This window comes from Pinus tabuliformis, chromosome Q, assembly GCF_031772625.1.
Source record: "Pinus tabuliformis cultivar Carrire ecotype Pingquan chromosome Q, CPIR1, whole genome shotgun sequence".
Lineage (NCBI taxonomy): Eukaryota > Viridiplantae > Streptophyta > Pinopsida > Pinales > Pinaceae > Pinus > Pinus tabuliformis.
Window position 1 is genome coordinate 234,056,992 of NC_142296.1, and position 72,089 is coordinate 234,129,080.

The 72,089-nt window shown below is 38.2% G+C and overlaps 1 protein-coding gene across 1 annotated transcript; it reads left to right on the top strand.

Moving 5' to 3' along the window:
* The first annotated feature begins 39,346 nt into the window (after positions 1–39,346).
* Positions 39,347–40,171, top strand: LOC149219053 (uncharacterized). Its single transcript, XM_089386689.1, has one exon. The coding sequence runs from the start codon at positions 39,347–39,349 to the stop codon at positions 40,169–40,171; it is 825 nt and encodes a 274-aa protein (XP_089242815.1).
* The last annotated feature ends 31,918 nt before the right edge of the window (positions 40,172–72,089 follow it).

A 72,089-nucleotide genomic window follows, 5' to 3' on the forward strand; every position in this document is an offset into this window, starting at 1 on the left:
CCTTGCAGCTGATGATGAAGAAAGACGTTGTGTATAAATGGAGTGATGAAGCCAAGGAAGTGTTTCGGCGAATCAAGGAAGCCATCGCTGAAGCTCCTGCACTGGTCAACCTAGATTTCGACAAAGGATTCTTCTTATACACCTTTGCTTCTGACCTTTCATATGCTGCAATTCTCACTCAAAAAATTGATGATGGCAATGAATTCCCCATTTCCTACATGAGTTCAAGTCTCCAAGGACAGGAACTGAATTACCCAGACGTGGAGAAACAGGGCTATGCAATTTTCAAGGTCGTTAAACATTTCCGCCCTTACTTACTAAAGGCTAAGACCAAAGTCATCATGACCCATCCTGCTGTAAGAGCCCTCTTTATGCAGAAAGAAATGGGTGAACGAAGAGGGAACTGGATAACCACCCTTCAAGAGTTCAACCTAGAGATAAAGCCGGCACAGATAGTTCAAGGGCAAGGACTTTGTAGGCTAGTGGCAGAAGCCTTAGCGGACCAAAAGGAGGCATCTGAAGAATCAGGAACGTTGAGCGTGCAATATGCACAAAGGGAACTCAGGGAGGAGCTCTTATGGAGTAACGAAGCACTGATGTATGAGCGAGAAGCATCGGAAACCTTTTTGGACCCAGAGTCGTGGTACCAAGACATATGCTTCTATTTAGTGCAGGGTTCGTGTCCTAAACACATGGATCCATCACAGAGGAGAGCTCTGAGATTAAAATCCAATCTGTATCATTTGGCCAACAATGTCTTATACAGAATAAAATCATGATGGAATCTGGCTGAGGTGTTTGGAGAAAGATGATGCGAACCATGTATTGAAAGAAATGCACAATGACCCAGTAGGTGGTCACTACGGCGGAGAGACCACTGCTCACAAAATATCGAGGGTCGGATATTATTGGCCCACAGTGTTCAGAGACTCTCATGCCTATGCTCACAAATGCAAGGCGTGCCAAACCACTGCAGGACGAGAAAGAAAGCTCGTTGTTCCTCTCAGGCCTGTTATGATTTATCAACCATTCTAGCAATGGGGCCTAGACGTCATAGGCGAGATCACTCCAAACTCCTCACAACAGCACAAGTATATACTCATAGTGACTGATTACTTCACCAGATGGATCGAATCCATCCTGCTTTGGAAGGTGAATGAATATGAGGTAATATCATTCATTGAGAAATTCATTATCAACAGGTATGGCATCCTCGACACTCTCATTTTTTATAATGCTTCTTACTTTTCATCTCTGAGACTGACTAAGTTTGCCATTGATAATTCAATCCACATAAAATATGCAGCAAACTATTACCCCCAGGGGAACGAAGTTGCAGATTCTTCCAATAAGAACTTTATCCGCATAATCTGCAAGTTAGTCGCTGATAACCAGAGGAACTAGCACAACGCCTTGACAAATGCCCTTTGGGCCGATAGGGTCACCCCTAAAGTGGCCTTATAAAACTCCCCATACTTCCTCGTCTATGGACGGGAAGCCATCTTGCCCCCAAAAATTGCCCTTCCATCCCTACAACTCTCCCAATCTTCAAGAGGAACCACTTCAGCCCTGCTTCAAGAAAGGATCGACCAACTGATGAAGCTGGAAGAATTAAGGGATAGAGCCAGAATTAAATTCAAAAATCACCAAATGATCGTATAAAAATGGTTTGATCATCATCTGGCAAGAGATAAAGATTTCCAAGTAGGGGAGCTAGTCCTGAAATGGGACAAGCTGAGTGAGCCAAAGGGTAAACACACAAAATTCCAACACCTATGGCTGGTCCCATTCCAAGTTGTTGAAAAAATTGGTCAAGGGACTTACAGGTTAAAAACGTTACAGGGAGAGACTAAAAAACTCCCTATTAATGGCCAACATTTGAAGAGATACTTCCAGTAGCCACCGCACTTGTGGTTGCCTCCTGAGTAGGTTAGAGTTCATTTCATTTTGCTGTTAGTTTAGCTGTATTTTTGTCCTTTCTTTTGTTTTCTGCCAAGTCTATTTTCCTGTTGTTTTGAATTACATTCCTTTTCAGCCAGCTGATTGTAGTCCTCCAGTCTCGTTCTACCTTTTAGATTTGCCCTCATTCACTACTCTCGGCCTTTCCCTTCCTCATTAACTTGTTGATGATTCTGTTGTTCCTGAATCCATCATTTCCCCGCAAATCAAACAAACTTTCTATCAGCCCATGAGCACTTGAGAATCAGCAGTGGAATGCAAACCGAAACCCCTCATTGGCATCTGTTGGGAACTATGTGAGATCTGTTGATAACTTGGATATCTAGAGCATGTAGGGGCATCTTTATAAAACAAAAAATGTGTAACTACAGTTGGACTAGCATGGAGGAACGCTGCATTTAAATAAATCCCACTCAGACCTAGCCTATACCTATTTTTAATTTTTATAATCATTCTCCATTGGTCCCATCCATCACACTAAATGGTCCAATACATGTTACTCACAAGTAAACCTCCTTTCATGGGCTAAGCTCACTGTCTCATACCCTGTGGCAAATCTAATTGTGCTCTAGTCCTTGTGCCTGAAACTGGAACAACTTATCTAAAAAGAAATGAAATGTCAAGTCCTTATGCCAATATGGAAGGACAAGTTGTTTGGGAAGCTGGTTAGAGTAAGGATTGTTGTTGGGCTCAGAGTACCGGCTGACACAACAATCCCAACCTTGCTTAAGCAGTTTAAAAATATGGCATGATCCATGACTGCGCCCCATTCAATCAATGAAAATATAGCACTAAAATTCTCATATAAAGTGCAAGAAAAACATGCCTACATCAAGCTTGATGAGCAATAAAGAGCTGAGGTACACACCTAAATAGGTATGGACAGACCAGTGACGACCCCAAAGGGATTTTTGAAAGTGGGAAATAGGTAAAGGAAGGTCAATAAACCCCATAATACTGCCATTGGAGAATGCCTATCAAAATCATATCAGCAAGTAGAAGCTATTTGTCTCTATCCCTTCTGAAGCAGTTAATGTTTAAGTGGAACCCATGCTTGTCCATCTATATAGTTTGCATTTCAAGTTTATTTTAACATCCTGATGTTCTATTGATCTGAAGGTTATTTGGAAACAGAGATAATTGGTTCGCCCAGCAGTTCGCCATTTGTTGTGGCCACAACTACCACCCTATTAAAACATGCTCTGATAGCAAATTTTAAATGGGCCCCCTATAAGTCTGATCTATCATCTCTTTGAATGATCCTTTTCATCCTAGTAATTTTAACTCTATGGAGGGCCTTGTTACACTAAAATTTGTCACCATGACTATTTGCAGTCAGTATGGCTCTATCAACTGTCATACTATCCTCCTTGGCAAGTCTCATACCTCTGCTCCTCATGTCAAACTCCAAGAAAGAGAGAAAGTCCTTAAAAATTCAAATAACTCTGGTTACGCAGTTTCTCTTAGCCTTACCTGCGTGTACGCACCCCAAGTTCACAATACCTGCGTACTTGTACGCTCTGTCTGTAAAGGGGTGGGTGCGTGCTCCTGTAAAGGTCAAAAGGCGCAAGTTTCACTTCAAAAAGTTACTTGTGGTCATTTCTAGAGCATTCTAGAAGTTTGTTTGACGTGTATTGAGCGCCTCCAGATGGTTCATGTATCCCTATGAAAGAGGAACTTATCCCATCAAGAGGGGAGATATCCCATTCAAATAGGGGCTTATCCCATTGATGGTGGACCTAATTAACTTCCTCTAAAGCACTATAAATACAGGCATTGGGCCAGAGGGAGGGGAGGTTGAAAGCTGAACATTCCTAAGGGTAGATGCTGCTGGAATTAGGACTCCTTTATAGAGCTTGAGAGGAGAGATTCCCATCCTTTCCTAGCCTTATTTGGAAGTGGGTGAGCTGATCAAAGTAAAGGAAAACTCTTGATGGACCCTAGGAGGGACCTGCACAACACCAAGGCTCAGATTGTAATGGTTTCTTTTGTTTCCACTTAATACAAATAAACTCATTTTTCTCAACAGATTTTTATTCATGATTTGTTTCATATACTCCTTGGTCTGTATGATGAATATGTGTTATTTTATAAGTTTATCAGGTGCTATGTAATCTTTTGGCTTGTTAGTGAATGCAGGTTTCGAAGAGAAGGAGGAGCTCATCCGGATCGGCGAGGTTGGACTACTACAAAGCGTTGGACTAAAGGTATGTTATAAACACCTGTTTACTTGTATTCTAAACGCATATTTAGAGAAAGGTAGTGTTTACTTGTCTTGTTTGTCACTAGAAAGCCTTAGCTTCTAGGGAGGTCGGTTTTGTCCGCAAAATTGACTCTTTCCGCATGACAAAATGGCGACTCCGCTGGGGGGCATGCACTCTAGCAGTTACGCTTAGGGGGCATCAAGCACAGTTTTCTCTCTGTTTCAAGCTTGTGTAAAAATGAAACTACTTTGAAGCATAGTTTTTCTCGGTTTCAAGCTTTTGTAAAATGAAACCTATCTCGAGTCAATTTTAGTTATGCTCAAGACTCGTTAAACTCATGAAAATCCCGAGATTATTTTGCTATCTTTCATTCTCGTAAAACAAATGAAAATGCCGAGTTCTTTCCGTCTTTTCCTGCTCGTAAATTAAATTGAAAGTCGGCCATAGGAGTACATTTTTATCATTTTTTCGAACTCATTAAAACTTACGAAAAAATGAAAACCATGAGTACATTTTCATCATTTTTTCGAACTCGTTAAAACTTACGAAAAAGTGAAACCTTGGAGTTCTCTTTTAAGCCCTTTTCTGACTCCTAAAACATGAAAAGATTGCCGAGTGTTTAATTTACACTCATTAAAACGGAATTAAAAGACGGTCCCCTTATAGCTCTTTTCTAATCGTAAAAACAGGAAAAGATTGCCGGATTTTTGTCGTTTCAAATTCGATACTGGAAATAAAACGACGTGTCCTTGATCGCTTTTTACTTTTCAGTTCAAAGACACTAATCATGAAAGTACTCCTTGGTCGCAAGATCAAGCGGTTCTCTCAAGTATTATTTTATACTTTTTCGGGCTTGGGAGACACAAATTTACGAAAAAGTTCAACCCTGGAGTCTTCTTAAGTTTTTTCAGACTCTCTAAAATTGAAAAACGTCGAGTTTCTCCTATACTGGACTCGTTAAAATTTCACAGTAAAGGACCTGTTCGATTATAAACAGGAACGGACCACTCCTTCTTAGGGTTCGAATCTAAACTAAGTTGGACTCATCCGAAGGATGAGCTTATAATCAAGCATATGTTATCCTCCTCAAGCTTGTAAAAAATAAAGAGGTACTTGCCAGAAATGGTGGGGGAAAAGAGAGAAAAATGAGCCTATTTGTTATCCTTTGTCTCAGAAGAAGCCTTATCACCACTCTTGAACACGACACTTTTCATTCACCTGGGTTGGGAAATCCTTTGCCTAACAGTTGATCAAACCACATTGAAAATCTTCAAACCGGTTCTGGGTATTAACTATTGGGTCAATTGTCACCAAGCCATCTGTCGTGTCAATATGTGTTCAAGAGGTCACTGCAAATAAACCATTCATCTGCAAAATACCCGTCATCCATCTCGACCATCCCTGAGTCAGTCCTTACAGCTACATTTCTTCAACTTGATCTATGATTTCGTGTTGTGGGCTTGCCTGCAACGGGTCGCTTTCTATCGACATCAGCACATTATCTAGAAAGATGACCTAGAAATCGTCAGTACCTTGAAATTTGCATGCATCAATGGCAAGTTTCTCACCTTTGACGATGGTTTACATCATTGACTTTCGATCGAAGGATTCCGTGAAATGTTCGACATCAACTCATTCATTCACATCTCATGGATTGTACTGGGTACTTTGAGAACCATTGACATCACTGGTGGTCTCTCTCACACTTGTTAATAGTTTACATCATCGACTGGTAATCAAGTGGTTTCTACCATGTTCGACATCAACTCATTTATTCGCATGGATAGAATCGTACCTTTTCGGGAAGTAGAAATGAAGACCCTGGATCTAGTTTCCACCATCCAGGCTGTGAGGAGTTTTGTATTCATTATACAGTAGACTAATCATAAACAGATGGTTGCGTCCATACTGTGTCTACAAGAGTCTATGATTATGATGTACTGCGAAATCATTCCTATATCAGAGCAGTAGTTAGTTTGTTAGTTAAAGTTTTCAATCTAAGTATGGGAATGCCTACCTCAGCGATGATATGATCTTATATATGTATTTTGTGTTGAATATTTGCAGGTTCTGACTGGGCTCTCCACAAGATAATCCTTGAAATGATAAAGTACTTCACCCTTCCTAGATGATATGAAACCCTAATCTACTACAGGCTTCGCACTTTAGGGGGCAATCTGTTACACTAAAATTTGCCACCATGACTATTTGCAGTCAGTATGGCTCTATCAACTGTCATACTATCCTCCTTGGCAAGTCGCATACCTCTGCTCCTCATGTCAAACTCCAAGAAAGAGAGAAAGTCCTTAAAAAGTCAAATAACTCTGGTTACGCAGTTTCTCTTAGCCTTACCTGCGTGTACACACCCCAAGTTCACAATACCTGCGTACTTGTACGCTCTGTTTGTAAAGGGGTGGGTGCGTACTCCTGTAAAGGTCAAAAGGCGCAAGTTTCACTTCAAAAAGTTACTTGTGGTCATTTCTAGAGCATTCTAGAAGTTTGTTTGACGTGTATTGAGCGCCTCCAGATGGTTCATGTATCCCTATGAAACAGGAACTTATCCCATCAAGAGGGGAGCTATCCCATTCAAAGAGGGGCTTATCCCATTGATGGTGGACCTGATTAACTTCCTCTAAAGCACTATAAATACAGGCATTGGGCCAGAGGGAGGGGAGGTTGAAAGCTAAACATTCCTAAGGGTAGATGTTGTTGGAATTAGGACTCCCTTATAGAGCTTGAGAGGAGAGATTCCCATCCTTTCCTAGCTTTATTTGGAAGTGGGTGAGCTGATCAAAGTAAAGGAAAACTCTTGCTGGACCCTAGGAGGGACATGCACAACACCAAGGCTCAGGTTGTAATGGTTTCTTTTGTTTCCACTTAATACAAATAAACTCATTTTTCTCAACAGATTGTTATTCATGATTTGTTTCATATACTCCTTGGTCTGTATGATGAATATGTGTTATTTTATAAGTTTATCAGGTGTTATGTAATCTTTTGGCTTGTTAGTGAATGCAGGTTTCGAAGAGAAGGAGGAGCTCATCCGGATCGGCGAGGCTGGACTACTACAAAGCGTTGGACTAAAGGTATGTTATAAACACCTGTTTACTTGTATTCTAAACGCATATTTAGAGAAAGGTAGTGTTTACTTGTCTTGTTTGTCACTAGAAAGCCTTAGCTTCTAGGGAGGTCGGTTTTGTCCGCAAAATTGACTCTTTCCGCATGACAGGCCCAATATTCCATTCACAAATGGGTAAAGCCCTTTAACAAATCCCTTGCTGAAGCCCTTCATTCCTATGTTTATGGAGATTTGTTTAACCCCTCAAAACCCTCATCGCAATATTATTCCCATCACAATGCCTTATAGTGGAAATCCTTCACAAAGCATGCATAAATCCTTTTCGAGGCCTATTGCAATCAACACAATATATTCATGGTTTTCGGACCTGACAGGATTTATTAACCCAAATGCATATATTTTCGGGTCTAGAGCTATATCGTGCATCGCTATCGGCTCGGTCCCAAAGCTTATATATATAGCGCGCCTCTGTCTGCCAGACCCGCCGATCCTATTATATATATATATATATATATATATATATATATATATATATATATATCGGGTCTGGAAGCCCCATCGCATATCGCATATTGGCGGAGCCCGGCAGTCATGCAATTAGCAGAGAGGTGAGAGCCAAACCCGACGATGATTATACACTTGATTATATAAAGTTTGAGGTCTGGACTAAGTGATCGGGGTGGAATTTTTAGTGTTTTCCCATGTTTTTCAAAATTTGCGATATAACAAAGGATCGGGTTTTCACTGTAAAAAGCGAGCCTGTGGAGTCCTGATAGTGCAATTGCGCATTGGGGCGGTGGAAGGCATGGGTCTTGTGACCTGAGAAGGGCCGATACCGATTGCGATGAAAGGAAGCCCTTGAAAATTGTGCCAAGCCTATGGGTTGAGCGGGAAATTGTATGTTGATTGTCTATTAGGGATAAATCATTTTCACACTTGTTCCATGGTTTTATAAAATGAATGAAGGCAACGTTTACGTTTGATTGAGAATTTTTGTTCTATTGTTCACAATCATCAAGCTAATGATAGCTATCCTTGTAGGTAAGAAGTAAAGGACGCAGGAGGGGATTCGAAGGGCCATTATATGCAGAAGTGTTGCATTTAAGGGTCTGGTCGCAAGAATTTTGGGTTAGAATCCCACGCGTTGCCTATACATTCTGTAAGCAAAGCTGTCTCGGTCTTCATTATGGGAAGGCAATAGATAGTCACCCTTTTTACCAACATCTGTTCTCTTCCTCAAGAAAGGAATCAACCTAGCCGTTATGCTTTCTACATGCCAGCGGTCACGCTGACAATCCTACCTCTGTGTACTCGATTTTCATATCTGAAACAGTGGGAAGATGAAGAGGCAGGGTAGACCTAGAGTCATGGGGCATTTGTATAAGTATTACCTCCAAAGAGGAGAAGGGGCTTTTGATTTTTGTGAAGAACAGTTTTTCTCTATTGTCAATAAGGAGGATTGTTTTAGGGAAGAAGGAGCCTTTAGTTTCAAACTTGTTTAATTGTTCTTTTATATGTTTTGGATCATAGTGTTGTTGTTGGCATGAATGTAAATATGATTTGTATTTATGCATATTGATGACTTAAAATCCACTATTAGTCTTGTTGAATTGAATGTGATTCATTTTCATGGTTATTTTTTTGAATGGTCTCTGATTTGAAACTAAGTTAAACATCAGTTGCAAGTTTAATTTCATAAAAGAATGTGGATTACTATATGAGTGATTGGATTGCAATTTAGCTTTAATACAATCTTGTCCAGCTGTGAATTCAATGATTGATTCATTTGGACTTGAATCTATAAATGATGTTTAATCTTCTTTGTCATGCTCCTATCGAACATATATATGATGTTTAAACCTCTGTATTATGCTTCTATAGGATAGACTAGGATAGGCAGGACTAGATTAGAGTAGTTAGAAGTAGTATAAATAGGATTTAATACATAGAGGTTAGTTTTTTTATTTTTGTTGATTTAATTGAAGTCTTCCTCCCAAAAGAAATCTTTCAAAATGTTCAAACATTTTACGCGGTCCCTTAAAACTCGTTGAAGCTAGCCATTCCAAATGAAAGCAGGTCTAATTGGGGCTTGTGATTGGGTTATTTCCCCTTGTTGGCATTGCGCACATTTTCCATGTCAACACTGCCAAAGCTACTTTCATGATAATAGGATATGCTTTCATCTTGCAGTGTTATTCTCCCTCTGGATTGTTGATAGTCTTCCTATGTCCCTTATGTAGTTTTTAACCCCGTACAGAAATTACCTGCATATGAATTATAAAACACAGAAAATAAACAATGCGAGAGCATAACACATATACACAGAGCTTTTCCCCTGGATCCCAAAACTAGGACTACCAGCTTGATTTTTCATTATGTTCCTTTCGATGTTACAATACATATTTATACATGCCGAAGCATCCAATACCATGGACCGAAAACCATCGTGTCCAAAACCATGGATCGAAAACCATCGCATCCAAAACCATGTGCGAAAATCATGCACAAAACCATAGGTAGGTCTGCCCAACCTAACATAGGACCCAAAACCAAAATTTTCGGGGGCGCTACCTCAAACCCCATAGAGTTGGGTTACCTGCACCCCTCAAACCCGTTGTGACCCTCCCACTACGCAATCGGTGCAACGAAGGGGGGGCTCCGCCCCCTCTCTAACCCCTCGGTTAACTACGTGGGCTAGTTGTGGAAAGAATATATAACACAACCCAACACCTTGTCTACATGGGATTGTTGCCTTGTGTCGCTGTTTCTTCCGGAATTGTTGTAGTATGTGGAGCAGCCTGTGAATTTCCTACTAAACTATCCAGCTTACAGAGTCTGGAGGTATTGTAGAAATACCTTCATGGATGCTCCTCTGGCCAATGGAATGCCCCGCCAATCCATGGGAAGTAAACTCTCACACAATGGTCTTTACAAATACCATGGGGATCATACGAATTAAAGACTTGTGTATCGAATGCAAACTTCACTATCTCCTTTCCCTCTACATCTATGACTTTCGAGTTCTTTATCTCGTATAATCCAATTTGCAAAGTAAGAGTGGGCCATGGTGCTTTCTTCTTCCTGTGCAACATTTTTGACAACCCTGTTACAAGATGATACTGCACTTCTTGCCTGACAAGCTTTTCGGTGGCATATCTTGGTAAAACATGTAGATTCTTCTCTCCGCCAAACACTCTAACAAAGGTGCACCTGGTGAGGCATACCAATTTGTGATGTCTTCTATCGCCTCCATTTCTCCTTGTGACATACAAGGTGGATCTTCTTCAAAGATAAGCTTATAAAGCAGGATGATGAAATGGTTAGTTAGTTGTGCCATTACTCCTCGATGACTGCAATATGAAAGTAGCTTGCAATAGATATGTATAGTAGGTTCTCGTGGTATCCATTTCCAGTTCATGCCAGGGAACTACTATTGTGCACATATCGCATCCAATATATATGTAGACAATAAAACCTTGCTCGCTCACCATCAGGAGGACTCTGAGCATGTGCTACATGGGCCCTCAATTGTTGAGCCAACGGATCTGACCAGTTGAACAACTTCCCCTCGTTCATCACCTGGTCCAATAATACTTCCCACCCTTCAGGAAAGGTTTTCGTGCTTTGCTAACCATGGACCCTGCAAGCTAAGATAACCAAGAGTTGTTAGGCCTTCCTGAGGGACTTTGTCTTGTATACATGGGTGGGTGTCTGTCAAAACTTCGATGGCTCTTTCACCCAGTGTTTGAAAATGTCTCATGTGTTCTCATAGCTGCGGGTCACATATAAAATTGAGTCCATGAGGCTCACTGGATCCGGCAAGTGATACACGTGTTGATAATATTCTTCCCGAAAGGTGGCAATTGTTTGTCTGTTGGCACTGCTCAATGTCATAGTCTATCGATGTGTGAGATAATCCAGTTGATGACATATACGCATGGGAAGGTTGGATACTTGCATGCAAATTTGTATAGCGATGTGTTCCAGATGCTGAGATACACCTATCGTTCCTCTAAGTCTGCCTCAACGTCCTTTGCAAAAACATATTTAACATGCTACCATGTCAGTGATGATCCCTTTTCTATAAATAACTTTGTCTTAACATGCACTAGAAAGTCTATTGGTGCTTGCTCAATTGCTTCCCCAGTACTTATTTCATTGGTTTCTTTTGAATCATCTCTCTTAGGTGCCATGGTAACAGTGATTGATGGAGAGGTTCTCAATAATTATTGTACCCGTGGGATAGAAAAGGCACTCATGGTAGGAAAACATCAGTCTTTATCAAATCTACTTTCAAGGCATGTTCAAGCAACAAATCGGGCATCTGATGGGGAGGATTGTGTAATTCTTATTGACAAGATGAATTGGTTTCCTGTGGGAATTGCACACTGCGCAGTCCCAACAGCCATAGTTGAAGTTTGTAGCTTGAAATTGTGCAATGTGTAGTTCACCCTGGGCAGTGGTCTGGGACAGGTTGCGCATTGCACAGTCTTAGTGGCCAATATGATAGGTTGGCTCTTGGAATTGCATAGTGCACAGTTGGATCCAGCTTGTACTATGCATTTTCCAATTCTAGAGGCCAAACTTGTGGCTTGAGCCTTAGGATTATGCAGTGCCCAGCTGGGCAAGGTGAAAACTGACCAAGGAAAGTGCAGATCTACCCAAGGGAAGATATGATTAAGTATGAATAAATCCATGTAGATCAAGTGCAGAAATTAATCAAAAAAAAGGAAAATCAAGTATGTGAGGGGAGTCATCGCAACGACGACCATTGGTGCAAAAATAGGAAAACCAATGTGACACTTGTGAAAGGTAATATAAAACTTAAAAAAAAAAATCTACAAGTTAAAACAAATTGAAACGCCATCAACTATGAAGGGAAATAAGTAAAACAACACTCACACAAGCGAAACAACAAAAAGTGACAGAAAAGTGGAAAAAGACAACAAAAGTGAAACTCGACTGGAAATGCGAGGACGATCGCACTGAAGGTTCCTTGATCTCCTTGGGAATGTTAGACATCCAATATAAAATGAAATGAGCTCTAGAGGCATCGATTAAATAAATTTGAGTGAATTAGGGTTTATGACGTGCATGCCTAAAATCAATGAAAAAGCGACACTTGGCAAAAGTTTCTAAAATAGCAAAAGTCTCTCCTTCGGGATACTAAAAATAGATCCCTATTTTTTAGGGATTATTTTTTATTTTTTGTCTTCTTCTTTTTTTCTTTTTCTAGGGAAACTTGTCATGCACACTGTCGGGAAAGAATGCGTATTTCAGGGGAACTAGGCAACTTTCTGACTCAGTGATGAATTGCGCATTTTTTTGGCTTAGTGTTGGGTTTCCTTCCTTGACTGCACAATTTATGAGCTCAAGGCTAACTTCTAGTCAGGACTATGCAATTCCTATCATCAAGGTTACTTTCCCTCAAGGATTGTGCAGTTTCTAGAGGCAAGCCCAGAACTACTATGAGACCAATTTGGGACATCAACTTGTGACTTAGAAAGATAATATAAGTGTGAAAGCAAGCAAGTATAAGCAAAAATTAAAATATAAGTCTCATTCAAAGCATGAACACTTGGATTAGTGCAAGTTGAGCTCCTGTGGATAAGAATGGAGGCTCCAAAATTGAAGCATATGCAAAATTTTAGAGGGTGGTTGTAGCGCTACAACATCACCATACCATCATCCTCCTAAACAATGGGTCCCACACAAGTTGGAATGTTGACCATCAGCAAGACACTTGCTTCTTCCAAGTAGAGGTGAACATTCTAATGAAGATTCCAATGGAGGATCTTGATTATCCTCATCCTGCAAATGCTCCTTTCTAATAATGATGATGTATGATGATCTTTTCCTATCATGCTAGATGACTTTCTTCCAACCATATATATTACTATTTCAGTTTTCTTTTCATGCTTTCAATGAGGATATCATGAGCTACTTTATTTCCATCATAATGACTGTTACAACCATGTAGACTTCTACTTCAGCTATCCTTTCAAGCTTCTATAATGATGTCATGAACTACTTCAATCATATGCTTCTAATATGATGACATATTCCAATATGTTGCATCTTATGTACTTATGATGCTTCTCATCTTGACTATAATCTTTAACCATAGTAGAGGTCTTTTCACCTCCTACTTCTCCTTTATATGTACCCATGAGAGACCTTAATAGTGAATATTTATCTCTTCTTCCTTCCTGGATTTCTTCTCATCATGTTCTTCTACTTCTTCTATGATATGGGATTCATTCTTTTCTTTCCTTTTATTGATGTCCTTCTTGAGCTTAGGACAATCTCTCTTGAAATTCCCATATTATTGACAGCCATAGCATTGGATCTTTGACATATCGATCTTCTTCTTTTTCTGGGGACCAAACTTCCCAAACTTTCCTTTTCTCCTAGCCATGGCAGCAAATGCTTGAACTTGTTCATTTGATCCCACATCACTTTTTTCCTTTAACCTAGTTTCTTCAATCTTACATAATGACCAAAGTTCATTGAATGGGGTGGCTTCCTTCTTTTCATAGATGCTTGATACAAATTTTCCCCATTCATCAGGTAGTGCATTGAGCACAACAATGGTATTTTCTTTATCAGACATTATTTCCCCTAACTCTTGTAGTTGGTCTCTTATTTGTGACACCCTCATAAGACATGAGGCTATCCCCACTTCCTTTGATACCTTCATCTTATATAACTTGGTTATCAAAGATATACCTTCTATTATAGTGCTTACGGAGAACAATTCTACCAACTTCTCATAGATGTTTTTTAAATTCTCCAACTTTGCTACATAAGGGATTAGGGAATCCTTGATTGATTCTATAAGGATTATTTGAGCCCTTATTTCAACCTTAACATGTCCAATTACTTCATTTTCTATGAGGATCAAATTTTACCTCTTCTTCCATGCAAGGAAATTTGATGACCCAACGAGTTTGTTGCTCTCCTTGCATAATGAAGTCATTTTAGTAGTAGATTCACACATAGATATAAAGATACTTACTTTTAAAGTGAAGATGCTTCTTTGATGATGATTTTTTCAAATTTATGACTTTCTTGATTTTGATGATAGTTGATGATGATAGCTTCCTTGAAGATAACAATACTTCTTCTTCTAGAGATGCCTTTCTTCAAATATTCTTGAAATGTGATCATTGATTCAAAGAGAGGGAGAACACCTTAATTCCTTTGATGATGGTGGAAATGCTTCTTATTTCTTTCTTGGATGACAATGTAGAATGTGGAGGCTTCAAGATACTTCAAATGTGTATTCCTTATTTCTTTGAGTGGAGGTAGGGTTCATCTTGAAAGTAGAGTCTTTGAGGTCTTCTTCTTGTTGTTGCTTCTAGATGGTGTGATCCTTGAGATGAGATGGGTAGTCCTTCTTGATTCTCCTTATATCCTTTCTCTAATATGATGTGAAGACTAGTTATTATTGATAGTTTGATGTCTTGATTTTCTTGATGATCCTTATTCAAGATGACTTTCCTTGTCTTGTCAACTTAGCTCTAATACCATCTTGAGAAATCTAGTGGCAACTATATTATGTGATTTCTCTTCCTTGATAACTTCTTGTGAAGTGTTTTTACTTAATTTTATTATCTTCTTCTTGCACTTGATTATTATTATGTTCTTATCATCAAACAACTACTAAACAACAAAGAAAAATGAGACAATATGACACAAAATATAGGTTATCGGCTAGGGCCAAAACCTCTCCTATTGAGCGGAAAACCCACAAGAACTCTTCTCTTCTTACATAACTTTGATCTATGAATTCTAATACCTATGAACCTTGACCAAGACCCCTCCAAGACCAACTCAAGTCAATTCTTTGATCAACTCTTCTTCCACAAATTCAATGTTGGTCAAACTTGTTACAACACGTTGCAACACTACAAATTTCAGTTTCTCTTCAAATTTTTGGCCTTTATCATAGGTCTGCAATTATCGACTTGCCTGTAATCTATGTGGTTCCACATATGTGGAGAAATTAGGGAAAACTTTTTAGTCTTCTCTTCTTCGCTTGGGTTGATCCTTTTTCCTTTAAAATTCGACTTAGAAATTTGATCCTTCACACCTTGTTTTGGCCTCTTGAAGTTACTATAATTCTTGATCTCACTACAACATAAATTAGCCCTAGATTCTTTCGTACGTGTGAAGGAAGGTAGCCTCAAAATAGTTCAAAATCAATTGGGGTTTATTCTTGTGAAGTTGTAGACCCAACAAACTTCTTTCTCCTCTTTTTTGCACTTCTTGCATGATGTATGGATGCTCCCCAAGTGTGATAGACTTCCTAGTATATATAGGCATATTTGAGAGCCATAATAGGCCAAATTTCTCCTCTTGGTAGGCTGAAATGTCATCTTTTGAAGGTTTACTTGTTGTAGCACTTATGACAAGGTCTTGGAGGGTCTTTGACTCAAATTTGACTTCTAAATTTTTCTACAATATGTAACATTCCCAAAAGGGTCTTCCATACATGGCAATGACTCATATGACTTGTTGACTCAAAAACAAGCCATAGAAGCACTCAATGGGTGCTTCAACTATAAATCAAATAACCTTGAGCATGGAACCCATGCCTCAAGAATGAAAATAATAATTTTATTTTTTTCTTTACAAAAAATCATGATTACATATGTCATTATGAAGACCAAACCTAGTTACATATTTCAACATAATGCATTACTTTCTAGGTGCCATGGAGGTGTGACAAACAGATGGGGATATTTTCCTTGGATAAGGGAAATATTGTATCGAGATATTGAGGAGATTTATGATGGAAGATTGCAGAGCCACATCTACACCCATGATAACCAATTGGAGAAAGGTAGATACATTGTGGACCTGCTGACGGTGCTAGTCCCACCAACATGTTAAGGGGATCTCCCCGGTAAGAAGTCCCAATTAGACCTCAGACCGTTTGGTGTAGGAGTCCCAACAGTGGGTCGTAAGGTAATGCCTTGACCGCAATGTCACACAGAGGCAAGTAGGATAACTCTGTCAGTAGCAAGGGTGTGACTGTTGCAGTGAGTCAAGGAAGATGTATGAGAGGTTCTAACACAAAAGGGGGATAAAAGGGTGAAGGTGAGTTCTGGGTTGAAAGGGATCAGTCCCATCTCAGCTAGGAACACACAACATAAAAGGACATACACAGCTTCCGGTGGAGCAGTCCACTCGGATGTGGTAGTTACAACATACAAGGTGAGATAACACGTACAACACTCACGGATCAGTCTGAATGAGTGCAATGGTTATTACAGCAAGGTTCATGTGAAAGGTTTGTCTAGTGTCCCACAAAGCAGTCGACACGGACGGTGACAACAGTAACAGCATATACAACACATTTGCAACAAGATTCATATAATTGCATGTGAATCAGTTCATACACAAATACGTAAGTTAAACAACATATATCATTAAGGAAACTGGAGTAGTCCAACTACAATAACAAAATATGCATGAAAATGTGTTGGCTCTTATTATATAAAGTGTAAGTTCCAATCATTCAATACATCCATGTAAATCTACTAGCCCCATCATGAAACATTACAGCCACATCCGCCTGCTCCTCCAAAGAGATGTACTAGCTCCGTGCAGTGGAGAAGCCAAGGCGTGTTACAATACTGTCCAAGCTTTCTTCAAGATAATCTTAATAGAAGCTTGGTTGACTAAAATCCTATACAATGAGTTACGAGGGACTATTTATAGCAAAGGGTGGGGTGACCCTTGACATCCCCTTTGTGACCATTCAACTACCCTCATGACTCTTCACCTACTCTACGACTGTTACATCCACTATTGAGGCTTGACTTACACTTGACATGACTCAACATTACAATGAACATGTACCCATGTGAACAATGGCTTTAACAAGCCAAACTAGACATGATTCTGACTTAGACAACCATAGAAGTCTAACTTCTCGACATCCTCATGCTGATCAATAGTAACATATTGATGCCAAGATTGGTATTCCTTGATGGTGTCCGTGTGTTCCGCCATGACATCTGTTTGAAACTTGAACCTTGCCTCGATAGCATCTAGGTACACTGCTCGGGCTCCTCTGTCCAACTCATCTGAGAGCATGCGCATCATTGTCTTTAATGTGGCCAGACCAACAACGTACTTGCGCATGATGTCTGCATTGATAGGCAAGTCTGGGTTGGTGGCAGTGCACATCAACTTGTCGAAGTACGAGTCAAGCTCCTGTCAGACCTGCTTCTTTGTCTTCGCCTGGGTGAGAGTCCCAAGTGATGGGATCACATGAGTGTGCACTATAACATCCATGCTCTTGAATACTCATGCATGGGAAGCCTGTATGCTAGTGATGAGTTGCGGTAGGTCTTCATAGTTCCGGATCTGACTCCGGATACATGCTTGTAGCTTGACCACATTGGTCCTCATCATCTTTAGCAAGTGAAGTGAGGCTCCCTTGTACTTCATCGTCCATGCTTGCATGTTATCAACAGCAACATGTATATTCTTCAATATGCATTCTCTTCTCACACATTGCTACTTCCATCCGTGGAGATGGACGACTGCATTATGCACGGTACCAAACTTGGAGTACAATGCTTGCATAACTGTATCAAGGGACAATACTTTATCTAGTATTGCCTTCTTCAGTTCATCTTAGGCAGACATTGTCACCAAGTCTCCTCCTTTCTTGGCCACCTGTAGTTCCTTCGCCATTCGTTCATTCTCATCTATGAATAAATGAACACTTGAGCTAGTGGCTTCAGCGTACACTCTAGTTGCAGTGGCCAAAGCAGCTCGATGCTTGTGTACATCAGTTACGATCACTTGTTCTTCAACTTGCATATGCGATGTTTGGTCCTCCGGAATTGGTATTCTCTGAGACTGCACAACTTTGTGATGAGATTTGTCAAAGGAGATGTTGTGCATCTTTGCTTCCGGCTAACCACCAATGATCTTAGTGCCTCCTTGGTCATTTGAGACTTGCGCATCATCAGGATGCAATGAAGTGGGTGAATTTACCTCTTTGTGGTGAGGCATGAGGTCAGTGTCATGTTCCAACTCCTGTTGCTCCTTGTCTGAATCCAACTGTTCAAGCGCCTATTCTATCTCATGAGAAAAGTCTTGCCCCTGCGATGGTTCACCCTGTTCGCCTGATGCCAGTTGTTCAAAGGAATCAACTAATTGTACGGGAAATTCTCCATTTGTCTACACGTGATGTGCCCCCACTGAATCTGTTGTTTTTGCGCTTCCTTCTCCTGTTTCCATAGCTCTTGTTCTTTCCGGAGTTGCTCCCTCAACTCATGCAACTCCTTCTCTGCTTATTCCATTCTCTTCTTATCCCTATGCCTTCACACGATTCACTTGTCACGTAGCTACCTCTTTTCCTAAATAGCCATAGCTGCTTGCTCTACAAGTGGATCTACTTGAAACTTGTAACTTTGCTCCTCCTCCATGTGGTCAACAATCTTCCTCTTCCCTTTGTCACACAAAGGTATGCTTAGCTCTGCTGCCTCTGCTACTGCTACTACTGGTGCTCTCTGTGATGCTACTTCATGCTTCTTTGCTAACCACTCTACGACAAAACCGGCATGTTCATTGGGTCTAGAAGAATTGTAGCAATACCTCCATGAGTCTTGATCGACCCAATGAAATTCCCCATGGATCCAGTTGAGCTGAACTCTCATGCAGTGATCCTTCATAATGCAATGTGGGTCATATGGGTTTAAGCCTCGGAGGTTGAATGGGTACTTATTCATATGTTCTTCTTTGACATCCACTTGGTTGATACTCTGGATCTCATATAACTGAATACGCAACGGAAGAGTGGGCCAAGGTGCCTTCTTCTGCTACAGTCTAGTTGTCAATCCTACTGTGATGTGATATGCTACTTCCTTCATGAAAAGTACGTCCAAGGAAAACTTTGGCAAAACATGTGGAGGCTTCTCCACACTAAACATTCGGATGAAAGTGCTGGATGGTGAGGCATACCAATCTGTAATTCCTAACAACACCTCCATTGTTCCTTTGACATGTAGGGTGGATCCTGTTCGAATATCAACATGTACACTTGGGTAACAAAATGGTCGGACAGTCGTATGATTACTCCCCTAAAGCTGCATTCAGACAACAACTTGAAATATGTATTCACAACAATCTCCGCCAGTGACCATGCCCACTCCAAGCCCGAGAACTCATGTCGGGCACAGACTGCATCTAGGATGTAGGCAGACATGTAAATATTTGCATGCATACCCTCGGGTGACTATCGAGCCTTCGTGACTTGTTCCTTTAGCTGATGAGCCAGTATGTCAAACTAGTTGCATGGTCTTCCTTCTCTAGCCAGTTGGTCCAATGTGATCACCCAACTCTAAGGAAAGGTTTCAGTGCTCACTTGGCCACTCAATCAACATGTGAATATGTCTAAGTATTGGTACGCCTTCTTCAATATCTTTGTCTTATAGATATGGTTGGGTGTCATCCTGAAACGAGCTAGCTCCTTTAACCAATCCTTCAGAATGTCTCTGGAATTACCTCTGTTGTTGGACAAGCTGACTGGAGGACTCATGACAGTCGCAGGCTCTGACATCTAATACATCTCATCATAATCTTGTGCCCATAAGGTTGCAAGCTTCATCCCATTGAAATTGCTCAAGGCCATTGTCTCAGGTTCAGTGTGAGACTATCTAGTGAATCATGTCTATGCATGGGAACGCAGGGTATCTGCATGCAATCCGGTACAAGCCGGACTTGTGGATGTTCACATACACCTAACGGTCTTTGAGGTTTTCCCCAAAAGTGCCTACGAATGTTTCATTAACCTCTTTCCACTTCATTTTGATGTCCTTGTCTAGATATAGCTTCATATCTTCATAGATCGGTAGACTAGAGGACACCTGCTCAACTGTTGCTCCAACTGCAACTCCATCAGTGTCTTGTGATCTTGTTCTCATGGAATCCATTGGGACAGATGAAAACCTGAAAGATTTGGAAACAAGCAGCGTGCATGGCAATAAATATGTCAGTGGAAACAAAGCAAATCCAGGGAAAGACACAACACATGCATGGGAAAATTACGAGCAAGATTATGCAAATTTTACTGGGAGGTTGGGTGACTAGCTGCGAGAACTACGCAAAAGTCTGCTTGGGCTATCTGGGAGGAAGGACTGGCTGCTGGATCTACGAAATGCGCAATCCAGTCAGCCAGTTGGCTGCTGGGATTGCACCATGCGCACTTCCAACTAGGAAGGACGGCTGGCCCAGGGACAGATTTGCGCAATTTCTTGGGCCAAGCATCAACTGTCCTCCAGAAATGTGAAAAACAATCCTCAAGGCCAGTTTTTGGCAAGAATACACATATCTGGAGAGGAAGGTGATCCTTCCTTCCCCAGATTGCGCAATGCAGTGTTAGTGAACGCATAGCTCGGGCCAAGGTTGGCCCGACTTGCGACAGGCAACTAAAAGCAAATAAGACAGTAAATGCATGGAAACACTAAGTGATAGCAGAATTTATTGACAGTGCATGTAAAACATGAATGAAAGATTCAGCAAACAGATCAACATGCATGTGGGTGAGGCAGTTCGTAAGTTGGACGAACGTTCGTGCAAAATAGTTTCATGCATGCGACACCAGTGAGATAGCAACGAAAACTAAAACAGAGCTAGGATAAGCTAGTATACATGTAAACGACAGCAAGTGTTTAAAGAAATCAAGAAAACAACACTCACACAGAGAATACACAAAAAGTGACAAAAATGTTGAAAACGATAAGTTGAGGCCACTTACCCGTGAATAGTTGATCCAGATGTGTTGAAGAGTCCTGGATGTGCTCTGGGATGTCAAATCTCCAATATTGATGTGAATGAATGAGCTCTGATATGTCATATAAATAAGTTTTGTCTCATGATGCGCATGCCACAAATCTAGGAAAAAACGACACTTGGAGGGAAACTTCTAAAACAACTTTGCATATAACCCCTGGCTGTTAAAAATAGCTCCCTAAATCATGGGATGTCTTTTGAATTTTGCCTCTTGCTATTCTTGGAAGAGAAAGTCATGCATGCATGCAAGTCAAGTTTCCTCAGTCCTTGGTGGAACTGGTCAACCGGATTTTTCGTGCATGCAGTTGATCAACTTCTTGCGAAAAATGTGCGTTCCTGGCTGGGAATTGGGCTAACTACCCAGGTGGATTGTGTAATTTCTGGGTATAGAAGATGAATGCTACCTAGATTTGCACAAATCCTGGGCTGAGCAGCCCTGTTGGGTAAATTTGTGCAAATCTTGTCGAGAGTGTTGGCTGGTAGGATTGCGCAATCTAGGAACCCAGTAGGCTTCCAGAGAGGATTGCGTAATTTCTAGAGGGAAGGATGACTGCCCTCTAGAAATGTACAATTTTCAAGGGGAATCTACTTAGCCTGTAGCTAGACCAATTTTGGGTGAACAGCCTGTGAGGGGAATGGCTCGACTGTGATCGACAGGCTTCCTTTGTGTGAGGAAAAAAATGAAGCTTGAGTACTTGGTGAAGCAAGACAAAGTGTTGTGAAAGGTTGGTAGGGAGGCTCCAAAATAGGCTAAGGAAAAATTTTGGAGGGTCTTGTTGCCACTACAACACTTGGCGACACACTGGTAGAACTCCGGCTCTCTGAATGGACCTTGTTCGTGAAAAGCAAGTCTAACACCTCCAGAAGTATTGTTCAACTCTCAACTCATCTTGGCTTCACACTAGCTTGATTGTAAGATGTAGCATATGCCAAACCCTTTGGTCGATTGACACACATTCCAAGCCAAGGAAACACAGTTGTTTCGATTGGGGTTGAGGGGTATATAAGTACATAAGCAGTATAGTCATCAGAGTCTTAGGTTCATCTCTGGTGTTGCTCCACTACCAATGGGCCTGGACAGTACCCCGGTAGAGTCACATAGGAACACAAGCATGGCTCCGCTACTAGCGAGCCTGGTCAGTACCCTGGCAGAGTTACTTGCATAACCTCCCTGCACAGGAATCCTTTCTCTTCTTTCGTCTTATTCATTTTTCATTTTTGAATTTTTTTGACTTTTCATTTTTTTTCATTTTCATTTTCATTGTGCATAGAACTTATTCATTTCAGAGGCGGAAGAGGGATCCTGACCTATTGAGAGCAAAGGAGGTTGTTCCAACAGGGAAGTAGTTTATTGTATCTCTAACATGCCTGTTAAGGTTTTCCCCCTCACCTTACTCTACTTGATTGAGCTGACAAGGGTTAACCCAAAAACAACTGACTAGAGAAGGTGACACTAGTTAGCACAAAAGCGTTTTGTTTTCACCAAGGTTCACTTTGAACAGTACGTATTTTCCTTCGACGTATCATGGAATAAAAGTAACAAGCTCATTATATAGAGGCACGATGACAGATAACCAAGTAGTGATAGATGTACAAGCCCCCGTGTACTTTACCCAACTTGCTTCAAGAGTCATACATGGCTTCATGCAAAACTATCCTACGAACGAAACAAACGAACTGACAAACAACAAAGCGAAGAAAGAGCAGAAGAAAAATTAAAAGCAAAGCAAGTAAACAAACAAGCAAACGAAGCATGTAAGCAAACAAGCGTGCAAGCAAACACTACTCCTATTCCTACACTAATGGTGCATGGGCCTGATCATGTGAAGTGATACTTCCAATGCAGCGCATTGGTATAAGAACCGTGTTGGTTAAGGCCTGGTCCACGAGCAACGCGGTTATGTGAACCATCAAACAAGAAAGATATAACAATGAAGGCATCCACACTTCGTGTTTCAAAGTGTCCATGGGACACAAGTGAGTGCATGTGCATGACAGGCAGTCCGTGGACTTACCACGTTGTTGTGTGACACTGTGTGCAACTTTGAAGCATAAGCAAACTCTTGACTGTGACATGCAAGCAAACGAAAGAAACAAAGATAACTTGTGTCATGAACGAGTGCTTGTAATGTAAGACTCCTCAAATTCATGAGCAATGGGATCGTGCAGTTTGAGTGGAGGAATTGTGATCTGTGTATGAGATGGATCTTCAATGCATACAAATGAGTGATGAGGAGCCTTGGGTGATTGAACAATTTCATGATCGAAAGTGAGACTAACCCCAAGAGAGCGAGGACCTGACATAACCATCAACTCGGGTTGAAGTGCCTCGACAGTGTTGGGTGTCTCAACTTCATCATCAGGTAGATCATCATAAACCGGTGGCTTCAAAAGATCAACTGCGATAGATTCATGAGCATGATCAAAAATGGAAGTAAACGGATCACGACTGCCATGATTAGAAAAACCAATGAATTCTTCGGCATCCTCATGATCAGATACATCAAACAGAGGGGTAGATGAAAAGCGAACAAACTCATCCTCTATGTTTCTAGAAAAGACAGATGAAGGATCAAGTGGATTTTCAATGAGTAACTTATCCTCTCTATTGTTGAATGATGGACTAACATCCGGTGAGTCCTGCGAGTGATCAAAAATGGGTGCATCCATGGATGAAGACACGCATGAAAAATCATGGATGGTAGACTCACCAAAGAGGTTAGGAAAGAACAGAGGGGGATCAGACGGAAAGGAGTCATCCTTCGCCGAGTGTTGATGCTCCTGTTGGTTTTGCAACACTAAATCCGTCAATGGGTTTCTCCTCGTTCACAACAAGTCAAGAGTCCGGAATAGATGAACACAAGACAAAATCATTCGGAGGAACACCTGAGTGCGAAGACAAAGGTTGTAGACAAGAATTCATATGAGAACTCAAAGGACTCATAACCACATATGCGCAAAAATTGAGTGAAGTGATGTTGGGAGAGTGTGAAGGATGAACAGGTGTGTAAGCATGCTCTTCAGCATCACTTGGCAGTGTGGAGTTGTTGAATGAGAGGAAGGTAGATAGTCAGTTGAGACAATGTCTGCATCCACATGAGATTGCACAGATCCATCAATGAAAAATTTTGAGCAAGGCTTGATCTCAAACTTTCTCTCGAGACAGGAAGATTTCTTAAGGCAATACTCGAACCAGTCCCGGAGATAAGCAAATTTCATCTGGCTCCTCGGAGCTTGAAACTGCAAGTCACGGAAGCGCTGCCAAAAATCAATAACTGATTCATGTGAAGCCTTCCATTGCTATAACAGATTCCGGTCAAGATGGTCTGGATCAAAATGATAGAACGTGTCTTCAACGAGATCACAAAAGTGCTCAAATGAGTGCACGATGTTAGCCAGTAGGTTGAGCACCCAATGAAATGAATATTCGCGAAGTGTGTATGCAAGTAGGAAACCATCTTGTTCATTAGAAAACTCATCTTCCTCATGAATCATGGAAAGAAAGTTATGTAAGTGCTCAGGCCAGGCCACTTCGCCTTCACCATCATACGTGTGAGTGGACAAGAGATTGAAAAGCTTCCCCATGATGGAGACATCTTCACGATTCGAAAAACACCACGGGGGAAGAAGAGTGCAAGACTCCATGAAATATGTGCAAAGGTTCAAAACTGGATGAGAGGACACAGCTTGTCATCAAGCCCTCCTTCTAGCGCCAGAAATGTTGACGGTGTTGGACCCGCCAACATGTCAAGGGGATCTCCCCGGTAAGAAGTCCTAATTAGACCTTAGACCATTTGGTGTAGGAGTCCCAGCAATGGGTCGTAAGGTAATGCCTTGACCGCGATGTCGCACAGAGGCAAGTAGGATAACTCTGTCAGTAGCAAGGGTGTGACTGCTGCAGTGAGTCAAGGAAGATGTATGAGAGGTTCTAACACAAAAGGGGGAGAAAAGGGTGAAGGTGAGTTCCAAGTTGAAAGGGATCAATCCCAACTCGGATAGGAACACATAACACAAAAGGACATATGTATCTTCCATGGATCAGTCCATTCGGATGCAGTAGTCACAACGTACAAGTTGAGATAACGCGTACAACACTCACGGATTAGTCCAAATGAGTGCAACGGTTGTTACAGCAAGTTTCATGTGAAAGGTCTGTCTCGTGTCTGGCAGAGGAGTTGACACAGACGGTGACAGCATTAATAACATATACAACACATTTGCAACAAGATTCATATAATTGCATGTGAATCAGTTCATACACAAATACGTAAGTTAAACAACATATATCATTAAGGCAATCAGAGCAATCCAACTACAATAACAACATATTCATGAAAATGTGTTGGATATTATTATATAAAGTGTAAGTTCTAATCATACAATACATCCATGTAAACTTGCTAGCCCCATCAGTGAAACGTTACATTCACATCTACCTGCTCCTCCAAAGAGATGTACTAGCTTCGTGCAGTGGAGAAACCAAGGCGCATTACAATATTGTCCAAGATTTCTTCAAGATAGTATTAATAGAAGCTTGGCTGACCAAAAGCCTATACAATGAGTTATGAGGGACTATTTATAGCAAATGGTGGGGTGACCCTTGACATCCCCTTTGTGACCATTCAACTAACCTCATGAATCTTCACCTACTCTACGACTGTTACATCCACTATTAAGGCTTGACTTACACTTGAAATGACTCAACATTACAATGCACATGTACCCATGTGAACAATGGCTTTAACAAGCCAAACTAGAAATCATTCTGACTTAGACAACCATAGAAGTCCAATTGTTTGACATCCTCATGTTGATCAATAGTAACATATTGATGCCAAGATTTGTATTCCTTGATGGTGTCCGTGTGTTCTGTCGTGACATCTGTCTGAAACCTGAACCTTGCCTTGATAGCATCTAGGTACACTACTAAGGCTCCTCTGTCCAACTCATCTCAGAGCGTGCGCATCATTGTCTTTAATGTGTCCATACCAACAACGTACTTGCATATGATGTCTGCACTGATAGGCAAGTTTGGGCTAGTGGTGGTGCGCATCAACTCATAAAAGTACGAGTCAAGCTCCTTTTGGACCTGCTTCTTTGTCTTCACCTGGGTGAGAGTCCCAAGTGATGGGATCGCATGAGTGTGCACTATAACATCCATGCTCTTGAATGCTCGTGCATGGGAAGCCTGTATGCTAGTGATGAGTTGCGGTAGGTCTTCATAGTTCAGATCTGACTCCGGATACATGCTTGTAACTCGACCACAGCGGTCCTCATCATCTTTCGCAAGTGAAGCGGGGCTCCCTTGTACTTCATCGTCCATGCTTGCATGTTATCAATAGCAGCATTTATGTTCTTCAAGGTGCATGCTCTTATCACACATCATTGCTACCATCAATGGAAATGGACGACTGCCTGGTGCACGGTACCAAACTTGGAGTACAATGCTCGCATAACTGTATCAAGGGATAATACTTCATCTAGTATTGCCTTCTTCAGTTCAGATCGGGTGGACATTGTCACCAAGTCTCCTCCTTGCTTGGCCACCTGTAGTTCCTTCGCCATTCACTCATTCTCATCTATGAGGAAACGAACAATTGAGCTAGTGTATTCGGCGTACACTCTAGTTGCATCGGCAAAAGTAGTTGGATGCTTGTGCACATCAGTCACGATCACTTGTTCTTCAACTTGCGCAGGGGATGTTTGGTCCTCCAAAGTTGGTACTCTCTGAGACTGCACAACTCTGTGATGAGATTCGTCAAAGGAGATGTTGTGCATATCTGCTTCCGGCTGACCACCAAGGATCTTAGTGCCTCCTTGGTCATTTGATACTTGCTCATCATCAGGATGCAATGAAGCGGGTGAATCGACCTCTTTGTGGTGAGGCATGAGGTCGATGTCCTATTCCAACTCGTGGTGCTCCATGTCTGCATCCAACTGTTCAAGTGCCTATTGTATCTCATGAGAAAATTATTGTCCCTGTGATGTTTCACCCTGTTTGCCTGATGCTAGTTGTTCAAATGAATAAACTACTTGTATGGGCGCTGCTTCGTTTGTCTGCACATGGTGCGCCCCCGTTGAATCTGTTGTTGTTGTGCTTCCTTCTACTGTTGGCACAACTCTTTCTCTTTCTAGAGTTGCTCCCTCAGCTTATGCAACTCCTCTTCTTCTTCCATTATCTTCTTATCCCTCTTCCTTTGCGCGATTCGCTTGTCACGTTGCTGCCTCTTTTCCTAAATATCCATAGTTGCTTGTTCTACAAGTGGATCTACTCGAAACTTGCAACTTTTCTCCTCCTCCATGTGGTCGACAATCTTCCTCTTTCCTTTATCGCACATAGGTATGCTTGACTCTGTTGCCTCTGCTACTGCTACTGCTGGTGCTCTCCGTGATGCTGCTTCATGCTGCTTTGCTAACCACTCTACAGTGAAGCCAGCCTGTTCATTGGGTCCAGAAGAATTGTAGCAATACCTCCATGAGTCTTCCTCAACCCAATGAAATGCCCCATGGATCCAGTTGAAATGAACTCTCATGTAGTGATCCTTCATAATGAAATGTGGGTCATATAGGTTAAAGCCTCAAAGGTCTAACAGGTACTTCTTCATCTGTTCTACTTCGAAATCTACTTGCTTGATACTTCGGATCTCATATAACCCAATCCACAACAAAAGAGTGGGCCAAGGTGCCTTCTTCTTCCACTGCAGTCTAGTTGTCAATCTTACTAAGATGTGATATGCTACTTCTTGCATGACAAGTACATCCAAGGCAAACTTTGGCAGAACATGCAGAGGCTTCTCTGCACTGAACATTCAAATGAAAGTGTCGGACGATGAGGCATACCAATCTGCAATGCCTAACAATGCCTCCATTGCTTCCATTGACATGCAGGGTGGATCCTGTTTGAATATCAACCTGTACATTGGGGTAACAAAATGGTCGAACAAACGTATGATTACTCCCTTGAAGCTGCATCCGGACAATAACTTGAAATATGTATTCACAACAGTCTCCATCGGTGACCATGCCCACTCCAAGCCTGGGAACTCATGTCGGGCACAGACTGCATCTAGGATGTAGGCGGACATGTAAATCTCTGCATGCATACCCTCAGGTGACTGTCGAGCCTTCATGACTTGTTCCTTCAGCTGATGAGCCAGTATGTTGGACCAGTTGCATGGTCTTCCTTCTCTAGCCAGTTGGTCCAATGCGATCACCCAACTCTGAGGAAAGGTTTCAGTGCTCGCTTGGCCACTCAGTCAACATGTGAATATGACCAAGTATTGGTACACCTTCATCAATCACGGGGGCTTCATTGGGGAAAAATATCATACCATGTGGGTTCATATTGGGAGATATATATTGATGAAAAAATGACATAATATATTGAGGATATAATAGGGGGTAAAGGGTTTTTATATTGGCAAGTATAAAAAATGGAGCTAAAAGTTAATGAAAAAAGATAAAGGGGTATAAAAGATGTTAATGAAAAAATGGATACCTACAATATCTACTAAAAGTATGGGTTTTTTAAATTGAGAAGGTGTATTGGGTTTGTATTGGTATGGGGTTAAATAATGTGACTTTTAGAGGTATTTTCCAATATGTAGTCAAATTAAGGGTATTTTTTAGTATGCCACGAACGCATGTGCTATGTCAGAGGTTCATTGAGTGAATCCCCCATGTCCTCAATATCTTTGTCTTGTGGATCTGGTTGGGTGTCATCCTGAAACGAGCTGGATCCTTTACCCAATCCTTTAGAATATCTCTGGAATTACCTCTATTGTTGGATAAGCTGAATGGAGGACTCATGACATCCGTGGGCTCTCACATCTGATACATCTCATCATAATCTCGTGCCCATAAGGTTGCAATCTTCGTCCCACTGACACTGCTCAAGGTCGTTGTCTGGGGGTCAGTGGGAGAGACGATCCAATGAATCATGTCCACACATGGGAATGCGATGTATCTGCATGCAATCCTGTACAAGCTAGACTTGTGAATGTTCACGTACACCTGACGGTCTTCGAGGTTTTCCCCAAAAGTGCCTGTGAATGTTTCATTGACCTCTTTCCACTTCATTTTGATGTCCTTGGCTAGATATAGCTTCGTATCTTCATAGATCGGCAGACTAGAGGACACCTGCTCAGCTGTTGCTCCAACTGCAACTCTATCAGTATCTTGTGATCCTGTTCTCTTGGAAGCCATTGAGACAGATGAAAACCTAAAAGATATGGAAACAAGCAGCATGCATGGCAAGAAATATGTCAGTGGAAACAAAGAAAATCCAAGGAAAGACACAGCACATACCTGGGAAACTGACGAGCAAGATTGCGCAAATTTTACTGGGAGGTTGGGTGACTGGCTGCCAGAACTGTGCAAAAGGTAGTGTGGGATGTCTGGGAGATAGGACTGGCTGCTGGATCTATGAAATTTCCAATCCATTCAGGCAATTGGCTGCTGGTATTGCACAATGCGCAATTCCAACTGGGAAGGACTGCTGGCCCAGGGACAAATTCGCGCAATTTCTTGGGCCAAGCAGCCACTGTCCTCCAGAAATTCGCAAAATAGTCTTGGAGGCTAGTGCTAGGAAATAATGCGCATATCTGGAGAGGAAGGTGAGCCTTCCTTCCCCATATTACGCAATGCAGCCTTGGTGAAGGCAGAGCCTAGGCCAAGGTTGGTCCGACTCGCCAACGGGCAACTGAAAGAAAATAAGGCAGTAAATGCATGGCGACACTAATTGATAGCAGAAGTGATTAACAGTGCATGAAAAACATGAATGAAAGATTCAGCAAATATATCAACATGCATGTGGGTGAGGCAATTCGTTGGTTGGGCGAACGTCCGTGCAAAACAGTTTCATGCATGCGAAAATAGTGAGATAGAAACAAAAACTGAAATAGAACTAGGACAAGCTATTATACATGTAAACGATAGCAAGCGTTCAAAGAAATCAAGCAAACAACACTCACACAAGCAAATACACAAAAAGCGACAGAAATGCTGAAAAAGACAAGTTGAGGCCACTTACCCGTGAATAGTTGAGTCAGATGTGTCAAAGAGTCCTAGATGTGCTGTGGGATGTTAGAGCTCCAAGATTGATGTGAATGAATGAGCTCTGATGCGTCGAATAAATAAGTTTGGTCTCATGACGCGCATGCCACAAATCTAGGAAAAAGTGACACTTGGAGGGAAACTTCTAAAACAACTTTTCATGTAACCCCCGGCTGCTAAAAATAGTTCCCTGAATCATGGGATGCCTTTTGCATGTTGTCTCTTGCTATTCTGGGAAGAGAAAGTCATGCATGCATGCAAGTCAAGTTTCCTCAGTCCCGGGTGGAACTGGTCAACTGGACTGTTCATGCATGCAGTTGCTCAACTGCTTGGGAAAAATGTGCATTCCTGGCTGGGAGCTGGGCTGACTACCCAGGAGGATTGCACAATCTTGTGTAGAGCAGCTGATTGTTGCCCATATTTGCGCAAATCTTGGGCTAAGCAGCCCTGCTGGGGAAATTTGCGCAAATCCTACTACGAGTGTTGGCTGGCAGGATTGTGTAATCTTGGAGCCCAGCAGGCTGCCAGAGAGGATTGCACAATTTCTGGAGGGAAGGCTGACTGCCCTCTAGAAATGCACAATTTTCAAGGGGAATCTGCTTATCCTACAGTTGGACCAAGTCTGGGTGAATAACCTGTGAGGGGAATGGTTCGACTGTGATCGACAGGATGCCTTTGTGCGAGGAAAACACTGAAGCTTGAGTACTTGACGAAGAAAGATAAAGTGTTGTGAAAGGTTGGTAGGGAGGCTCCAAAGTAGGCTAAGGAAAAATTTTGGAGGGTGTTGTAGTCGCTACAATAGGACCCCACATTATACTGGAATTTTATAGGCTCTCTTATGTATTTGCTTAACACCAAGTTCATGGTTGAACCGAAGAGGGTGCACTAGACAACAGTGAAGCATGCGTTGTGTTATTTGCAAGGTACAATTGAGTATGGGATCAAATATACTTGAGGTGATGGTGTCAGGTTGATGGGCTATACTGATGTAGACTGGGAAGGTAGTACAGTGGACAGAAATAACACTTCAAGGTGTTTCTTCAACATGGGATCGATATTTGTATTTTAGTACAGAAGGAAGCAAAAATCTATGGCACTGAGATCTACGGAAGCAGAGTATATAGCAGCTATCATGGTGACATACGAGGCCATTTGGCTTCAAAAGCTATTAGTAGCCTTGTTTTTTCAAAATATTGAGACGATTGTGATACACTGTGACTATCAGAGTTGCATCAAGCTCTATGAGAATATTGGTTTCATGACAAATCAATGCTTATAGACATCAGATATCATTTCATCAGATATTGTGTACAATGTAGGAAAGTTCAACTACGATATGTGCCTACAGATCAGCAGGTAGCAAACATCCTAATGAATTCCTTAGGGAAGGTGAGATTCATCTTCTTAGGAGATAAGTTGGGCGTCGTGCAAAACACCTTCCTCGATAAGAGGGAGTGTTAGTTTATGTATCTCAAACAAGTGTTCTAGTATTAGGAGGTGTTGATGAGGCCGGGAACATAAGAGGATTGATTATCTCCAAACCGAGTTTATTTTCTAAGTGAAAATGTCTTAATTATATTATCAACCAATTTTTAAAATATTCCTAAGTCTAACTTAGGGAAAATGGTTTATTAATCTGTATTAATTGAGACAATTCAATTTCTCTCTAGTGACTTCTAGAAAAGTGATTTGATAGAGTCAAGATAATTTTAGCCATCAATCGGGATTAGATCTTGGTTGTTGATTTCTCAATGAGAGATTATAAGAGGAAGTTGATGGGAATCTTGGAGACAATGATAGATAGAAAATGAGCAAGAGTGCAGTGATAGCATGGGTTGACACCTACAAAGTGTTTCAATGGCAATTGAGGAGAGATTTGCTAGAGATATTTCTCAAAGTGATTTACAGTTTCTAAGAGATAGAACAGGAACTACTTCCACCACATGAACCACTTCTGCAGATCTCCCACTGTAATAGAGTCTACCACAATGATTCGAATTTTTGAATGGAACAGAATGATATATAGATTTATAACCAAAACACAAAGATACAATGAAACTTGAATTCTATTAATAAATGGAAAATGGTGAAATTGTATAAATGCACATTGAAAACAAACTAGCTTGAATGGTGGTAGCCTATCTCCAAGAAGAGATCATTAGGGGACTTTTGAGGTCTAAAATGGGCCTCCTAAGAAAAATGTACAACTAAAATAAACTTTATAAGAACCAATAGGATTCAAGATGATGATGTCAACCATAGGGGATGATTCAACATTTTTAGAGTAAAAAATATTAAAAAATAATAAAACTACTTTTTCAACTCATATTTTCAACTTATCTACCTAAGGTTTTACTCAAATTTTGAACGCGAGTAATCGTTGGATGCAAAATTTAATTCCTCATCCAAAGAGGACCCATGTTGCATACTTTTGATGGACCTTGCTACACAAAAAATGAGAAATACATGAAAAAACGTGATTGCAATCATGTGTTTCATGTATTTCTCAATTTTTGTGTAGCATGGTCCATCGAAAGTATGCGAGATCGGCACTCCTTGGATAAGAAACCAAATTATGCATCCAACGAGTGTTTCCACTCGAAATTTGAGTAAACCCATAGGGAGATAAGTTGAAAATATGAGTTGAAAAAACAGTTTTTCCTTTTTTCCCTCTAAAATTTGATAATGTCATCTAATCTTGTTTTATTGTTTCCACTATTATTTTATAATTTCCTTAGGAGGCGCAGTTTAGACCTCAAAATCCCCATAATGTGTGATGGATACACACCTTCACTGAATTATGAGGCTCGAAGGCCTTTTTATCATAAAGAAGCAATGAGAAACCATAAACATCCCAAAACCTAGTCCTCAAAGATGAAGCACCAAAGGATTTTGGGCCTCAATGGGGTAAGTTGGAAGATCATCTTCCAGAGTTCATAATTTTGGCATACAATATATGTTTTGAATGCATGATAGCTCGTTGGAAAGGTATATCTGAGAAGTACATTTTACAACATCGTCCACTCTTTTGGCCTATTTCCTCAAAAAATGCCATGTAGGGCCTCAAAATGGCCCTGGAAATTGAGGATCTATAAATTGTAGAAAAAAAATTCCAAAATAGAAAATTGTGATGTGAACTAGTGGAATAGGTGGGTGGCCACCATATCCACCTGGATCACATAGGATTGAGCCAACTCCTTAGCCACAAAGGCATCCCCTTGACACCAAAACTACTATGATATCAAATATAAGATTTTACCCTGTACAATTAGTTGTTGCGAATAAATTTATAATAAAATAGAAAAGATACAATGGAAAATACATAATTTTACACATATTTTCTCATGGAAACCCAACCCGAGAAAACTAGCAAAGTTTTTTTCATTGTGTTTTGTGTATAGTGTTACAATATAATATACATATCCCACATGCTACATGAACTGCCCATCCAATTGTAGTTCCATAACTGAAACTAAAAAACCATGGGAAAAAAACACCATGCACCACAAAACCACTTTTAGCAAAACCGTGGGCCAAAAATGCCAAAATTCATATGCAAAAACCACCCAAAATAATTTATTTTGGGGTGTTGCCTCAAACTGCACTTAGGGGTTCCCACCCCCTACATACTCCCTGACAAGGGCAGCCTAAATAGCCTCCCTGGGACCCCCCTTTTTTTGTGGTGCATATAAGTCATGTAAATAATATAACACAGACCCAACATACACAACCATATATAGAAGCAAGTGATGTTGTTCAAACCTATATCGACTGACCAAGCTTGTATGCATGCACTACATAGAGAACATAGGCCAAAAGAAATGAAATCAAGTGGGTTAAAGTAGAAGAAGCTTCGGGATGGTTCTAAGGAGGGGAAGGATAAGTGAAAAGGGGGGAAATATAAAAATACAACAACCACAATATGTTAGTGCAAAGATCCTAACAACAACTATAACAATGACAGTTATACAAAGTTGAAGTGCAGGAAGTTGCATCCAGAGCTTAACCCAAAGAACAGGAAGAAAGATGCAAAGAAGAAGAATATCATGGCCACTAATTCAAGTAAGCAAGTTGATAGTAGCTCAGATTTGGATAAGATGATCATCTATATATTAGTGCAAAAGGATATGAATCTGAGTAGCCTTCAGCAACAGGAAGATCAGAATGAAAATACCATACCCTTCTATATTAAGGCACAAGTCAAGAAGAGAAAGGTTGATGCTCTATTCGACTCAGGATCACAAGCAATCTCATTGCAACAAACCTAGTCAACAAATTGGGATTGGGAGTTCATGATTATCCAAGACCATAGCGATTGGGATGGTTAAATGAGGATGTGGAAATAAAGGTAACAAAACAATGCAAAATTATATTTGCTATTAGTGTTGATTTTATTGATAAGGTAAAAATAGAGGTAATTTCCCTTGATGTATGTGGAGTGGTGTTTGGAAGTCCCTGTATGTACATGCATGATGAAATCTTCATGCGGAAAGCCAATCAGTACCACCTGATCAAGGATGGAAAATCCTTCACCATCAATGCGCATAAGGGTAAGTCCAAAATTTTTCTAGTAAGTGCCAACAAGCTAAGAAAACAATGTAAACTTTGAAACGGGAACTGATACAGTTACCCGTTTCATAGAGAAAGCGAAAAAGTGACCCGATTTTGAAAGGGGCGGTGCAGAACACACATATTTTTTTTAAAGCATAGTTTTTGGCACTTTAATTTTTTTTATGTACATTACATTTTAGAATGTTAGTGATTTGCATACTGATTTAAAAAAGTGATGATTTTGCATCATGTCATTTTTTTAAAAGACCTATTTTTTTACTTTAAATTTATTCTAGTGTCACCCATTATGATTTTCAACCATAGAACAACAAACTTTATTTATTAATTCAAAAAAATATTATTTTCCAACCAGAATCAACTAATCTCAATCCCTAATGTTTTAGGTTAAATCAAAACCCTTAATGTCCAAACTATTATCATTATATTTTAAGTGATACCAAAGTTGCTAATCCACTTTATTAATTCCTCATTTAAAAATCCAAGAGTTAAAATGATAAAATAGTAACTTCAGTAACATTAACACAGAATCAAATAACATGATACTTTTTTAACATTAATGGGGAATCAAATAAATCTACATGCATCATTTTGGAGTGGTTACAGTTATAATAATTGCAACATAACAAGATCAAAGCTTTTCTTGTTTATGTTGGGCGATTCCCGGAATCGCTTGGCTGCCAATATATTTTAAATTTAGGAATTTTAATTTGAATCTAATTCCTCTAAATTCTGGCAAAGTATCATTTATTCTAGTGTCACCCATTATGATTTTCAACCATAGAACAAAAAACTTTGATCATAGGCCTTTACTTATAAATCTCAATTTTGTCATGCATAGAGTTCCCACAAAGAATAATACTTACAGCCAAAAGAACTTAATATTTGATAGAAATAAAAATGATCTCTTTCTAAATGAATTAAAAACTAATTTGCTTCCTTTATTTAGTATAGAAAACATAGAATACCTCTATCATCATTTTACTACAACCCTCTCATATTCTAATAACAAGTTCTTAATTGAAGTTTCAAATAATAAAAGAAATAGCAAAACCAATCCATGGTATGACAAAGATTGTAAAAGTGCAAGGAGAGAAATTAAGGAAACTGTTCACGAATCTCTTAAAATGGATAAGATAAAAATATACAAAGTCCTAACTAAAAGGAAAAAGAGGTAGTACATTCTTCAAAGACAGGAGAATCTCTTACACCTCTCTAAGGTAGCTCCTAAGAAATTTTGGACGCAGATTCTGACTAGGAAGACTAAAGATAATAATAAAATTGCTCTTCACGATTGGAATTCCTATCTTAAAAAGCTTTATGAATCTCCAAATGTCATGGATAATTTAGAAACCTTGCTCACAACGAAAGAAGTTTTCTCTTTAGAAGACATTAAGTTTGGGGTTAATCGCCTTGCTAATGGGAAAGCTAAGGACATTGAAGGTTACCAGGCGGAAATCTTAAAAATTGGAGGTCTTGTCCTCATTCCCCACATTCACAAGATTTTCAATCAAATAGTCAAGCAAGGGTTCCCTAAACTTGGGACCGAGAGCCTCATTATCTCTATTTTTAAAAGTGGGGATACAAATAACCCCTCTAATTATCGGACAATTATGATCATCCCTCTCTTAGCCAAGTTATATGGTAGTTTTTTGGAAAAGAAGTTAAGCATATGGCTTGAAAGTGAAGGTAAGCGGGCTAAAGGCCAAGCAGGTTTCAGAAGGCATCACTCAACAACAGAACACCTCGTTATGCTTAGGATCATTGCGGAGGAATGTCGTAATGATAAATCCAATTCCTTTTGTTGCTTTGTGGACTTTAGAAAGGCTTTCGATACGGTTCCTATATACAACCTTTGGAATAGATTAGAAGAGCTAAAGGTTCCTCTCGAGTTGAGAGCTACCACTATAAGGTTATGCGAGAATGTAATTGCCAAGCTAAAGAGCATTGAGGGGTGGTTGAAAGATATTAAGTGTAACATCGGAGTTAAACAAGGTTGCCCCCTCTCCCCTACCCTATTTAGCATTTACATTGATAAGCTTGAAGGCTATTTAGAGGAAGCAGGATGTGATGGCATGATCTTAGCTGGGATAGTCGTCATCCTTCTTCTTTATGTTGACAATATTGTTCTTTTGGAAAGGTGCCCATCTGATCTTGATAAGCAACTCAGGCTTCTTAAGGATTTCTGCTTTACCATGGGTATGACTGTTAACACTGACAAAACAAAAGTTATGATTATCAAATCCAAGAAGGACACTTACGCTAATTTTATGTATGACAATAATAACTTGGAGGAAGTGTATTCTTACAAGTACTTAGGAATTGATATTCATCAAAAGCTCAATTGGAACCATAGCATTGAGAAAATGATTAATGGGGGGTGGAAAGCTTATTTTGGTTTTGAAAATAATTGTAAAACAGCAAACCTCGTAATGTGGGATAAAAAGAAGTTCCTCTTTGAAACTTTAGTCACTCCTGTTATCTTATATGGCTGTGAGGTTTGGGGTTGCAGCATCTCCAAAGAATCATGGAGAAAAATTGACCAAATCTAGAAGCATTTTATAACTTATAACCTAAAAATTAAGAGTAATACACCCTATCCTATTCTCCTTATAGAAGCAGGTCTTTCCCCTATTTAGAGCCTAGCTATGATTAGGTTTCTACTGTACAAGCACAAATTCAATAACATAGACGATCATACACTTCCTAAGCTAGCTTTAAATTCCAGCCAAAACCACCTAAGGCTCAATCGGGGGTGACATAAAGACACAAGGGCCTGGTTAAACTATTGGGAGATCAACGAGAATGATGCATTGCAAAACATAAATAACATTAAAGATATTGTTACTTTTAAGTTCAAAGAAAAACTGTGGTGTGAAAAAGATTTAGTGGCTAAAAGAAAATTAAGTTATTATAAGAAGGTCATCAACCCCACCCTAGAAGATCAAAAGTATCTCTCTATTTTAACTAGCTCAAAGAAGAAAATTAATATAGCAAAGATTAGAACGAACTCTCATGAGCTCCATAGTGAAACAGGTCATTGGGAAATTCCTAAAACGCCATGGATGGAAAGGATCTGCCATATATGTGAGAATAGAAACATCAAGGATGAAAACCACTTCCTCTTAGAGTGCCCTGCATACCACCACATTAGATCTCAGTTTCACAATCTTTGTTACAATACTGACCTTCCTAGCCTTTTACAATGTCAAAATTATAGTGAGCTTGGGAGGCTTCTCTCTAAGTTTTTTGAGCATAGGAATAAAATCTTAAATCAAAATAAATAATTTGTTTCTTTAGATCCAATAGACCAATGTTTGCTCTCAGTGGACGTTAACCATCATCATCATCATTAATTCAAAAAAATATTATTTTCCAACCAGAATCAACTAATCTTAATCCCTAATGTTTTAGGTTAAATCAAAACCCTTAATGTCCAAACTATTATCATTATATTTTAAGTGATACCAAAGTTGTTAATCCACTTTATTAATTCCTCTTTTAAAAATCCAAGAGTTAAAATGATAAAATAGTAACTTCAATAACATTAACAAGAATCAAATAACATGATACTTTTTTAACATTAATAGGGAATCAAATAAATCTACATGCATCATTTTTGAGTGGTTACAGTTATAATAATTGCAACATAACAAAATCATAGCTTTTCTCGTTTACCTTGGGCAATTCCGGGAATGGCCCGGCTGCCAATATATTTGAAATTTAGGAATTTTAATTTGAATCTAATTCCTCTAAATTCCAGCGAAGTATCATTTATTCTAGTGTCACCCATTATGATTTTCAACCATAGAACAACAAACTTTATTTATTAATACTTATTTATTAATTCAAAAGTATATTATTTTCCAACGAAAATCAACTAATCTCAATCCCTAATGTTTTAGGTTAAATCAAAACCCTTAATGTCTAAACTATTATCATTATATTTTAAGTGATACCAAAGTTGTTAATTCACTTTATTAATTCCTTATTTAAAAATCAAGGAGTTAAAATGATAAAATAGTAACTTTAGTAACATTAACAAGGAATCAAATAACATGATACTTTTTTAACATTAATATGGAATCAAATAAATCTACATGCATCATTTTGGAGTGGTTACAGTTATAATAATTGCAACATAACAAGATCAAAGATTTTCTCGTTGGGGGATTCCAGAATGGCTGCCAATATATTTTAAATTTAGGAATTTTAATTTGAATCTAATTCCTCTAAATTCCGGCAAAGTATCATTTATTCTAGTGTCACCCATTATGATTTTCAACCATAGAACAACAAACTTTATTTATTAATACTTATTTATTAATTCAAAAAAATATTATTTTCCAATCAGAATCAACTAATTTCGATCCCTAATGTTTTAGGTTAAATCAAAACCCTTAATGTCCAAATTATTATCATTATATTTTAAGTGATACCAACGTTGTTAATCCACTTTATTAATTCCTCATTTAAAAATCCAAGAGTTAAAATGATAAAATAGTAACTTTAGTAACATTAACATGGAATCATTCGGGAACAAATTTTCAAAAATGGAAAGAGGTTATTGTTTATAACATCCTCATGTAAAAAAATGTAAGGGCACATTCGCGCGCGCTCCTCTCTGCGGCTAGGTCAAGCAGCGCTCTGAACCGACGCCGCCATGGGAGCTCCTGGGGGCGGAGAGGCTTCTCCCCCCCCGCCAACCTCTTCAGCAGACGCATTCCGGAAGCTGCTGTCTCAGAAAGGAAGGAAACGAACCCCGCCTGAGGTCCCAACATTTATCAAAAAACTCGAAGAAATACCTGAGATCGATCTGCCAGAAGAACAGCCGATCAAAATTGCTCTCGCCTTGGCTGACAGAGGGCTGGTCGGGCAATTTATGGGTAGATGGCCTACAGCAAAATCAACAGACGAATGGGTCCAACGAAATTGGAGGCCCTTACTTTCAAACAGTGTGATCAGTTACCCTGTCGGTAGAGGTTTCTTCATTTTCGAATTCACTACCAAGGAGGATAGGGATCTGGTGTTCAGAAACGGTCCGTATTTCATGGGGAATCAAGGCCTCTTCCTGAACAAATGGACCCCAGACTTCGACCCCTCAGTCGATGTTCCAAAAGAGGTTCCTGTTTGGGTCCGGCTCCCAAATCTGCCAATACACTGCTGGAGCTATCAATCCCTTCAAAAAATCGGAAACGGGCTGGGTCGATTCATAGACAAAGCTGATAACAGAGGGCAATACACCTGCGCAAGAATCTGCGTGGAAGTCGACTTGGAAGCTGGTCTGCCGGAAGCTGTTAAGCTATCAGTTGGAGATTGGCATCACTACCAGAAACTGGACTATGAGCAACTGCCATTTAAGTGCAGAATCTGTCATGAGCATGGCCACTTCCAACGAAACTGCCCTAAAGCACCACCAAAAGACAAGGTGGAAGAAGAAGGATGGAAAGAGATAAAAAAAAGGCAAAGCAGTCTCAAAGTCTATTGATCATACAAAATCTGGAACAATGAGGGAAACCCAGCCCATCTCTCAGACCAACCCAATCACAAAAGAAGGCACCCCATCAGGTGAAAAGGCGCTTGTAACAGAGAGTCACGAAGAAACGGAAGATCAACCGAGCAATTTGAAAAAAAACGAAGAAAGCCCAACCGCTCCCCCACCTACTGCAGATCAAAGGAGAGACGAAGGAGCCGAGGAACATATTAGCCTAGCTTCTGAATCGGGTGAAGAGTCAGAAGAAAGAGACACCGAATCAGATGGCTCTCAAATCACCCCTATCAAGTCGGCTAGGGGCCGGAAGTCTAAGAAGAAACAGAGAGAGGAGAAAACCTATCTGGACGTCCTGCAAGGATCCCAGAAAACCCTCAAAGGAATGATGAACACAAGATCCGGACGAAAGCAGAGCAAGGCTCCAAAAGGAGCCACCTCCTTCCAAACCAGTAAATAATGAAGTACGTCTCCTGGAACTGCAGAGGGTTAGGCAGCAAACTGAAAGAAGAAGCCCTGAAAGATATTGTCAGGATCCATTCGCCTGAAATCCTTCTTATCCAGGAGACAAAGATGGAGGATAAAATTCTCCTCCAAACTAGTAAGACATTTTGGCGTAAAGGTCCCGGAAGTGCAGTAAGTGCCAAGGGCGCCTCTGGCGGACTTGCCTCCTTTTGGGACAGCTCCAAATATGAGCTGATTCAAGAAGAAAACTGTTCCCACTGGATCTTCACTCAGCTCCTTCACAAAGACTCTGGTCAGCAAGTAAGTATGTTCAATATTTACGCTCCGGTCCTTCCAACGGAAAAAAAACTTTGCTGGAACTCGATTCAGTCCTTTTTATTATTGCATAGTCTAGAAAATATCATTATTGCAGGTGACCTGAATGTCACTCTAGCCACTGACGAGAAAAAGGGAGGTTCTCCAGTAAGGGACCCAGCTAGAGAATGGGTGGAAGACATTATGTTAGACTGGGATCTTGAAGATATCAAGCCCACTACAGGAAAATTCACCTGGTCTAACAAAAGACTAGGGCCTAATCATATAGCCGCTCGTCTGGACAGATTCCTTGTTCAATCCTCTTTTCTTACCTGTGGTCTCTCAGCCTCCTCTAAAATCCTTCCAAATTGCACATCTGATCATAAACCTATTAGCCTCGAGCTCTCCCTTGATGGAAACCTTGGGCCAATACCCTTTAGATTTAGTCCTATGTGGATCCAGCAAGAAGGGTTTCATGAAATGGTTGCAGAAGCTTGGAATAGGCAGATTTTGGGGTCCCCATTCTATGTATGGGAAGAAAAGCTGAGGGGCCTCAAAAGAAGACTCAAGGAGTGGGCCAAAACTCTGAAAACACCCGCTGCCAAGAGAAAAGAATCCTTAGAAAACCTTGCTGCCCACCAAACTGCAATGGAGAATTCTGTTGCTTCTCACAGCCTGATGCAAAGAGAAATCGAACTGCAAAAAATTCTCCACAGAGCCAGCAGAGATGAAGAGGAATATTGGAGGCAAAAATCCAGAAATCTATGGTTACAAGCCGGCGACAAAAATACCAGTTTCTTCCATAAGCAAACCGAAGCCCGCAAGCAATTTAAAACTATTTCAGAAATTCGGTCCCAAGATACCATGATCAAAGATCCTGAAGGCATCAAAAGAGCGGCCTTCATCTACTTCAAAGAGCTGTTCACGGCCCCAGATAATCCTCCTCTAGACCCCCAAGCTCATCCCTTCGATCTAATCCCTCATTGTGTTCAAGACTCTGTTAACTCTATGCTTACCGCTCCGATCAGCATGGAGGAGCTCAAGAAGGCATTGGACTGCATGGAGCCGGATAAAGCTCCTGGGCCAGACGGGTTCAATGCCAGATTTTATCAGACATGTTGGCCTATAATTAACAAAGATCTTCTAAGAATGGTCAGGAAATCACAATCCTGTATCAAAATTGGAGGCAGCACCAACTCGGCCTTCCTAGCCCTGATTCCGAAGGAGAAAGGAGCCACTGACTTTGGCAGATTCCGGCCTATTTCACTATGCAATACAAGCTACAAGCTGATCACCAAATTAATAGCCAATCGTCTCAAGAACGTGCTGCCGGATATCATACCGGAAAATCAAGGTGGCTTCATCAAAGGGAGAAAGATTCTGGACAATATTGTGCTGGTGCAAGAAGCAGTTCATTCAAGTTGCCAGCGAAAAGAGAAAGGAATGGTGATAAAGCTCGATCTGGCTAACGCCTTTGACAGGGTGAGACATGATTTCCTCTATGCTGTTATGGAGAAACTGGGCTTCTCTTCAACCTTCATCAGTTGGGTGAAAGCCTGCATTGCTGTCCCTTGGATAGCGCCGCTAGTTAATGGTCGTTCAACCAAGTTCTTCAATGCCTCAAGGGGTTTAAGACAAGGTTGCCCGCTCTCCCCGCTTCTCTACGCCATTCAAGCCTCGGTGCTCAGTTTTCAACTAAACTACTGTCAACAAATTCAATCTCTGCCTGGACTCAGAATGGTTCCCAACATTAAAGATATAAACCATGCCCAATTCGCCGATGATACCCTTCTGCTAGGAGGAGCGAGCAAAAATTCTGCAAGATCCTTTAAGAAGGAGCTGGATATCTACAAGGAGGTCTCAGGCAGCAAGATAAACTATCTAAAGAGCACCATATACAGCTGGAACTGCTCGGCCAAGGATCTAGCTGATATAGCTAGGCTTCTAGAAATGAAAGGAATTCAGACCTGGGAGTTTTTCAAATACCTAGGGATCCCAATCTTCAAATCCATTCCTAAAGTGGCCCACTGGATGCCAATGCTAGACAAAATAAAACTCAGAATCCAAGCTTGGGGAGCCACCTGGCTGAACAATGCGGGGAAAATTATCCTGATGAAATCAGTGCTCACAAGTATGCCGCTATACCATAACTCCATTCTGCTTGCTCCCAAAACTTTCCTCAGTAAATTGGACAGTCTGCTGAGAAGATTCCTCTGGGAAGGGGGGAAAAACAATGAAAAAAGACTTCATTTAGTCAGATGGGATACTGTCAAAAAGCCAACTCTGGAAGGAGGCCTTCACTTAAGAGATCCGGGAGCCCAGAATCTCTCCCTGGGCTCCAAAATTCTATGGAGCATTGTTGATGGGAAGACTAGCTGGAGCAAGAAAGTGTTGTGGAAAAAATATTTCAAAGGACAGCGGCTGAGATGCTTGGACCAGCCTCCAAAAACCCGGAAAGGCTCTCCGATCTTCAAACTTTGCCTATCAGCTTTGGAGCACTTCAGTCATAATCTTTACTGGATTCCAGGTAATGGGAAAAATATCAGAATTTGGGATGACCCTATCCTTGGTGATCAGTCATTAAACCAGGTTGAAGGTCTGACAAACATTAAAATATGGCTACAATCAAACAATCTGAACACCCTGTGGGACATCTCAACATGGACGGAGGAAGCTGGAAGACGGTGGGCTAGTTGGAATTTGGGAGAGGTCCCCCATCAGCTGCAGGTTGAAGCCAAGATTCTGCTCGACAAGCTTCAAGGGAAATCTCCAATTAAAGCATCAGCCAAAGACAAAAGAGGGTGGGGCTCCCTCTCAGGCAATTATACAGTTGCAGAAGGTTACAAAAGCAGGACTGCGATTCCTAATGTTCCCCCTGATCCAGCTCAATGGAGATTCATCTGGGCCTTTCCCTCGCTGCCCAAAATCGACTTCTTCTTCTGGACGCTAGCTCACAACAGCATTCTAACTAGAGATACTTTGAGAAAACGTGGAATGGAAGGACCTTCCAGATGTCCACTGTGTATGTCCGAGGAAGAATCCGCTAATCACCTGTTATTGCTATGCCCCTTTTCCCGTGAAGTTTGGAGGGGAGTCCTGAGAACAGGGGCTGACAAAGTCGAGATACCTGGTAATATTAACACCCTGCTTCACAACTGGGCCTCTTTAACTCCGTTTGATCTCTCAAAAAAAAGCCTCCTCAAAACAGCCTGGATGTGGACACCTAAATTTACTTGCTGGAAGCTGTGGTTGGAGAGGAACAATAGAACTTTCAGGGATGAGAAATGTACACCGGGCAAAATCATAATTAAAATCCAAGCTTTACTGGGAGAAACTCTGGACACCAAACAGGCAATAAAAAATGAAGCTGATCTGAACAGCGAGGAGGAGCTATGGCTCAAAGAACTGGTTCCACACTATGACACCAAGCCCCTGTCCCTTGCAATCCCCCATGCGAATTGGGAAATCCGCCTGGAAGAACAGATGTTTATTAAATGGCGCTCTGTCCTGGAGGAACATTGCCTCTTCTTCGATGGGGCCTCTAAGGGCAACCCAGGGGCTGCGGGAGGAGGTGGGGTTATTCTGAAACCGGATGGTTCCACTGAGCTCCGATTTCAATGGGGACTGGGCATTGAATCCAATAACAGAGCTGAGGCTTTGGCGCTGTGGCAAGGGCTCAATCTAGCTCTCAAAAGGAACATCTTGAAGCTGTCAGTCTTTGGAGACTCTAGGCTAATCATTCAAGCGCTGAATCTCAACACAATCCCCTCTCAGATCCTCTTAGCCTCCATTTTCAAGAAAATCAGACTTATTCTTCCCCTGTTCCAGAAAATAAATTTCTTCCACATTCTGAGGCATTTGAATGATCAAGCGGACCTGGAAGCCAACTTGGGCTCCACCCGAGACAGAAGATCTTTGTTAATCAATTTCGTCGAGGAAGACTGCATCATTCCTTAACCCACTGTATTCGATTTGCCTCCATTTTTCGCCTAGCTACCTATTTCAGTGGTCTCATTCTATCCAGAAAGCCTGCACCTATCCAGAAAGCAAAGACCGGGTAACAGGGTATTAATTTGACTGAAGTTGGTCTCTCAGATTTCATGTCCTCCACCCAGCAACGAAATTTAGGAAGAAGGCTCCATGTTAGATCATACGGATGGATTTCTGCTAGGATTTGCGCCCTCCTGCCGGGGCCCAGGATCGGTCTTAGAAGAGACATGCCGACTCCATGATTAAGGAACAGGGATGCAGAGGACCGAAAGGAAGAAGGCCCAAGGAAAGGTTAACGCGGACTCTGTAATCATGAAGGACAGCCATCATTTCATGCCTGAGCAAGACCATTTAGAGCTGGGCGCAACGCAACTCAGTCATCTGGCAATCCGAGGATGGATCTCACCTGGATCTGGTTCATTAGAGAAATACGCTCCTGTGCATTAGCATTGTCAATTCAGAATCTGATGTAATGTTCAAGCACGCGGCAGCTGGTTTGCCGCCCTAATTCCAATAACCGTTACAGTCTCAAAAAAAACATTAACATGGAATCAAATAACATGATACTTTTTTAACATTAATAGGGAATCAAATAAATCTACATGCATCATTTTGGAGTGGTTAGAGTTATAATAATTGCAACATAACAAGATCAAAGTTTTTCTCGTTTACGTTGCGCGAATCGCCTGGCTGCCAATATATTTTAAATTTATGAAATTTTAATTTGAATATAATTCCTCTAAATTTCGGCAAAGTATCATTTATTTTAGTTTCACCCGTTATGATTTTCAACCATAGAACAACAAACTTTATTTATTAATACTTATTTATTAATTCAAAAAAATATTATCTTCCAACCAGAATCAATTAATCTCAATCCCTAATATTTTAGGTTAAATCAAAACCCTTAATGTCCAAACTATTATCATTATATTTTAAGTGATACCAAAGTTGTTAATCCACTTTATTAATTTCTCATTTAAAAATCAAAGAGTTAAAATGATAATATGGTAACTTCAGTAACATTATCAGGGAATCAAATAACATGGTAATTTGTTAACATTAGTAGGGAATCAAATAAATCTACCTACATCATTTTGGATTGGTTACAGTTATAATAAATGCAACATAACAAAATGAAAGCTTGTCTAATAATTGCAATATAACAAGATCAAATATTTTCTCGTTTACTTTGAACGATTCCCAGAGTCGCCCAGTTGCCAATATATTTTAAATTTAGGAATTTTAATTTGAATCTAATTCCTCTAAATTCCGGCAAAGTATCATTTATTCTAGTGTCACCCATTATGATTTTCAGCCATAGAACAACAAACTTTATTTATCAATACTTATTTATTAATTCAAAAAAATATTATTTTCCAACTAGAATCAAATAATCTCAATCACTAATGTTTTATGTTAAATCAAAACCCTTAATGTCCAAACTATTATCATTATATTTTAAGTGATATCAAAGTTGTTAATTCACTTTATTAATTCCTCATTTAAAAATCCAAGAGTTAAAATGATAAAGTAGTAACTTCAATAACATTAATAGGGAACCAAATAACATGGTAATTTTTTAACATTAGTAGGGAATCAAATAAATTTACATGCATCATTTTGGAGTGGTTACAGTTATAATAATTGAACATAACAAAATGAAAGCTTTTATCGTTTACGTTGGGCAATTCCTAGAATAGTCGGACTACCAATATATTTTAAATTTAGGAATTTTAATTTGAATCTAATTCCTCTAAATTACGGCAAAGTATCATTTATTCTAGTGTCACCCATTATGATTTTCAGCCATAGAACAACAAACTTTACTTATCAATACTTATTTATTAATTCAAAAAAATATTATTTTCCAACTAGAATCAAATAATCTCAATCACTAATGTTTTATGTTAAATCAAAACCCTTAATGTCCAAACTATTATCATTATATTTTAAGTGATATCAAAGTTGTTAATTCACTTTATTAATTCCTCATTTAAAAATCCAAGAGTTAAAATGATAAAGTAGTAACTTCAATAACATTAACAGGGAATCAAATAACATGGTAATTTTTTAACATTAGTAGGGAATCAAATAAATCTACATGCATGCAAAGTATCATTTATTCTAGTGTCACCCATTATGATTTTCAACCATAAAACAACAAACTTTATTTATTAATTCAAAAAAATATTATTTTCCAACCTTTATCAACTAATCACAATCCCTAATGTTTTAGGTTAAATCAAAACCCTTAATGTTCAAACTATTATCATTATATTTTAAGTGATACCAAAGTTGTTAATTCACTTTATTAATTCTTCATTTAAAAATCCAAGAGTTAAAATGATAAAATAGTAACTTTAGTAACATTAACACGGAATCAAATAACATGATACTTTTTTAACATTAATAGGGAATCAAATAAATCTACATGCATCATTTTGGAGTGGTTATAGTTATAATAATTGCAATATAACAAGATCAAAGATTTTCTCGTTTACCTTGGGCGATTCCCGGAATCGCTCCGCTGCCAATATATTTTAAATTTAGGAAATTTAATTTGAATCTAATTCCTCTAAATTCCGGCAAAGTATCATTTATTCTAGTGTCACCCATTATGATTTTCAACCATAGAACAACAAACTTTATTTATTAATACTTATTTATTAATTCAAAAAAATATTATTTTCCAATCAGAATCAACTAATCTCAATCCCTAATGTTTTATGTTAAATCAAAACCCTTAATGTCCAAACTATTATCATTATATTTTAAGTAATACCAAAGTTGTTAATCCACTTTATTAATTCCTCATTTAAAAATCCAAGAGTTAAAATGATAAAATAGTAACTTCAGTAACATTAACAGGGAATTAAATAACATGATACTTTTTTAACATTAATAGGGAATCAAATAAATCTACATGCATCATTTTGGAGTGGTTACAGTTATAATAATTGCAACATAACAAGATCAAAGTTTTTCTCGTTTACGTTGGGCAATTCCCGGAATCGCCCACTGCCAATATATTTTAAATTTAGGAATTTCAATTGAATCTAATTCCTCTAAATTCTGACAAAGTATCATTTATTCTAGTGTCAACCATTATGATTTTTAATCATAAAACAACAAACTTTATTTATTAATACTTATTTATTAAATCAAAAAAATATTATTTTCTAACAGAATCAACTATTCTCAATCCTTAAAGTTTTAGGTTAAATCAAAACCCTTAATGTCCAAACTATTATCATTATATTTTAAGTGATACCAAAGTTGTTAATCCACTTTATTAATTCCTTATTTAAAAATCCAAGAGTTAAAATGATAAAATAGTAACTTCAGTAACATTAACAAGGAATCAAATTACATGGTACTTTTTAAACATTAATAGGAAATCAAATAAATCTACATGCATCATTTTGGAGTGGTTATAGTTATAATAATTACAACATAACAAGATCAAAGCTTTTCTCATTTACGTTGGGGGATTCTTGGAATCGCCCTGCCAATATATTTTAAATTTAGGAATTTTAATTTGAATCTAACTCATTATGATTTTCAACCATAGAACAATAATTTTTATTTATTAATATTTATTTATACATTCAAAAAAATATTATTTTCCAACCAGAATCAACTAATCTCAATCCCTAATGTCTTAGGTTAAATCAAAACCCTTAATGTCGAAACTATTATCATTATATTTTAAGTAATACCAAAGTTATTAACCCACTTTATTAATTCCTCATCTAAAAATCCACGAGTTAAAATGATAAAATAGTAACTTCAGTAACATTAACAGGGAATCAAATAACATGATACTTTTTTAACATTAATAGGGAATCAAATAAATCTACATGCATCATTTTGGAGTGGTTACAGATATAATAATTGCAACCTAACAAGATCAAAGCTTTTCTCATTTACGTTGGGCAATTCTCGGAATCGTCCGCTGCCAATATATTTTAAATTTAGGAATTTTAATTTGAATCTAATACCTCTAAATTTCTGCAAAGTATCATTTATTCTAGTGTCACCCATTATAATACCTCTAAATTTCGGCAAAGTATCATTTATTCTAGTGTCACCCATTATGATTTTCAACCATAAAACAACAAACTTATTTATTAATTCAAAAAAAATATTATTTTCCAACCAAAATCAACTAATCTCAATCCCTAATGTTTTAAGTTAAATCGAAACCTTTAATGTCGAAACTATTATCATTGTATTTTAAGTGATACCAAAGTTGTTCATCCACTTTATTAATTCCTCGTTTAAAAATCCAAGAGTTAAAATGATAAAATAGTAACTTCACTAATATTAACAAGGAATCAAATAACATGATACTTTTTTAACATTAATAGGGAATCAAATAAATCTACATGCATCATTTTGGAGTGGTTACAATGATAATAATTGCAACATAACAAGATCAAAGCTTTTCTCATTTAAGTTGGGCGATTCCCGGAATCTCTAGGATGCCAATATATTTTAAATTTATGAATTTTAATTTGAATCTAATTCCTCTAAATTTGGCAAATATCATTTATTCTAGTATCACCCATTATGATTTTCAACCATAGAACAACAAACTTTATTTATTAATACTTATTTTTTAATAAAAAAAATTATTATTTTCCAACGAGAATCAACTAATCTCAATCCCTAATGTTTTAAGTTAAATCAAAACTTTTAATGTTCAAACTATTATCATTATATTTTGAGTGATACCAAAGTTGTTAATCCACTTTATTAATTCCTCATTTAAAAATCCAAGCGTTAAAATAATAAAAGAGTAACTTCAGTAACATTAACAGAAATCAAATAAGATGATACTTTTTTAACACTAATAGGGAATCAAATAAATCTACATGCATCATTTTGGAGTGATTACAATTATAATAATTACAACATAACAAGATCAAAACTTTTCTCTTTTACGTTGGGCGATTCCGGAAATCCCCAGCTGCTAATATATTTTAAATTTATGAATTTTAATTTGAACTCCGGCAGAGTATCATTTATGCTAGTGCCACCCATTCTTATTTTCAACCATAGAACAACAAACTTTATTTATTAATACTTATTTTTTAATTAAAAAATATTATTTTCCAACAAGAGCCAACTAATCTCAATCCCTAATGTTTTAGGTTAAATCAAAACCCTTAATGTCCAAAATATTATCATTATATTTTAAGTGATACCAAAGTTGTTAATCCACTTTATTAATTCCTCATTTAAAAATCCAAGAGTTAAAATGATAAAATAGTAACTTCAATAACATTAATAGGGAATCAAATAAGATAATACTTTTTTAACACTAATAGAGAATCAAATAAATCTACATGCATCATTTTGGAAAAATAAATCTACATGCATCATTTTGGAACGGTTACAGTTATAATAATTGCAACATAACAAGATCAAGACTTTTCTCATTTACGTTGGGCGATTCTGGAATCCCCCGGCTACCAATATATTTTAAATTCAAGAATTTTAATTTGAATCTAATTCCTCTAAATTCCGACAAAATATCATTTATTCTAGTGTCACCCATTATGATTTTCAACCATAGAACAACAATTTTATTTATTAATACTTATTTATTAATTCAAAAAAATATTATTTTCCAACCATAATCAACTAATCTCAATCTTTAATGTTTTAGGTTAAATAAAAACCCTTAATGTCCAAACTATTATCATTATATTTTAAGTGATATCAAAGTTGTTAATCCACTTTATTAATTCCTTATTTAAAAATCCAAGAGTTAAAATGATAAAATAGTAACTTCAATAACATTAACAGGAATCAAATAACATGATACTTTTTTAACATTAATAGGGAATCAAATAAATCTACATGCATCATTTTTGAGTGGTTACAGTTATAATAATTGCAACATAACAAAATCAAAGCTTTTCTAGTTTACGTTGGGCGATTCCGGGAATTGCCTAGCTGCCAATATATTTGAAATTTAGGAATTTTAATTTGAATCTAATTCCTCTAAATTCCAGCGAAATATCATTTATTCTAGTGTCACCATTATGATTTTCAACCATAAAACAACAAACTTTATTTATTAATACTTATTTATTAATTCAAAAAAATATTATTTTCCAACCAAAATCAACTAATCTCAATCCCTATTGTTTTAGGTTAAATCAAAACCCTTAATGTCCAAACTATTATCATTATATTTTAAGTGATACCAAAGTTGTTAATCCACTTTATTAATTCCTCATTTAAAAATCCAAGAGTTAAAATGATAAAATAGTAACTTCAGTAACATTAACATTAACAGGGAATCAAATAACATAATACTTTTTTAACATTAAAAGGGAATCAAATAAATATACATGCATCATTTTGGAGTGGTTACAGTTATAATAATTGCAACATAACAAGATCAAAGATTTTCTCGTTTATGTTGGGCGATTCCCTGAATCGCCCCTGCCAATATATTTTAAATTTAGGAATTTTAATTTGAATCTAATTCTACTAAATTCCGACAAAGTATCATTTATTCTAGTGTCACCCATTATGATTTTTAACCATAGAACAACAAACTTTATTTATTAAGACTTATTTATTAATTTAAAAATATTATTTTCCAACCATAATCAACTAATTTTAATCCCTAATGTTTTAGGTTAAATCAAAACCCTTAATGTCCAAACTATTATCATTATATTTTAAGTGATACTAAAGTTGTTAATCCGCTTTATTAATTCCTCATTTAAAAATCCAAGAGTTAAAATGATAAACTAGTAACTTCAGTAACATTAACAAGGAATCGAATAACATGACATTTTTTTAACATTAATAGGGAATCAAATAAATTTACATGCATCATTTTGGAGTGGTTACAGTTATAATAATTGAAACATAACAAGATGGAGTGGTTACAGTTATAATAATTGAAACATAACAAGATCAAAGCTTTTCTCGTTTACATTGCGCGATTCCGAGAATCGCCCTGCTTTATTAATTCCTCATTTAAAAATCCAAGAGTTAAAATGATAAACTAGTAACTTCAGTAACATTAACAAGGAATCGAATAACATGACACTAATTTAACATTAATAGGGAATCAAATAAATCTACATGCATCATTTTGGAGTGGTTACAGTTATAATAATTGAAACATAACAAGATCAAAGCTTTTCTCGTTTACATTGGGCGGTTCCCAGAATCGCCTTGCTACCAATATATTTTAAATTTAGGAATTTTAATTTGAATTTAATTTATTCTGGTGTCATCCATTATGATTTTTAACTATAGAACAACAAACTTTATATATATATATATATATATATATATAGATATATATATATATATATATAGGAGTATGATGCATTGATATAAACTAAGACATTCAATTTAAAGAAATATACACATTCTTAATATTTTTAAGTATTTTTCATGAAATATGTTATGAGCGTTATATAATAATAATAATAATTTTAATTTTAATTTTTAAATTTGAATCAAAATTATATTTTTATATTTATATTTATAGGGTAGTGTGAGTCTTTTTTTTTTTGTTTTAAATATCTATATATATATATATATATATATAACAATCTTGAAAAAAAAAAAAATTGAAATTTTAAATTTTAAATTCCGTTTTAACAATGTAAACTTTGAAATGGGAACTATAAACTCAAAACGGAACTCTAAACAAAAAACCTCGAAAAAACAGCAAAAATAGTGCAAAAAACGAAAAGCGTTGATGCTGAAAGAACACCTTTTTTTTCTCGGAAAAATTTTCAACGTGTTTTAAAAATGGCGGTGAAAACCAATTTTTTGCGCAAAAATTATCCAAAAAACACCCTCAAAACGAAAAGTGTTAAAGGTGGTAGAACACTTTTTTTTTTCAAAAGTAAAATTTCAACATTTCGGCGTAAAATGTTAATGCTGTTAGAACACTTTTTTGTTCAAAAGTAAAGTTTCAACATTTGGAAATAATGGCGTAAAATATTTTATGATGACCCAGAAAAACATTAAGAAAAAAAAAAAAAAATCAATCATAAAAATGTAAAAAAAAAAAAAAAAAACAAACAAACAAAATTAATGGTAAGAATTAAAAAACTAAAAAAAAATATAAAAAATTTAGTATGTAAAAATAGAAAAATTAAGAAAAACGAAAAAATACTACAAACTAGATTAAAAAAAAAAAAAAATACTAAAATTAAGATTAAAATATTGATTATTTAAAAAAACAAATATAAAAATATGTATAAAAGAGAAAAGTAAAAAAATTATCTCACAAAAAAAAATAATAATAATAATTAAAAAAAAAAAACTAGTTTAAAAAAAAAAAAAAAAAATTAACCAAAAAAATTAAAAAAAACTAGTAAAATCAATATTTAAAAAAATAAAAAAAATAAATAAATAAATAAATTCAAATTATAAGAAGGTCATCAACCCCACCCTAGAAGATCAAAAGTATCTCTCTATTTTAACTAGCTCAAAGAAGAAAATTAATATAGCAAAGATTAGAACGAATTCTCATGAGTTCCATAGTGAAACAGGTCGTTGTGCAGTTCCTAAAACGCCATGGATGGAAATGATCTGCCATATATGTGAGAATAGGAACATCGAGGATGAAAACCACTTCCTCTTAGAATGCCCTGCGTATAACCACATTAGATCTCAGTTTCACAATCTTTGTTACAATACTGACCTTCCTAGCCTTTTACAATGTCAAAATTATAGTGAGCTCGGGAGGCTTCTCTCCAAGCTTTTTGAGCATAGGAATAAAATCTTAAATCAAAATAAATAATTTGTTTCTTTAGGTCCGATAGACCATTGTTTGGTCTCAGCGGATGTTAATCATCATCATCATCATCATCATCATCATGATCATCATCATCATCATCATGAAAAACAAAAAAAATGCCTATTTTTTATTATATATATATAGATAATTACTTTTTATAAAACCTACAATTTTCATTTAAAATATATATATATATATATATTATTTTTTAAACAATTTTTTTTCTCGTTTAAAAAAAAAAAAAAAAAAAAAATTATAATTTTTTTTGGCTCTAAACATTTTTTTTTAATTTAAAAATACAAATATTTTTAATTTTTTTTAAAATAAATTTAATTTTTTAATTTTAAATTTTAAAAATTATTAAAAAAAAAATTAAAATATTTCTTTTTATTTTTGGCCCTCCCGCCCACAGGTCGCCCGTGGTGGCGCGGCCGTGGGTGGAGCAGCCTGCACAAGGCTCCTACGCCCATGGCCGCGCCACCACGGGCGGCAGGGGAGCGCAGGGCAAAAAATAAAAAGAAATATTAATTTTTAAAATTTTATTTTTTTAATAATTTTTAAAATTTAAAATTAAAAAATTAAATTTATTTTTAAAAAAATTAAAAATATTTAAAATTATTTGTATTTTTAAATAAATAAATAAATTGTTTTAAAAAATATATATAATTTTTAATAATTTTTTAAATTTTAAATTAAAAAATTAAATTCATTTAAAAAAAATAAAATATTTTTAATTATTTGTATTTTTAAATAAATAAATTGTTTTAAATATATATATATATATATATATGATTGTTTAAAAAAAATATTTAAATTTTAAATTATTTTTTTTAAATAAAAAATTTAGGTTTAATAAAAAAATAATAATTATTTTTTTTAAATAAAAAATACATATATATTTTTTTTTAATTTGAATTTATTTTTTGGTTTTTTTTTTATAATTTGAATTAAATTTTTTTTAAATCAAAAATAGGCATTTCTTTATAAACTGTAAATATTTTTTTATTTATTTTTTTTCATTTGAAAATACATATATTTTATGCCATTTTCATATTTTTTTAGGTTTTTTTTTTATATAATTTGAGTTTATTTTTGTTTTTTAATATTAATTTTACTAGTTTTTTAATTTTTTTCGTTAATTTTCTATTTTTTTTAAACTAGTTTGTTTTTAATTTTATTTTTTTCCTAGCTTTTGCTAAAAAAATAATTAATTTCTCTATTTTTACTTACTTAATTAATATATATATATTTTTAAAATTCCAAATTCTTTTATGGTTTATGAGATAATTTTCTTTTAACATTTTTTATTTTTTATTTTTGTCTTTTCTATATATTTTTTTATATTTGCTTTTTAAAGACAATTATTTCATGTGGATTGAAAATTTAATTAACGATGTATAAATATGTAGAATATCGAAAATGCAAAATATCGAGCTTCTTTTTTAAATATGCAAAACAATAAAAACCTCACTACAAAAAAAATAAAAAAATAAAAATAAAAACATGAAAATATGAGAAAGAATACCACTTCTAAAATTATTAAATTTACAAAATAATTATTTACATTTCATACAATAAAAAAAAATTAAAGTCAAAAAATAAGTCTTTTAAAAAAATGGTCTGATGCAGAATAACCAATTTTTTAAATCAGCATGAAAATCACTACCATTCTAAAAGGCAATGTACATAAAAAAAATTAAAGTGCCAAAAACTATGCTCTAAAAAAAACATGTGTGTTCTTCATCACCCGCAATATACATAAAAAAAAATTAAAGTGCCAAAAACTATGCTCTAAAAAAAAACATGTGTATTCTGCATCACCCTTTTTCAAATTTTACGTTGTTTTTATTGGCATTTTTTAAAAATGTTGAAAATTGACACTAAGAAAAAAGTCATCATTCCACTATCTATACTTTTCATTTTCATGGTGTTTTTTGCACAATTTTTCCACAAAAAAAAATCGTTTTCATTGCCATTTTTAAAACATGTTCAAAATTGACCTTAAAAGAAAAAACCATCATTCCAGTGTACACACTTTTCGTTTTTAGCGCTGTTTTTCATGTTTTTTCGGAGTTTTTGGGCCAGAGTTCCCATTTTGAGTTTATAGTCCCCGTTTCAAAGTTTACTTTGTTAGAAGCTAATTAGTTTTAGCAAGAAGTATGTTTTACTATTTTTTAGAGAAAATTAATATGTAGAAAAATCAATGATATCAAATTCATCCTCGAAGGGTTGTATTAAGAAATAAAAACAATTAGAAGAGTTATTCCAAGCATTAGCAAAATTTTGAGCTCTAAAATAGGACTCCTAAGGAATAATATAAAATAATAGTGGAAATAATAAATTAAGATTAGATTACGTTATCAAATTTTAGAAAGTAAAAAAAAAAAAAACTACTTTGTCAACTCATATTTTCAACTTATCTCCCTACCATTTTACTCAAATTTTGAATGGAAGCACTTATTGGATATAGAATTTAGTTTCTCATCCAAGGAGTACCCATGTTGCATACTTTCAGTGAACCCTGTTTTTTTATGTATTTCTCATTTTTCGTGTGATAGAATCCATCGAAAGTATGAAACATAGGTACTCCTTAGATGAAGAATTAAATTTTGCATCCAACAAGTGCTACCGACTAAATTTGAGTAAAACCGTAGGGATATAAGTTGAAAATACAAATTGAAAATGTAGTTTTTTATTTTATTTTTAATTTTTTAATCTTTTTACTTTTTTATTCCAAAAATGGTGAATCATCACCCATTGTTGACATCATCATCTTGAATCCTAGTGGTTCTTATAAAGTTGATTTTGGTTGTACATTTTTGTTTTGAGGCCCATTTTTTACCTCAATTTTTCTAATGCATACGACAATTTATTATAGTAGCTTCAAGGGCCATTGCCCAAGAGGGAAGTGGAGCATGAGATCTAGCTATTAGAAGACTCCCCATTAAAAAACATTGGGTTATGATAAGTAGTCCATTATAGAAACTAGTGAGGTGAAGAAAAAGTTGCAGCAACTATTGGAACAAGGTTTCATTCGACCAAGCACCTCACCATGTAGGTCACCCATCATCATTGTGTCAAAAAAGGATGGGACTTGGAAGATGTGTGTTGATTATATAACTTTAAACAAAATTACACTCAAGAACAAGTAACCCCTACCAGGATATATGATATACTAGATTAGTTGTAGTAAGCAAAATACTTCAATGAATTAGACAAAAATTCAAGATAACGCAAGTTCAAGTCATAAAAGAAGATACACGAAAGGCTACCTTTAAAGCCAGACAAGGTTTGTATGAGTAGTTAATCGTGTTCTTTGGCCTATGCAATGCACCAACTAAATTTATAAGGTTAATGAATGGTATATTGTGCCTTTTTATATATTCAGTTGTTATTGTTTATTTTGATGATATACCAGTATGTAGTGCTACCTAGGAGGAGCACATCTCACATTTGAAACGAGTGCTAGAGATAGTACAGAAGCACTAGCTGCTAGAAAATCTCAATAAGTGTGAGTGTGCATAGTAGTCTTTGGCATATCTGTGGTATGTGATAGTGGATGAGAGTTTATGTTAAACACACACATGGCAACAACAAATATGAAAGATAAAACATGAGAATTCATTTTTATCAACAAGAGATATACATTTATAGTACATGGTTTGATCGTTGGGTTCCACATCCCAAGGTCTCTTGGACTCCTTTTGTCTATTCAGCTTCCACACTAACCCATTGAGGATTAGGTGTCCAACATTCCCCCCCTTAATCCGAAGGGTTATGTATGAGTCCAAGAAGAGAGTTGTAAACAAAATGTGCAACAATGCATGGCAGCACTAGGCTGAATGTGCTCTCTGAAATGTTGGTATAAAGGGCGGTGGTTTAAGGATGACCACCAACGTTGGAACGCTTAGTGCAGTTCCCGGAACTCTTCCAAAACTGACAAGAAGTTGAAGTCTTCTGCTAAAGGAAGTGTTTCTATTCTTTTGAAAAGGGAAACCTTCAACCATGAAAGGGAGGTCTCACCCCGCATAAAAGGGAGAACTTCAACCTGAAAAGAGAAGTCTCAACCTGTGATGGTTTAAGGATGACCAACAACTCCGGAATGCTTAATGCAATTCCTGGAACTCTTCCAAAACTGGCAAGAAGCTGAAGTCTTCTGCTAGAGGAAGTGTCCCCAATTTTGTTCTTGGAATTCTTCCGAAACTGACAAGAAGCTAAAGTCTTCTGCTAGAGGAAATGTCCCAGATTACCAACTGAAAGCATGTTCAGGGGCATCTTTGTTTCTGGCTACAACTCTGAAACTGGTGTGTCAGGTTGTGGCTCACGCTCGCTTGATGTGGCTTTGAAGTTTGTAGATGACCATCATTTCCCCCCCTGTCAGATACAAGGTGAGATGATGGAGAAAAATCAACTGCAAAACTGTTCAATACTTTAGAACAAGTTTTGACATGTGATTGGAATATCTTCTTGGTTGTTGATGCCCATTGCTAAGAAGCGATCCATCCTAGATGAATCTTTGTTCTTGCAGGAGACTTGTTTCTGAAGCATCTATTTGAAGAATCACTGGTTTTATGACAGTTCTTACATGGATGAAGATCAAAACAGTGATCTTTCAGATGGTCAACTTGGTCACAGTGTTGGCATTTCACAATCTGTTGATGTTGTTGTTGTGGAAGGGGGGCAGACTCTGCAACAGCTAGAGGTGAACTGTCATGAAAGAATCCAGCACTCCGAAACTGAATGGACTTTGAGTAGTCTAGAATATGAAATGACAAGTCCTTGTCATATCCAAGACCAGTTTTGTACTTGTTGTGGACAAGTTGTTCCCAAGGTCTAATGATAGGCTTGGGAAGTGCAAACTAAGTTTCTGCATCTGCATGTACAAATGTTGCTTTATTGGGTACTAAATCTAAACCAACCATAACATTATTGACTTGCTTATGATCGGTTGTAGTCTTAATGTTCTGAATAGAAACATGTTCAGAATGACTCCTCTGTTTTAATTCTTCTTCTTGTAGCTGAGATTCGAGCTGCAAAAAAACAATTTTCTCTTGTGCATTTTGTAGACAGACCTGAATATCTGTGAGAGAAACTTTGCTGATTTTTAATGTATCATGAGTGGTAGACAATATCAGAGTTTTGAGGAACTCTAATACTTCATTGATTCTGGCCATTTTTTCTTCAATGTCATATTTACACCTTAAAAACTGATCATAACTATTACTCAATGCAGAAAAGTAATACCCACTCACAGTACACAGCAATATCCTTTATAAATGTGCAGCAAATGATCAGTGTGCAACCAGCAAGCACCAATTACAATCCATTACATAAAAAATAAGAGTTTACTCATGACCAACATTATGTTCTGACAATACAACCGACTAAACTTTTCTCCACAAAAGATTACTTTTATTTGTCAAAACAATCACAGCCTTTATACAGCCCACCAAACTCTTATGCAGCAGTCGAATCAAGGAATCAATGCATATATATATATATATATATATATATATATATATATATATATATATATTGTGTTTGTATCTCTTCGACCTCCAAATCTACAGGTTGCTTGTATTTTGCATGACACACAAGCGCCACAAAATTATGTTAATTGGAAATACTGCAAGTATACAAACTTTGAGCCTTCTGCAATGTCTTGAAGCATACCAGGAAGCAGCTTAAGTATTCATTCAACACTATAATTCTTTCTTTCCCAAAATTTGCAAGGAGCCAACAAACTAGACAATGCAAATTTATTGAAAACTTTTATATCTCAACACCTGCTGCAAACAAAAATGCCAAAGTACCAGTATGTGTTCCTACTGGAAAATCCTTTTATATGCTGACTTCACTCTTTGAATGGCATAATTTTGTTCAAACTCAAATATCATGTTAGTTAAACAGTGTATCAATGCAGCAATTAATTAAGTCACAGTTTCATTGACCATAGAAACATAATTTTGACCAGTAAAAGAACCAACAAATCAGTCACCTCGATTAGACTGTTCCTCTGGCCTGTGAGGAATTTAGAAAAATGGAATCAGGCTGTAAAGATTGTTGTCCAGGTTCTTCTTGGCAGTGAGAAGCGCCTTTGCGTTCAGATCTTTGAGCAACTAGGTTCTATTCAAGACACTTGCTTTGTTGAGACTGCAAAGGGTGCTATTATGCAGCTTCTAAATTTTGCTGAGGCGATTGCAATAAGTCGCCGGTCTCTGGAAAGGCTCTTTAGGGTTCTGGACATGTATGAGAGCCTCTAAATAGCATTTTCAAATTCAACAGGATCTTCTTCTAGCCATTAAGTCAATTTTTTCGGACGAGTCCTGTGCCTTCTATATAACTAGTGTTTGATCATCCCAGCAATCCAAAAACTCACAAAACCAACGCACGGTGCATACCATGAATCCAGCATACACACTACATCAAATTTCAGTCGCCTGGGCAGCGCCACCAGCAGAGTTTCAAGACATACAACGCACCGTCATTGCAGCATACCATTTAGACGTAGACCTCCGAGCACACGGTCTCACAGTCATTACAATGCAGCCAACACACAATTATTTCAACGCAGCCAACATTCCAAATTCTAGCAGAGGGACAAACCTTCATAGTGTTCAATACATCCCTTGAAACCATCGACTATTCCACTCCTTTCATCATCATTCTGCCTCTTGAATTTAGGCCACCGCTGGTTCAAACTCAGCACTTGCCATTGAAATAGAAGCTCACATGAATTGGATTTATGAAATTAAGAAATCCACTTTATCTTTGAAAACAGAAATAGTGTACTCCTCTGAATTGTGATGCGGGCTTCACACAGCTATTCGATTAAACATTCGTTCTGTCGAAATCAGCAACTCATACAACACGAGTTTTATGCAAGAAATCCATACATTGAAACACGAAGGGAAAACATCATGCCCTCTTCCTCAGTTAAACACCAACTTCACTTGGTAATTAAGGGTTCACTGTGCACCCTACAGTACTTACTTTAACGACTGATTCGACCCCAACTTCGATTACAACCTCGTAAATCTGAAACATTGCTTCAATCTTGAATTTCCGAGTCGCCCACTCAACCTTTCTTTGGAGTGTATTCTCTGCTGGCTTTTGTTTCCCTTGTAACTTTCCGCTGTCACGGAGTTGTCCTCGGTATATCAAGAGCTATAAGCTATAGCTTCTGATGTTACAAATATTCTGAATTCTTGGCTTCCCTATCGCCCTTATGTAATGCTAATCATTCATATCCCTTTAGAGTTCCAAAATTGTCTCCAACTCAGTAACGCAAATCTTCTTTATTTCTCGAATTAGGCAGATGGAATATTTAGTTGCAGAAAAGATAATCTCACAGTGGTGAACTATTGTCCGGCTACAAACTGTATAGCCAAACGCAAACTCCTTCCAAGAGAGAAACGAGATGAAGATGCCAGAAGGTTTGCAGGAAGGATCACCTCACAATGGTGAAATGCTTCTCGGCCACAAACTAGTATAGCCAAACGCAACTCTGGATGGAACCGAGACGAAGATGCAAGGAGGTTTGAGCCAACGCATGCAAAACTCAATGCTCCAAATTTGACAGAGGGATAGAGGATAATGACAGCATATGGCAGAGGTGAGCAGCGACTATGGAGGGGCAGGGCGGAATGCGCAACCTGGGAGGAGAGGCATTCAAGGCAACATTCGAACTGCGTTAACACTTCAATGTTCAAATCAACAGACCAGCATTCAACTCAATCAACGGAGCAGCGTTACAAATTTGGGTGTTTCTCTGTGGGAGCTGGGCGTTCATCATAGAGATTCGACGCCAGGAGCTGGGCAGTCATCATAGAGATTCAACGCTCCAGTTCTGGAAAACCGAGAGACGTTACACTCATGCAAAAAACATGCCAACAATGATAAGTCAGAGGTGCGTTCTTGCTAGGGCAGAGATGGCAGGTCTGAGCAAGGAGCGTTTTTAGAAGGCAGGTTGAGAATGCAACGAATAGCTCTGAGCAGAGAAAACCGTCATGGGAATAATGCTTGGCAAGGAGAGAAATGCCAATGTGGGCCAGCCAGATATCCAATGCAGATAATAACAATGAAAGATAGCACTGATTTGAGCGCACAGTTACTACAGTGAGCGCTGAGTAGTCAGAGAATCAACAAAGGCCTTTTTTTTGTGAGGCCAACAGGAAGCCAACAGGAAAATGATCTGAAAAATCACTTTTCAAAGAAGAATCTAAAGAGAAACGGTCAAAGGTAGTGGAAGCAGAATATGTTATAGCAGATGTGCATGAATTTCGATTAGGCACAACAGAGAGATAATCCAAGGAATCGACAAAGTAAAAGCAACAAATTTCTGACTGTCAGTGAATTAATGGAGTGTTATGGACAGTGAACAGAAATGTCATAATTGATATGCACATAGAGGCCACAAAACAAATGGCTCAAATTTGAGCAGGGCAAGAGATCGCCCGCTCTGATACCATGTTAAACACACACATGGCAGCAACAAATATGAAAGATAAAACATGAGAATTCATTTTTATTAACAAGAGATATACATTTATAGTACATGGTTTAACCGTTGGGTTCCACATCCCAAGGTCTCTTAGACTCCTTTTGTCTATTCGGCTTCCACACTAACCCATTGAGAATTAGGTGTCCCACATATTAAGATAGATCCTGCCAAAATGGAGGCCATCATGAAGTGGTCAGTGCCTATTAATGTTTTTGAGTTCCGAGTTTTGTTGGGGCGGCACAATACCTGAGGAAATTCATAAGCTCATTCTCAGTTGTAGCAGCACCACTCCACACCATAACAACAAGTGGCAAGAGTTCAAGGAGGGAAAAAATCGGTAGAGGGCCTTTGAGGAGTTAAAGAAGAATATCAGCTAAGCACTAGTTCTAGCATTACCAAACTTGCAACAACCCTTCGAAGTGTAGATAGATGCAAGTGGGTATGTTATGGGAGCAGTGTTGATGTAGGGAGGAAGGCATGTATGCTACCATTGTAATGTATTTCATGGGTTGATTCTCAACTACCATGCCTACAACAAGGAGCTTTATGCCCTGGTGCAAGTTGTGAAGAAGTGGAAACATTATCTGATGGGAAGGGAGAGAATAATCCACATATATCAAGAGCCACTATAGTACCCGCAAGCCCAAACTATGCTACAACAAAACACACATTACAATTGGATGGGATTTCTACAGTAGTTTCATTTGGTGATTAAGTACAAGAAGGGAAACACAAACAAGTTGGCCAACATGCTTTCAATGCTACCCACATCAAATATCACAACTTTTGGAACTCTTATGTACATGGATCCATTCACCAATGGTGCATTGATCTGAATGTTGGGAAAACTTGTTAATGCTATGCAAGCTCCCTCATCAGTATTAAAAATGTGTTTAGGATCGTCTCAAATTAACCATAATGTAAGGGATTATGTGTCAAGTATTGAGTGTTTTTTATGAGATTAATTAGTTGTTTAAAACACATACGCAACAAGTAAATTTGCAGAAAAATGAAACACAGCAAACTCATAACACAAAACTGATAAAGGAGTTCACCCCTCCTGGGCTACATCTCCTTGGACCTGCTTCAATGGCTAGGCCCTCTTTGGATTAATGGTCAATTCTCTTATTACATGCACCTGCAGTGCTCCAATGGCTTTGAAACCTACTCCATTGGATTCAAAAGACCCAAAAACCCCAAAAATGACTTTCCAAGCTCTACAATTGGACTTTAGCTGATCTAGGCTTGACCTCCTCCCTTGGTGGCCCTAGGTTTCCTTAAACTTCAACGTAGCAAAATCACATACAGAAATGCATTTCTGCCACTGCAATGTGTTCCATTGTGTTTAGAGCATCCAATTCATCTAGGAATGACTCTTTCTAAACCAAAATTGGTAGAAAACTACTAAAGTTATGGCTTCTTCAGTTTTCCCTAAGAAATCTCCACTAAATCTGGAAAAACTCCAGTTAACTCCGCCAAATTTGGAGTTAGCTCCAGATTTGTCGGTTCCGCCAAAAACTCTACCAAACTAATCCAAAAATAATTAACTAATAAACACAGATTAATTATCACTAATCCTGCTTAACACATTAATCTAGCGGTTAGCATAAAATGCTAGAGGTTAAGGTTTGCAGTGGTCACATGCTGACGATTAGTGTTACCTAGCGGTTACGTAACCGCTAGTTGTTAACATAAAATGTTGGCTGCCGCTTTACAAATGTGGTCACATACAGAGGTTAACCATTAGTGGTTAATGCTAGTGGTTAACTCCAAACTTCAATGTATATCACATTAAAATGAATTTGCGCCCTTTACATGTTAAGTAACATTGTAGTGGTGTAGTGGTAGCGCGTATGGCTTGTGCAGGCGAGGTCATGGGTTCGACTCCCTGGCCTACCACTAAAAGTTTGATTGACCTTTGAGAGGGCACGTGGCGGCCTCCGGGCTTTCCATGTGTTACCCTCTCATTAGTCCTCCCAATGCGCTTTGACCAATAACGTGCTGCCAAGTGTCACGATCCAGTTGGGCCGCATGTGGGATTATTCCCTGGAATATTCTTTTAGCTGACTAGGTTGTACGGATTCCTAGTCATCATCTCAGTCAGCGTGTACGAAAATTCGCCTTTTTGACCAAACGATCAGAATGCTCTAACTTTCGCATACGAACTCTGTTTTGATTGAAACGAGTTGTGTTGGGATTGTATCGCTGAGACAAACGCGATCATTTAGATTTTGATCAATTCTGAGCAATTTGATTTCGAGCAAATTTGTGCCCCTAATCCAGATTCTGATCATGCATGAAGAGAGGCATAGGCATATTCATAGGATCGGGACTTCAAAGAGGCGCATCAAAAATTGTAGATCCATAGTCATGTGCAAGATGGTGGCAATGCAATTGACTACCATCCCTAGGATGGGTTTCTCTACAGGTTGGATAAGTTATGTGTTCTTAAGGGTAAGTGACTGCAACCAATTAGAGAGGTTCACAACTCCAAGTTTGCAAGGCACATTAGTTCAAGGAAGACAATGGCCAACTTGTAGATGTATGTGCATTGGCCCAAGATGAAAAAATGGGTAGCTAGGTTCATAAGAATTTCCATGGAATTTTTGGTAAGTTTATGAACAGCCAGGAAGGGACATGAGTTCATGGTAGTTGACATGTTTAGTGAAATGTGCATTATGATGCCATGTAAAAATACCCTCAGTGGGCAAGAAGCATCAAACTTTTTCTTTGGACAGGTTTGAGTGCACTTCAGGATAACAAGGATGTTAATTTTAGGTATGTTCTATGCTTAGAGCAAATTTACTTCAATTTTCCATATTAGCTAAACATCAATTTTAGATTAGAAATCACATTTAGCATGATAATAAAATGCAGATAGAACATAAACATAAATCGTAGAAAACAAGCCAAGACAAGAGGACAAAAGATATGGCGCCAGCCAGGGACAAACCCCAATGTGGGGAAACCCTTAATCAATTCTTCTTATGTTCTTCAATAGTTCAGCAAAGAGAGAGATAGTACATATACATCAGAAGTCAACATTTTGACTTGTCAAAATAAGAGCAGAGATCTTCTCTAAGAAGATGACACATGAGATAGTAGATCTGAACCATGCTATACCCATCATTGTGTTGCACTCATCATACCATGTCCATCATCATTGTGTTGCACCTCATCACTATGTTTCACTCATCATCATCACGCTGCACCCAACAGTGTGTTGCATCAACCATCATGTTGTATCCAACAGTGCGTTGCATTCATTATCACCATGTTGCACTCAACAATGTGTTGCATTCATTATCACCATGCTGCATCCATCATGTTGCACTTATCATTATACCACACCCAACATACTTATGCTGCACTTCATTACACTATGTTTCACTTATCATTATGCTGCACCTCATTACACTATGTTGCACTTATCATTATGTTGCACTATGTTTCACCTCATTACACTATGCTACACTTATCATTATGCTATGTTATGCATACTGCAATACATCCCATATTCCATCTGGCCTTCATACAGTCCTTCAATGAACGCAACATTATAGGACTGCTTACTACACTAGTTGTCTGACTTGATAATGCAGCCCTTAGACAACCCTTGAAAACCTTTGTTGCTAGCTATGGCCTGTGGCCTAGCTCAGCAGCAAGATAAGCATATGGACAACGAACAACATTATCACTAGCTATCAGTACTTATTGATTTACATATGCTATTCAGCTTTTCAACATATAACAGTGGCTTCATTACTTGACCAAAGCATACAATATAAGACCCCTTCTTGTTGTTGCGTCTAAGGTCTCTTGACTGCAGATTAAGGGCTAGATAAACAACAGCTAGGGAAGCTTTTTAGCTGCGGATTAGGGCCTTCATTTAGGGCCTATATTGGTTGAGTATAAAACTCCTCTTAGTTGCGTATTAGTGCCACCTTAGGACAGCGAATATGGAGCTCCTTCCTTGAAAGTGAAGAGCCCTCATTCTTGTCTACGACTAGGGTATGGGACTGTGTCTAACTGTGTGAGAAGAGGACTACAGCTAGGGATCTTTTGGAGCATTCTATGGCAGCGTATAAAGGGTTCCTTAAAGCTCCTCCTTGATGCATAGAAGGTTCTCCTTTAGGAAAACATAGAGACCTTCCTTAGAATCCTCCATGACCGTGTTAAGGGTTGTCCTCCATGACAACGTTAAGGTTACTTCATTGACTGCGTTAGGACTTTCATATTAGGGCAGCATAGAGCCTATCTTCATAACTGTGTTAGGCCTTCATCTCCATGCTAGTGTTAGGAGCTAGGGCATCTTCTTCTTAGGGCATCACTTTCTCTTAAGATCTCTCCTCCCACCAAAACCCAAAGACAAGTGGAGAGGAAGAGATCACAAATTGTCAAGTAACATAAATAAATTCATATCTCCATGAATCATGTCGGAATCAGATGATCTTTAGATCAATCCTACACCTCTCGATGAGAGGAATCCAAGAAAAATATCAGCTGCCATAAATAAGAAGACCCACATGGAATTTGGCTCTAGTTTCCAATTTTAACACTCCCTCTCAACTAGGGAGAACTCCATCTGCTAATCCATTTGCCAGGCTGTACTATCTTTGCCATCAGTGCCCTGCACTGCTCTGCTCTGCTCTGCTGAACTATGAAGAAGAAGAAGTGATTGAGAACATATCATACCATCCTCTACTAACCCGAATTCAATAACATATAAAATAGAGTGTCTCATACCACTCTTACTAACCTGAAGTCAGTTCCAATAAAGAGAGTGTGTCATACCACTCTTACTAATCCGAAATCAGTTCCAAATAAAGAGAGTGTATCATACCACTCTTACTGATCTGAAATCAGTTCCAAAAGAGAGTGATTTATGTCACTCTTACTGACTCGAAGTCAGATCCAATTGATCCTATATCAATATCATCCTAGCATAGGGAGTACGGTAGTAACACGATGTGTCCATCGGTACTACTATGGTTCCTATCCTCATTTCCCTACTCATTGGCCATATGAGAGGTACTTCCCATGAGTCCTAGAATGCATAGGTAGGATGTCTTAGCAGGAGAAGGATGAACCACTCATCCTGCCTACATGTCGCCAGGGGTATCCCAGGGGAAGGTTGAACCACTCACCCTATACACAACAAATCACTAGGGGAAGGCTGAACCACTCACCCTATGACTATGTCTCAACAGGAGAAGGATGAACCACTCATCCTGCCTACATAACAGACCACTAGGGGAAGGTTGAACCACTCACCCTATGGTTTCTCATCGCTCCAAGATGTACCCTCAAGCCCCCCGAAGCTCCCAGAGCTCAATGTCTATATCATACAGGACCCTTAGGAGAGAGTCTCTCCATGACTCCTAGTCGTTCTCAGAAAGTCAAGAATTTGACCTTTCCCAGGGGCTTTGACAGAATATCGGTGACCTGCACATCAGGCCCAATGCGATAGAGCCTTCTCGCTACTCGATGTACCATATCCCAGATAAAGTGGTACCTGATGCTTATATGCTTGGAGCGATCATAGAACACAGGATTCCTCAACAATCGAATCCCCCTCTGGTTGTCACAGAAGATCACGATGATATCCAACACGTGTCCAAACAGCTCACTGAAGAGCTTCCACAACCAGACAACTTCACATGAGGCCATACTCGCAACTATGTATTCGGCCTCAGCGGTGCTCAAAGCAACCAACTCCTGCTTCCTGCTCATCCAGGATATCAAAGCAGAATCCAAAGAGAACCAGCACCCATAAGTGCTCTTGCGATCCTCCACATTGTTTGCCCAATCAGCATCGGAATAACCATGCAGCTTCACATTTCCGGCAGTGTATCTCAATCCATGAGAGATTGTGCCCTAAAGATATCTCAAATGATTCTTGGCACCAATCCAGTGAGGCTCAACCATATATGAGCTCAACATGCTAACTGCAAAACATATATCCAGACGGGAGTTCACCAAGAACATCAATGCTAGTGTGAGTTTATGAAACTCAGGATCATTTCCCAAATCAGGTCTGGAATAACTACCGCATAACTTCTTAAAGTTGGGCTTCATCGAGGTAGTCACGGGCTTGCAATTCACCATTCCAAATCCAGAATCCAACTCCCTCTTAATTTTGTAAATGAGAGGGTATGTACCTGCCAGAAAGAGATCATCCACATAAGGTACCAGTAAGAGAGGTCTATCATCCACAAGCTTAAAGCAATGGTTTGGATCGGCTTCACTCCTAGAGAATCTCAGCTTCATTAGATAGTTGTCATTCCTCTCATACCAAGGTTGGGGTGCTTGATTTAAATCATAGAGAGCTTTCCTTCACCTGCATACATGAGATTCCCAATCATGAATCTCAAACCCCTCAGGTTGTTCCAAATTTGTGGACTTGCTACATGAGGGTAATGGTCCCCTTGTAAGTTTTCCTTCGGTACATCTCGGACATGTACCTCCATGCTCTTCTTGAATTCAAGCATCCCTGTCACTGTCTAACTCACATTAGGTAGGGCCCCATAATGAGCAGACCTCCAGTGTTATAGAAGAGATGTGTCAACTGACATGATCCCTATTGGACTTCCTGCAACTTGATACAAATTTCCAACCCTGAACTTCAAGATTAAAAGCATCTTTAAAAACTCCTTTTTCAAATACATACCTTTCCATTGATGAATGTCTTCCATTGCCGAAATGGACACCAGGTTCTTCTTGAGATCAGGTACATATACCCTGATCCAATTGAAGAGTAACATTCCCTACACCCTTTCTAAGATAGGTGGCATCGTCTCCAAGAATAATCTCCATGATTGTTTCCTTCTCTATCAGATTAGAGAGCGCTTCCTTGAATCTGGTGAAGTGCCTTGAAGCACCATTATCAATATACCACTTTTCCAAAGTGTCCGAAGGAGAGGTAGTGAAGAGGGTTGATATAAGATGATACTTCTCTTGCTTATCCAAAACAAAATTTGATTCTTCATACCTAGAGATCCTTGCTTTCTTGAAGAGTCGGCCATTTCCCTGATGACCTGCATTCCTTTTTCCTTTGCCATTGTACCTGTTATTCCTTCGATCATTAAAGATACCCTTGGAATGATTGTTATCATCATCAAGTGATGTGTCCCTTCTATTCGGACATTCCTTCGCATAATGGCCAAACTTAAGCAAGGCATCTGCCTTTCCTTCCACCTTTAGTGTACTTGTTCTTTGTAGCCGGTGCATTTTCTGCAGGCTTCGGGATTTTACCCTTTATGTAATCCAGTACTTCTTGCTCTTCCAATGTCAGATTCAGAGACATCTTCCATCCATGACTGGAAATTGTCTTCATTCGGAAAGAAGGATGAGGAACCCATTGATCCTTTGACCTTGTCCAACTGTCTTCGGTGATTGCTCTTTCACTCTTGCTTGGTATTTTTCTTCACCTCAACTTTGATACCATGTTAATTTTAGCTATGTTCTATGCTTAGAGAAAATTTACTTCAATTTTCCATTTTAGCTCAACATCAATTTCAGATTAGCAGTCACATTTAGCATGATAATAAAATGCAGATAGAACATAAACATAAATCGCAGAATACAAGCCAAGACAAGAGGACACAAGATGTGGCGCCAACCAAGGACAAACCCCAATGTGGGGAAACCCTTGATAAATTCTTCTTATGTTCTTCAATAGTTCAGCAGAGAGAGAGAGATAATACATATACATTAGAAGTCAACATTTTGACTTGTCAAAATAAGAGCATAGATCTTCTCTAAGAAGATGACACATGAGGTAACAGATTTGAACCATCCTATACCCATCACTGTGTTGCACCCATCATACCATGTCCATCATGACTGTGTTGCACCTCATCACTATGTTGCATTCATCATCACCATGTTGCACCCAACAGTGTGCTGCATCAACCATGTTGCATCCAACAGTGTGTTGCATTCATTATCACCATGTTGCACTCAACAGTGTGTTGCATTCATTATCACCATGCTGCATCCATCATGCTGCACTTATCATTATGCTCCACCCAACATACTTATGCTGCACTTATCATTATGCTGCACCCAACATACTTATGCTACACTTATCATTATGTTGCACTATGCTGCACCTCATTACACTATGTTGCACTTATCATTATGTTGCACCTCATTACACTATGTTGCACTTATCATTATGCTGCGCTACGTTGCACCTCATTACACTATGTTGCACTTGTCATTATGCTGCACTATGCATACTGCAATACATCCCACAGTCCATCTGGCCTTCATACAGTCCTTCAATGAACACAGCATTATAGGACTGCTTACTACACTAGTTGTTTGACTTGATAATGCAGCCCTTAGACAACCCTTGAAAACCTTTGCTACTAGCTATGGCCTATGGCCTAGCTCAGCAACAAGATAAGCATATGGACAACAAACAACATTATCACTAGTTGTCAGTACTTATTGATTTACATATGCTATTCAGCTTTTCAACATATAACAGCGGCTTCATTACTTGACCAAAGCATACAATATAAGACCCCTTCTTGTTGTTGCGTCTAAGGTCTCTTGACTGCGGATTAAGGGCTAGATAAACAACAGCTAGGGCAGCTCTGTAGCTGCAGATTAGGGCCTTCATTTAGGGCCTATATTGGCTGAGTATAAAACTCCTCTTAGCTGCGTATTAGGGCCACCTTAGGACAGCGAATATGGAGCTCCTTCCTTGACAGCGAAGAGCCCTCATTCTTATCTACGGCTAGGGTATAGGACTGCGTCTAACTGTGTGAGAAGAGGACTACAGCTAGGGCTCTTTTGGAGCATTCTATGGCAGCATATAAAGGCTTCCTTAAAGCTCCTCCTTGCTGCATAGAAGGTTCTCCTTTAGGACAGCGTAGAGACCTTCCTTAGACTCCTCCATGACCGTGTTAAGGGTTGTCCTCCATGACAACATTAAGGTTACTTCATTGACTACATTAGGACTTTCATATTAGGGCAGCATAGAGCCTATCTTCATAACTATGTTAGGCCTTCATCTCCATGCCAACGTTAGGAGTTATGGAATCTTCTTCTTAGGGCAACATATTCTCTTAAGATCTCTCCTCCCACCAAAACCCAAAAACAAGTGGAGAGGAAGAGATCACACGAGGTGTGTGTCTAAATGAATTGAATGCCACCTCTATTTATACTAAAACATTGAGGATAGATGGGGGTAATTTGATTGTTGGCCGACTTGAAAAAATTGTCAAGTAACATAAATAAATTCATCTCTATGAATACATGTCGGAATCAGATGATCTTTAGATCAATCCTACACCTCTTGACGAAAGGAATCCAATAAAAATATCAGCGGTTATAAATAAGAAGACCCACATGGAATTTGGCCCTAGTTTCCAATTTTAACAAAGGAGCATTGTTTGAGAGAGGGACACAATATTTCTTAGTGCATTTTGGACTACATTGTGGGAGAATATGGACACAAAGTTGAAGAGGTCTACAACATTCCATCCACATAAATATGAGAAAACAAAAGTAGTCAACAAGTTGTGTAGCTCTTGAGGGGTTACAATTAGAAGCATTTGAAGACTTGGAATGAAAATATGGTATATACACAACACTCTTATAATATAGCAGTCCACACTTCTACTAGTAAGTCCCCATTTGAAACTTGTTTTGGATATTTATGGCCTTCACCTTTAGATATTGCATATGGACAACAAAGAAGAGCGAGAGAGTCTTATCGGGGTGCCTTACGAGCAACAAAATTGTTGAGAAGATAAGGAAAACTCATATATAGGTACAAGAGACACTGTAGAAGTCACAAGAAAAATATAAGGCTAGACATGATCATATAGAACAAAGAGGTCATTCAAGGTGGGAGA

Bases quoted from the DNA above. Each gene is read 5' to 3' on its own strand.
- LOC149219053 (XM_089386689.1), top strand. From the start codon at position 39,347: ATGGGAGCTCCTGGGGGCGGAGAGGCTTCTCCCCCCCCGCCAACCTCT.